At 41.9% G+C, this 72089-nt stretch overlaps 1 protein-coding gene and 1 non-coding gene across 2 annotated transcripts; one reads left to right on the forward strand and one right to left on the reverse strand.

Annotated features, from left to right (window-relative positions):
- Positions 1–6326: 6326 nt before the first annotated feature.
- On the reverse strand, positions 6327–6402 carry TRNAN-GUU (transfer RNA asparagine (anticodon GUU)). Its single transcript has one exon. It is a non-coding gene; the product is annotated as a tRNA-Asn (tRNA).
- Positions 6403–37696: 31294 nt separating this feature from the next.
- Positions 37697–42255, forward strand: IL6 (interleukin 6). Its single transcript, XM_066240007.1, has 6 exons — positions 37697–37733; positions 38682–38747; positions 38911–39098; positions 40203–40316; positions 41307–41444; positions 42031–42255. Exons 1-6 carry the CDS (start codon positions 37697–37699, stop codon positions 42220–42222), a joined length of 735 nt encoding a protein of 244 aa, XP_066096104.1. The 3' UTR covers positions 42223–42255.
- The last annotated feature ends 29834 nt before the right edge of the window (positions 42256–72089 follow it).

Below are 72089 nucleotides of genomic sequence, written 5' to 3' on the forward strand. Positions count from 1 at the left end.
TTTAAGGTAGCAGAGTGAGGTCTAAAAGCAGCAGCAACACTACCACTGCACTCACTCCCAGCAAAGACTATATTCCTCAAGGGTTCCAAGCGAGCCAGGGAGCAATCAGAACCTCTCCACGGCCAAGGAGGAAGCAGAGGCTTCACTGGCCTTCCAGGATTTGTTCAGGACTTCAGGTCACCTCTCAAAAATGCCCGTCTTGGGTGGAGTCAAAGGGAGGCAAGCAGAGCGCCTTGAAACCTTGGCTCCGAGCAGAATTTCTATATTCCAAATAGTTAGGAAAGATGGTGGACTGATATAACATAACAGTTATACAGTTGAACTGTTGTTTCTTCAAGGGGGACTTGTGGACCTCCTCTTTCAAAACTAGCTCCCTGGGTCCCATCCCAGCCTGGCCCCTCGGAATTCTGGAATTTCTGAAAGTAAGGCCCAAGAATCTGTACTTTTAAAGGCATGCCAGGTTATTCTACTGAACATCAAACTGTGAGACCTACTAAGTTAAGACTGTATGTAATTCTTTTTTTTTTTTTTATCTTTTTCACTTTTTTTTTTTTTTATTAAATAATTTTATTTTTTAATGGGGTGACATCAATAAATCAGGATACATATATTCAAAGATAACAAGACCAGGGTATCTTGTCGTTCACTTATGATGCATACCCGTCACCCAAAGTCAGATTGTCCTCTGTCACCTTCTATCTTGTTTTCTTTGTGCCCCTCCCCCTCCCCCTTTCCCTCTCCCATTCCCCCCTCCCCCCCGTAACCACCACACTCTTATCAATGTCTCTTAGTTTCACTTTTATGTCCCACCTACGTATGGAATAATGCAGTTCCTGGTTTTTTCTGATTTACTTATTTCGCTTCGTATCATGTTATCTAGATCCCACCATTTTGCTGTAAATGTTCCGATGTCATCATTTCTTATGGCTGAGTAGTATTCCATAGTGTATATGTGCCACATCTTCTTTATCCAGTCATCTATAGACGGGCTTTTTGGTTGTTTCCATGTCCTGGCCACTGTGAACAATGCTGCAATAAACATGGGGCTGCATGTGTCTTTACGTATCAATGTTTCTGAGTTTTTGGGGTATATACCCAGTAGAGGGATTGCTGGGTCATAAGGTAGTTCTATTTTCAGTTTTTTGAGGAACCACCATACTTTCTTCCATAATGGTTGTACTACTTTACATTCCCACCAACAGTGTATGAGGGTTCCTTTTTCTCCACAGCCTCTCCAACATTTGGAGACCTACTAAGTTAAGACTGTATGTAATTCTTTATATTCCTTTTGGATTTCACAGAGTAATGAAATTTGTAAATCTCACCATTGCCATGACTTTGCAAAATCACTGGGAACAAAACAAGTAGGATTAGTTCAAATGTCACTGTTGGCTTGTGCTGACGTGGGATTAATCAACTCGTATATTCTTCTAAATTTTAGCTTCCTTTTCTGACCATGGTGGCAACAAACCTACTTCATAGGGCTGTTAGGAGAATTAGATCATACAATACATGCAGATTAAGTCATGCTGGACACAAAATGGTAAACAGGTCCACCCTTCAGCAATTACAATTACAAGGGAATGATTTTTATCACAGAAGTGATAGGCCTCCATGACTTGCTCAGTGAAAACTCTGTTCTTAGTTATAACTACAAACACAGCATTGCTGCCTCTAACCAACAGCCAACATTCTCAGTAAAAAGTGGGACAAGAATGCTCAGAACCATTGCAAGCACTTAATATTCTAGAATTTTGTTTAGTAAAGACCCAAGAAAAAAAATAAGTATATGTGTCATAGAAGAGGCCACAAAGATATTGTTTGAATGATACGGTTGCTAGTAAATATAGCAAATAACAATATCTATTTGTATAAATAGGATAGTTTGATAAGACAACCAGTTATAAAATATTCAAAAACACTTTTCTCCAAATATAATGCAAATTTTATGTATAATGAAAAAATATTCTATTCCCAAAGCACAACAAAAACTTACAACACATAAGAATTAATTTAAAAGGGAAGATAGAGAACCTACTTATTTATTTATTTATTTTGTATTTTTCTGAAGCTGGAAACGGGGAGAGACAGACAGACTCCCGCATGCGCCCGACCGGGATCCACCCGGCACGCCCACCAGGGGGTGACGCTCTGCCCACCAGGGGGCGATGCTCTGCTCCTCCGGGGCGTTGTTCTGTTGCAACCAGAGCCGCTCTAGCGCCTGGGGCAGAGGCCAAGGAGCCATCCCCAGCGCCCAGGCCATCTTTGCTCCAATGGAGCCTCGCTGTGGGAGGGGAAGAGAGAGACAGAGAGGAAGGAGAGGGGGAGGGGTGGAGAAGCAGATGGGCACTTCTCCTGTGTGCCCTGGCCGGGAATCGAACCCGGGACTTCTGTACGCCAGGCCGATGCTCTACCACCGAGCCAACCGGCCAGGGCCCTACTTATTTTTTTTTAAGAAACCAAAACCTTTTGTAATATGAGCTCAGTGAAAGGGAATGAACAGTGTTTTCAGTGCTTTCACTGTATGAACTTATTTAGTCCTCACCACAACCCTGGGAGGTGCACATGGTTCTTCATTTCACAGATGAGAAGACTGAGGCACAGAGAAGCTAAGTGTCTTACCCAGGGTTACACAGCCAGTAAGAGATAGAGTGGGATTTGGGCCCAGGCAGTCTGGCGCCAGGTTAATAACCACTCTGCCATGTTGCCAGTGAATTGGTAGAATTCATGTATCCAACACAAAGTCATTTTTAAAAATAGACAAAACAACAGACCAGGAACCTAAAGAAGCAAATCACAACAAAGTCCATGTATCTGAACTGTAAAATACATGTAAACATATTCAGATTCATAATCTAAGAACTGCCATATTATAAATATTAAACACTGAGATACCATCTTATGCCTATCAAATTGAAAAAAGTTAAAAAGTTAAGTGCCTGCTATTGACCACAGACTTGAGAAAGGGACCTTTTCCTTCCTTGATGGTGGGAGAGCAAACAGGTCACTTATAGGAAGGGAACAATGCCATCGTTTCCCAAAAGTCTTAACATGCACATGCCCTTTGACCCTACAGTTTCACTTCTAGGATTTTATTGTGAGGAAAATGCCAAATGAATGCAAAGATGTTCATTGCAATATTATATGTAATATTCAACATGGAAATAATTCATCTATGTCCATGTAATTGAGCTAATAAAATCTATTTTTGAAATGTTGTAAAATATATTTTTGACATGAATAATATGGGAAGATGGATATAACACATATCCAAATTTTATTTTGTTTTATTTTTTTTAATTAATAGTTTTTTTTAAGATTTTATTTATTCCCTTTTTTTTTTCAGAGAGAGGGATAGACAGGGACAGAGAGATGAGAAGCATCAATCATTAGTTTTTCATCGTGCGTTGCAACACCTTAGTTGTTCATTGATTGCTTTCTCATATGCCTTGACCGCGGGCCTTCAGCAGACCGAGTAACCCCTTGCTCGAGCCAGCGACCTTGGGCTCAGCTAGTGAGCTTTTTTTCAAACCAGATGAGCCTGCACTCAAGCTGGCAGGTTCGGGGTCTTGAACCTGGGTCTTCCGCATCCCAGTTGGATGCTGTATCCACTGCGCCACTGCCTGGTCAGGCTCTTGATTCATTTTTGAGAGGGGAGAGAGAGAAAGGAGGAGGAGCAGGAAGCATCAACTCCCATATGTGTCTTGACCGGGCAAGCCTAGGGTTTCAAACTAGAGACGTCAGCATTCCAGATCAACGCTTTATCCACTGCACCACCACAGGTCAGTCAACATATATCCAAATTTTAAAATGTTATAACATAGAAAGCACAGTGCAAGAGCTCTTTGGTAATAGAAGTTAAAACGCATATATATAGGGTGGGGCAAAAATAGATTTACAGTTGTGAGTAAACACAGTTTATTCTTGTATTATTATTTATTAACTGTGTTATTTTCTGCACAAACAACTGTAAACCTACTTTTGCCCCACCCTGTACATATATGTGTACAAGTGTTGACTTCTGCATAGTAGAATTATGAATACTTTTTCCCTTGTGCTTTTGGGTGCTTTCCAAATTTTCTCCATTATGCATGTTCTGTAAATGAGGGCAACACTCATTCTTAAGAAAACGGGAAAATGAAGCAGGAAGTCATTTTTCCAGCCAAGAGGAATGGACAGAACACAGTGTCGGATCACCAGAGAAGAGATCGGAGCCAAACAAGGCTATCGGTTTAGAAAGAGAGGAGAAGCTGCTTCTCAGAAAGAAGCGACAGGCAACAGGCTTGCTGCTCACCCCTTTGACGGGATTCTGACAGCATACAAAAAAAGAGGATAGGAAAGGATTCTGCATTCAAGATATTGGCCAGCCTCACCCTGACTAGCATAGCAAAGAACACTGATGAGAAATCTAAGCCAGAATAGGGGGAAGGCAATTCTCATAACCTTTCTTGGATAAGGACTTAATTCACTAATGCCTTCAGCGGGAGGAAAAGGAAGTGGGTGTGAGTACTTGACTGAAAATCAGTGCTGATGTGTTGTACGTAGAGGTAAGCTAGAGTTAACTGCACAGTCAGTTCTATCAAGCTCCATTTCACGGTATATTCTCCATTAATCCCAAGTGACCTTTTGGCTGTCTTCAGAGGTTAGAGATAGAGGCTCCTCCATGTGTCTGAATGAGCCTGCCAAACTTCAGACCAAATTTCTCACGCCTGGATTGCCAAACCTTCACAGAATGCTGTTGTACTAATGGATTCTTCTATTTTTTTTAGTGTTTCCTAAGAAAAAACTCTGGCCTAATGCCATCACTCACAAATTTAGTTGAACTTATATTGTAAGCGCAGGAAACAGGTTGTTGGCACTGCTGGCTGGAGCTGGAGCTGGAGCTGGAGCTGGAGGTTGGAGGTTGGAGGTTGGAGGTTGGAGGTTGGAAGCAGGAGAGAAAAAGGTTCAGTCTTAGCAAAGAAAAAACAATAGCATCACTTTCAATTTTTTCCACCAGTTACATTAAAATAATTAAAATCTCAGTTGCAAATTTCAACACTGAAAGAGAATAATTTTAGTGTTATATGACAGATAAATCAGAAATGAACTATGCAATCATTCAGGGATTGTGGGGCGGTGGGGGGGGCACGTATCACAGAGAAGGACTCTTAGTTTGAAGAAGCTAGGATAGAAGTGATACAGGAAGGTTTAGAAACAGGTGATGTGTAAATGCCAGAAGAAACAGGTAAGACAGTGCAAGGTTATTAGGTTACGAAGAGCAGTCTCTTCTCCTCCCATACCCATAAAGGATAGAAGAGAAAATGATCTTAGTGAAGCAAGAGACTTCTGACTGGCAGGAGGGTTTGACACATGGTTTTCTGAGTGTGGCCATGGGGCTCCTGTCCCCCAGAGATGTTTAAGAGCAGGAGGGTGCAAGCCCCGCACCGGCACAGCAGAGCAGAAACCTTGCCAGTATGAAGACACGTGCTCTCCGATGTTATAGGGGGCTTGTTGGTCCTGTGTTTCTACATCCAGTGGATAGATACTTATTTTCAGATTCTGCTATTACTTCTCTGCATTGACTTGCACCATCACATATCTCTACACCCCATGACACGTTTTTCTTCTTTATTTTACTATTAAATTGGGGGAAAGGGAAGTTACTCAAGTATGCCATCCCTAGCTGTGGCTATATCAGGAAGAACTCTTTCCCTGGTGGGATGACTGGTACAGCCTGCATGCAGCCTTCTCTTTTCAGCCAATCAACCATGCATCTCTGTAAGTGCCCAGCCCCGTCTTCTCAGCAGCCACTGAAGGTGATCTGCTGGCCGTAAAGAAAAAAAAAATAAGGTGGAGGGAAAAATTCATTACACAGCTTGTTTTATAGAAGTGTGATGTGTGTGTAAATATACGGCTGGGGTTGAAGACAAATTATGGAAACTTAATTAGGGAAGTTAACAGGACAAAGAGGTGAGGAAAGAAGCAGCACAGATCTAAAGACTAAAAATAATCTGCTTCTTGTCACAAGTGTACTTTTTTCCTCAAAATAATTTTTTTTTTTTGCATTTTTCCGAAGCTGAAAATGGGGAGGCAGTCAGACAGACTCCCGCATGCACCCAACCGGGATCCACCCGGCATGCCCACCAGGGGGGATGCTCTGCCCCTCTGGGGCGTCGCTCTGTTGCATCCAGAGCCATTCTAGCACCTGAGGCAGAGGCCACAGAGCCATCCTCAGCACCCAGGCCATCCTTGCTCCAATGGAGCCTCGCTGCGGGAGGGGAAGAGAGAGACAGAGAGGAAGGAGAGGGGGAGGGGTGGAGAAGCAGATGGGCGCTTCTCCTGTGTGCCCTGGCCGGGGATCGAACCCGGGACTCCTGCACAACAGGCCGACGCTCTACCACTGAGCCAACCGGCCAGGGCCTCAAAATAATTTTTTATTACTCTAATAATTGGCCACGAGCTTAGCAGGGTTGGTTGGTTGGTTTTGTCCAATTTACTATTTACTTAAAATAGTTCATATTTTTTACCAAATACAAACTGTCACCAATATAGACAATCTCAGCTGACCCTCATCAGACACTACTGGATGGGTCTTCTTTTAGGAAGACAAACCTCTCTCCTAGCTATCACAGCCCTCAGAATCCATCAACAAAATTTCTAGCCATTCTTATAAATCATTTACAAAAAGACAGCAATCCAAGACAAAAGTCAGTCGAGGACATGAACAGAGAAAGGGAACACTGGCCAATAAAGCGTGCACATGGTGTTCAACATCTCAAGTGATAACAAAAGACTGATAGCTAAAATAAACTTGATTATTTCCATGTCGATCAATGCATGGAGAAGATGGTGTTGCTGCTAGAGGTGCACACATAATAATTTCTCAAAAGAGAGATTTGATAGGTCTCTCCAAATTCTAAATGGACACGCCCTTTGTGCCAGAAGCCCACTTCTGGATATTCATCTTGCAGATATAACTATGGCAAAGATCTATGTTCAGAAATAGTCATTAAAACAATATGTGAAATAGCAAAAAGAATATCTGAAAATAACTTAAGTATCCATTTAAAAAGGGAACAAAATATAGCAATTATGTTACCTTCATATAGTAGAATATTGTGCAATTCTAAAAGAAGAGATAAATCTATGTGGACTAACAGGGAAAAATTTATATGCATTTATTTTAAAAATCATATGACATTAAAAAGCTTAGAACAAAATACAGTACTTTCCTGTTCCACCTCTCTGCAGTTCCCCAAAGACAATACTTCTCACTGTCTTACCTGTTTCTTCTGGCATTTACACATCAGCTGTTTCTAAACCAGTGATGTCCAATAGAAATACAATGTAAGTCACATATGTAACTTGAATTTTCTTGGTATTCACATTAAAAAAATAAAATAAATTTTAATCTTTTATTTAACGCAACATATTTAAAATATTATTATTGCAACACATAACCTATTAAAATATCTTAATGAGCTATCTCACTTTCTCTTTTTGTACTGTTTTCAAAATTCAATGTGTAGCTCATACTAACCGCATATGTCAATTTGGACCAGTCACATTTCCAGTGCTCTAGAGCCACACATGATGAGCAACTATTATATCAGATAGCATGGCACTAAACAAACAATACTGCTGTCTTTGAACTTATTATTAACTTCTTATTATGGGAAAATGAAGGTCTCACTCTCCTAACAATGCTTTTGCTTTCACAACTTAATATACATTGTACTTTTGATTAACTAAATATTTAATATTTACACTATATATGCCCATGAAAATGTTAATCATAGCCAAGTGCTATAATGTATTGTGATAATAATTCCTCCTTTCTTGTTTTTTTTCCCCAAATTTAATAATCACCTTGGTTTTCAATTAGCTTGACTATCTTTATACCTATTATCCTAATTCTTCCACACTGTCCATGGTCTTTCAGTACAGTATTCCACTGGGCAATCCTACCAGGTAATCTGTCAGTGCCCAGTGGTCTCTCATATTTCACTGTATTGTTTTACAGCCTCACTTTGGTCAAACTCATGTTCTAGTAGTTTTATACAGTTAAAAAGATGGGTACCATGTTCATACTACCCAAAGCAATCTATAGATTCAATGTAATCCTTATCAAATCTCAATGACATTTTTTGCAGAAATGGAAAATTTCATTCTAAAATTTATATGGAATATCAAGGAACCCTGAATAGCCAAAACAATTTTGAAAAAAACACAACAAATTTGGAGAACTCACATTTCCAAATTTGAAAATATACTATAAAGCTACAGTAATCAAAACAATATGGCATTGGCATAAAGATAGACATACAGCTAAATGGAATAGAATAGAAAACCCAGAACGAAACTCTTGTAATATGATCAAATGGTCTTTGTCAAGTGTACCAAGACCACTCAGTGAGTGAAAGACAGTCTCTTCCACAAATGGTTTGGGGAAAACTGGATATCCACATGCAAACGAGTGAATTTGGACCCTTATTGATACACCATACATCAGGGCAAAGGACACAAATAGACATTTTCTAAAAATGATATACAAATGGCCAACAAATATATGAAAAGATGTTCAACATCACTAATCATCAGAGAAATGCAAATCAAACCCACCATGAGATATTCCATTATGATGATTATTATCCAAAGAGACAAAACCCATGAAAATAGCAAGTGCTAGCAAAAATGTGAAGAAATTAGAACGCTTATGCACTATTGGGACTGTAAAATAGTGCAATTGTATGACAGTACCTTAAAAAGTTAAAAATAAAACTACCATATGATCCAACAATCTCACTTCTGAGTATATATCCAAAAGAATTGAAAGCAAATTCTCAAAGAGATATCTTTACACCTGCGTTTATAGCTTAAGAACAGCATTATTTAAGGAAGCCAAGAGGTAGAAGCAAACCAAACATCCACCAATGGATGAATGGATAAAACAAATGTGGGGTATACATGCAATGGAATATTACTCAGCCTTAAAAAGGAAGGGAATCCCGGGTGAACCTTGAGGACATCATGCTAAGTGATCTAAGGCAGTCATAAAAGACAAAACTATACGGTTCCAGGTAGATGAGGTAGTCAAATTCACAGAAACAGAAAGTAGAATGGGGAAGGGAAGAATGGGGAGTTGCTTAGGGGTATAGACTTTCAGTTTTGCGAGGTGATAAAGCTCTGGAGGCCTATTTCACAACAATGTGAAATACTTAAAACTACTGAACCGTATACTTAAAAATGGTAAAATTTGAGTGTTTTTTACTACAATAATATACTTTTCTTTTCTTTTCTTTCTTTCTTTTTTTTTTTTGTATTTTTCCAAAGCTGGAAACAGAGAGAGACAGTCAGACAGACTCCCGCGTGTGCCCTGGCCGGGAATCAAACCTGGGACCCCTTGCACGCCAGGCCAACGCTCTACCACTGAGCCAACCGGCCAGGGCTACAATAATAATCTTTTTAAAAAATAGACTAGTACAATGGCAGAAGACTGGCGATAGCAGCTCTCAACCTATGTCCTGAGCCATGCTGTTCCAGTCTGCACTGGTTGTTCTCAACATCTGAAGCATAACTGTCATCCTGGGATCTCCCTCCACCACTCTCCAGGAGATCCCCTCCCTTTTCTGAAATGGTGGGTCTTCTGTATTCCATGCCTTCCTCTTTCCTGGCTTATTCACTCATTTGTGCAGAGTGTATTCTCCAGGAGCTTTCTGAGAAGGGGGACATTTTGCGATTTAGTTAAAGATGTGCTTGTGTGAATGTGCCCTTTTTTTTCTTCTCACTTGACTCAGAGTTTGGCTTGCTATAGAAATCTAGGTTAGAAATAAGTGCCCTTCGTATTTTTGAAAAAGTATTGCCCTTAGTTTTCTAGCTTCCAGTGCTGCTGTTGCAAAGTTCAAACCCTTTTGCTTGCTGATCATTTGTATGTGACCTGTCTTTTTTCTCTGGGAACTTGTAGAATCTTCCTTACACACAAGGTAGTGACATTTCACAGTTATGTAGGAGGCATTTTTTTCCCTATCCATTGTACTGCCAATCATTGGGCTCCTTTAACCTCAAAATGTAGGTCCTTCAGTTCTGAAAAGTGTTTTCTCTTTCATGTTCTCCATGCTCTCTTTCTTTCTGGGACTTTTGTTATGGGGTTGTTGGATCTCCTGGACTCATCCTCTAATTTTCTTCTTTGTGTTTTCATATTTTCAACTCTTTTATTTTGGTGTACTTTCTCAGAATTTCCTTGACTTTTAAGCCAGCCCTTCTTTTGAGGGTTTTTTTGTGTGTGTGTGTGTGTTTTTTTTGTTTTGTTTTGTTTTGTTTTGCATGCAATATGTTTCCAATAGCCAAGGACTATTTTAGTTTCCAAACTTCTTTTATAACATGCCACTTTTCCTTCATGGAAGAAATATTTCCCCTGAGGATAACAATATCAAGTTTCTTCTTGACTGTATAATCCAGTTCCTCTAAATTCATTTTCTGTTTATTTTTGACTTGTTAGATGCTGTCTTCACATAGCTGGTTGCCTGCTCATGTTTAAAAGGAGAGGGAGAAGGGCTGACTGGAAGCTTTAACTTTGAGGATGGGGTTTACTGACTTTGAGCTTCATTGTACAGTGAGCTGGGCAATACAGTGTTCATGTCTTTACATCCTTTGCTTGCACAGGTCAGAGTCCCTAGGGTAATAGTTTTCTAGCCCCTACCTGGACAATGAAGACCTGTCTGCTAAGCTCAGGGAAACAAGTCGGAAAAAATATTCAGTATGCATATGCATTATTATGTGCATAATCCCTCTCTTTCCGTAGAGAGATTGTGCCTTCACCAGCGCCTTGCATCCCCAGCCCAACAGCCTGATCGCCACATCCCTTACTCCCCCTCCTCACCGTCCTAATGCACATGGTTCCAGCTGTCAGCCGAGCCTTTGGTAGCCTGAGTTAGACAGGTGGCTCTTAGCTTTCTCCTTGGCCAGTTCAGAGTTTCACTTTCCTGGGTTTATTATACCAGTTCCTGCTTTTCCACCTGCATTTCTGCTTCCAAAATCTTAAGAGCTTTTGATTCATCTTTATAAATTTTTGACTTAAAAAGATATCTCTTTCTGTAATTTCAGTGGAATTTTATAAGGCCAAAAAATTGTGCCCAATCTGCCATATTATCCCAAAAGTTCCCCAAATAAATCTATTTTTTTAAAAATCAGAACACATAATATAACATGATCCCATTTATGAGGAGGAAAAGACGAGACTCTAGGACAGCTGAGAGACACACAAAGATTTCTGGATGAGGGTGCTCTCACCTTCCCTTCGTGCCCTCTATACTGGTTGGGTTATTTTTTTCTAAATTATAAGCATAAATAATTTGCAAAGAACTTGTTTAAAAATGCATTTTAAAGACCTAGCTTCAAAAAAACAACAACAAATAAAGACATTTTTAAGAGCATGTCGCACACCACCGTGAACCCCCCGACTCATGACTGTTCTTCTGAGCAGTAATGAGTCAATGGTATCACACAGGGCAGGATCACCTAGGTAGCTTGAAAGCACAGAAGCTCTAAATTTAGTTTTATAAATCTTGAGAAATACTCCCTCCACCTAGGCCATTCTTCTTCCAAGTATAGAAACAACCTAGATCTTGACTTCCAATCCAGAAAAGGAGAAACATTATGAAATGGAACAGGCCAGACCACCTTGGCTTCTGTAGTACTTCTGACTACGCTTGCCCACTCCATGGACATGGTACCCACTACCCCTCTAGCTCGGGGGCTCAGGGGCACATTATAGCTAGGCCTCCCCAGCTCACTGAAACCCCGACCATTTCTGTCTGAGTGATTCATATACCACATAGACAAAGCTCTCCACGTCTGCTCCCACGGGGCCTTCATTCTCTGACAAGCATTTGTTTAAGGCAGAAGATCACAATCACTAATGCATCCAGACTGACCTGGCTCCACAATAGACTCTACTGCTGACCAGCAAATTACTTAACCTCTCTATGCCTCAGCTTTCTCACTTATAAAATGAGGATAACAATAATTGTTGCCTCGTTGGCCCCTGGGAGGACTTAGTGAATTGGCACTTGTCAATGGTTATTAATCCTCTACCCCAGGGGTCCCCAAACTTTTTACACAGGGGGTCAGTTCACCGTCCCTCAGACCATTGGAGGGCTGCCACATACAGTGCTCCTCTCACTGACCACCAATGAAAGAGGTGACCCTTCCGGAAGTACGGCGGGGGCCACATGCGGCCCGCGAGCTGTAGTTTGGGGACACCTGCTCTACCCCATACCAGAGAGATGATGGTTCTCAGAACTATGGATGTAGACAGAAGTTTCAGAGACTCATGTTCCCACATAGCTTAGAGTTGAGTAGGAATGACACAATTCTGTTTGTTTGTTTTTAAAAAAAAACAAAAAACACAGATAACAAGTAATAATGTATTGTGATAAGATCCACAAAGGAAGAATAAAAGCATGGTAAAAGTTACAACAGGGACATGCTTCTTAACAAATTCTTATAGTTTGGGCAAGACTTTAGTGGTTATACAAAAGTGACTCTGAAAAGACTTCCGCCCTAGCCAGGTAGTTCATCCAGTTGGGTAAGAGCATCATCCCATATATCAAGGTTGTGGGTCAGTCCCAAGTCAGAGCACAAAAACCAGTCAATAAATGTATAAATGGGTGGAACAACAAATTAATGTTTTCTCTCTCTCTCTCTCTCTGTCTTCCTCTCTCTCTAAAATTAATAAATTTTTAAAAAGACAAAACTTCCTCTTTGACAACACTTGAGGCATGTTATTGATTCTTCTACTTAGAATTGCATTTTAAAAGAAAGGTCCCATTTACCAAAGTGCAACAGACCACTGGAGTGTCTTAACAAACAAATACAAATTCCAACGTGTCTAGGCCATGCCTTGGAGAAAAGGAGAGCTGTTTCTGTTATTTCTTCCCCCAACTAAAGCACAAGTACCTATTTGCTTTCTACAGTAATAAAAGAATTGCTTATATTTACTAAGCATTTAGTGCAAAGGCATTGCATACTTTATCTTGGATAGTCCCTAGTTTCATAATGCCAACTCTCTGGTTCTTGGGGACACTCCAAGATGCCCCAGGGAACATCTCTAAGCCTCTCCACCTCATTTTTTTTCTCAGGCCAATAGTTTGTTTAGCTAGCCTGTTGGACACACATTTGGTGAGGTGCCCTACACCACAGAACCAACCATGTACCAATCTTAGGTCTTGTCTAGATGTAGGTTATCAATTTGCAATAATAATTAATAATGGCATGAAATCCCTGAGATAATCGACCAAAAGGTCTCGGAGAGTACTTTAATACAATAACTCCTACGATAATTACGGATTTCCATCTTCTTTTCCTGAGTCATCTAGGGTTCAAGCCTTGATGTAAATCATGGTAGTCTGTGGCCTTCAGCCTGACTCTCTTCCTGGCTTTCATGGTCTAAGGGATTTCCCCAGCAGTTCATTCAGTAAAAAAGAGAGAGGAAGGGTAATTTACTAAGTACTTCCCTTCCCTACAATCATGGGGCCCCTTCTACTTCCTATCTGAGACACTCAGATTAGACAGATTTATTGAAGATGGTCAAGATGAAATATACAAGTTACTTTATGGTAAAGATAATGTAAAAGACATATATGTATATACATTTGCCCAGCTAAGTGTAAATATATGAAAGAAGGGCCTTGGGTCACTGGAATCAGATGAGGTAGATAAAGAGGAGATTTAAGGAAAAATTGAACATAAGCTTCATTAATTCATTAAACAAAATTTTTGAGGACCTGCTATGTGCTGGGCACTGTGCTAGACACTAGAGAAACAATAGTAAGCAAAATCATTCATGTTATCTGCTCTCATGAAACATACAATAGGGTAGGAAAGACTAAAATTAATCAAGTAGTTACTCAAATGACTATATGAATTACAGGCCAATATACATAAGGGGGGTAATGGTTTGAGGAGTGCTGAGTGGTAACAGAAACTCAATGAACTGGAAGCAGTTAGGAAAGGTTTTCTTAGGAAAGTAAGCCTTGAGCTAAGGTCTGAAGGATGAGTAGGAGTTGACTGAGCAAAGAAAGAAGAGAGAAAAGAGTGTTCCAGGCAAAAGAGCTGTATGTGCAAAGGCCCAGTGGGAAGGAGGAGCTGACACAGTCCAGGAACATGAAGGAGCACAGAGAAGAAAAGAATGTTACAACATAAAACCTAAGAGCCAAACCTTGTAGGATGCTGGGGGTCACATAGTGCTGCACCTCTAACCTAACAGTCATAGGAAGTCATTGAAGGTTTTTAAGCCAGTTGGTAGAAAGAAAAAGGAATCCCACTGTGAAAAGTTCTATTTGAGACCAAATGGAAAGTGGCAGTCCAGGTGAGAGATGATTGAAAACTTAGACAGGGTGGTGGCAGTGGAGACAGACAGAAGTTAATAAATCCAAACGTATTTGGAAGGAAAAGTTGACAGGACTTCCTGAAGATTACGTATGGGATGAAGGAGAGGAAGGTATCTGCAGTGACTCCTAGGCTTTTACTTAGAGCTTGAGGAAGAAGGGAGTAGCACTGGGGAAAGCTGGGAGGAAGGAGAAACAGGTGGGGTGGTGGCCTTGGAGCAGAATCAGTGTCTATCTGGGGTCTGTCTTTCTGAAGAGCAGTAGTGGAGTTACTTTACAGCAGGAGACAACATCAGAGGATTTCTCCTCCACCCTTCGTGCCCAGTAAGCCACTGCTTTTATGAACAGAATGCTGGACCAGGGGTCAGGAAGCTCTGGTTTGATTTGGGCTTTGCCACTGAGTAATTATCTGGTCTTAGACAAGTCACCCCACCTTTCCAGATTCAGTTCCCTTTCCTCTCATATCAGAATTTCCTGAAGTGTTTATTGAAAGGCACACCTGTGAATATTATTCTCCATTGGACTAAGAAAAAGCATAAAGTGAAAAGAATTCCCTGTGGTCACATAGGCAATAAAGAGCTAAAAGGATGAGGGCTCAGATCCAGGTCTGACTTACGCTAAAACTGTAAGGTATGAGTAATAGAGGAAAGAATGGATAAGGTCCCAGACAATATTTCCATTGTATCACCAGTGGTAAGTCATGATGCAATGGGGTCAGGTTTGGGGAAAAGTTGTAGCCTTCCCTCCGTCTCCCGGTTGGATAGTGTACAGTTAAGTTTCATTATTTCATCATTTCCTCTATTGGCCCAGGGCAGGCACCACCACACTCTCAACCAGAGATGTGCACAAGACTGACATTTCACAAAATAGTCCTAAAAAGATGCCTAAAATTTCCCTTTGAAACCCACTGCAAGAACCAAATCTACCTCAATTCTACCCTGAAACTATTTCTCAACCCTGATACCAATAAGATTTTTTAAAGAATTTCAGGATGTTGACTCTCTATAAACCACAATGAACATGTAACTGAACTTAAAAAATGAGGCTGACATAACCTGTCATATGATTTATGAGATGCTTTCAAGAAAGTCTTACAAAATTAAAGAGAGCTCTTCAAAAGCATCAAACTCCCAAGAAGAAATTATTTTGTTGTAACTGATTTTTTTTTAATTATCTACAAAATTTAACTCCAAAGTATGAGTTTCTAGGGCACTTAGTGCTTTTGAAGGTCTTCATCGCTTCCTGATGGTTTTCAATAGGCTGTGTTTTTCCAACTAGTCTGGAATCAAGTCTGGTACTTCTTGCATTCCCTTTTGTATCTAGTACATATTAAACATCTAATACAGTACCAGGTCCATAATAATAGTACTGCATTTATTGAATACAGAATACTTCACATGTATTTGACCTTCACAAGAAATGTAAATGGCAACGCTGAGGCTCACAGTGAATGGCAGAGCTGGAATTCTCGCCCCGGTGTGCATGATTCCCACATCTATGAACCTATCACCCACATCACACACCTACTAAACCAATGACTCATCGCCTTCCTTCATGTTTCTTCTCTCTTTCTTCCAAATGTACTCTCATGTCTTCTTAATCACTGCCATAGTTATAAAAGCTGTTATTTTTTTTCATTTGGGTCACTTTATTAAATGACATTAAATAGTTTGTTGCAACTACGAAACGCCACTTTGAATGGTGAAACACAGATGCTATTATTGTTGTACTTAAATGCTTTTCTTTAAAAACACAAGTCCCACATGACCAGGCAGTGGCACAGCAGATAGAGCATTGGCCTGGGACACTGAGGGCCCAAGTTCGAAACCTCGAGGTCACCAGCTTGAGCGTGGGCTCACCACCTTGAGCATGAGATCACAGACATAACCCCATGGTCACTGGCTTGAGCCCAAAGGTTGCTAGCTTGAGCAAAGGGTCATGCGGCTAAAAACCCTAGTCAAGGCACATGTGAGAAAGCAATCAATGAACAACTAAGGTGCCTCAAATATGAGTTGATACTTCTCATCTCTCTCCTTTCTTGTCTGTCTGTCTCTGTCTTTCTCTCTCTAGCTAAAAAAAAAAAAAAATCTAAATAATATAACAAATAAATAAAAACTCAATTCCATTCCGTATATATATTATGAACAGCCTTAAAGGGAGAAGTGACTTTTTCTGCGGTACTTACAGTACTCAGTACAGAACTGAAAAGCATTCTAACAGAAACAAAGGAAAATCACCACAACTGTATGATTTCAGCAGTCAAAGCTGAATGATGGACTGAAATATTCCTGTACAGAACAGGTACACTATCACAATACTAAGCAAAAATGCTTTACACTCAAAGAAATAAAAGTTTACAAAGTGTGGAGAATTCAGCAGGTAAAACTGTATCATAAGCAACATTTTAAATCATCATTTTATAAGCCACTGCAATAACTTAAAACACCCAAAACAAATATAAAAATGAGCCTTTTAGTATCTTGGCGATATAATTTTGCCTTTAAAAGTCTGTTGGAACCTGACCAGGAGGTGGCGCAGTGGATAGAGCATTGGACTGGGATGTGGAAGGACCCAGGTTCGAGACCCCGAGGTCGCCAGCTTGAGTGCAGACTCATCTGGTTTGAGCAAAGCTCACCAGCTTGGACCCAAGGTCGCTGGCTCAAGCAAGGGGTTACTCGGTCTGCTGAAGGCCCACGGTCAAGGCACATATGAGAAAGCAATCAATGAACAACTAAGGTGTTGCAACGCTCAATGGAAAAACTAATGATTGATGCTTCTCATCTCTCTCCATTCCTGTCTGTCTGTCCCTGTCTATCCCTCTCTCTGACTCACTGTCTCTGTAAAAAAAAAAAAAAAAAAAAAAAAAAAAAGTCTGTTGGAGTTTACTGTTATACTCAAAGTATATATATTATGTAACTAAAATGTCAAATTTGACCAGTGTATGCAAAATAGTCCAAGTTTTGTTTCAAATGTTCTTACTTCTAATTAATACTTCTATTCTTTAAGTCATAGTTTTATCCATAATGAAAAAAGTTTAGAAAGTTGCCTAAAATTTTTATATCCATGTCTTTGAACAAGTAATAAGACCATTTTGAAAGTTCCAGGACTGGTAAATGAGGTTTAAAGAATTCTGGGCTTGTAAAAATGCCAACTGCTATGAGTGAGTGCACTGCTTTCCAATGTTTATCTCATAAATCTTGTCTTTTTCATTTCTTGTAAACACACATTTACCTCGCCTCAATGAAATAAACTTGACTATATGGCCAGCCTGGCACAACATCCAAATGTGTGGAATCTGTTGGTAATAATTCACGCAGGGAAGGGTGGGTGGTGGATCCACCAAGCCTCACAAAATCTGTATCATAAACCTCGTGCTTTTGGGTGTTTTTAACTGCATGTTCTTTCAAGATAAAAATGACAATCTCTTAACCAATCCAAACAATTCCAAACTGTTTTAGCTAATATTAAACTCATTTTAATCCAGGGATACCTAGAATAAATCCTCCACCCAGCTTTCTTGCTCCTGGAATGCCTTAGCTGTTCTTATTAGCTCTTACAACACCATTTCAAAAATGGCTTTGACATGTTGAATTGATTTCCGTAGTCTAACAAATTTTTCTTTTTAACAAACTCAGTCAATCAAATTGCACATCAATACACTTATAGGTCATTTCTATAGGTCTGGATTAAGAAAAACAACAATGTGATATTTTTTTAGATAAATTAATTTTGATCAGAAAATGGACTCACAGATGTAAACTAAAACAAAAAATCAAACGTGGAGAAATAATTTATTTGAGGAAATGTACGGAAGTTGGGGGGACAGAATATGATGATCAGAGAAGAGAAAAATAGCATAGGAGACGGTGATCCTTATCATTAAGAGAGATTATTTCATAACACTGACAGCAGTGCGAATTGCTGAAGCCCATTTCTCATGTGAACTTCAAGTCAGCAATGGTTCTGCTTTATAAAAGCTGCTGTCTTAAGGGAAAGCTGTGACTTTCCTATCAGTGGATGAGACTCTGACTTTCCTATCCATGGATGAGACTGTAAAGGGCTTAAACATGTTTAGATAATCTTACATGCACACACTAGTTGGTAAAGCAACTCCATTGCTAGAGATATGCCAAAGGATATGCTAACACAAAGAAGCAAAAACAAAAGCGAAACAAAGCTAAATAATCTTTACTGTGGCATTGTTTGAATAGAAAATGACTGGAAATTACCTGAATGTCCTTCAGTAGAAGATTGGCTAAATAAAATATATTATTTTTTTATGGAATATTATGTAGCTCTTAAAAAAAGAATAAGGTAGGTGTAGTGTATGTGTATGTGTGTGTGCATGTGTGTATGGAAAGATCTTCAAGAAATACTAAGTTGAAAAAGAAGAAAAAGAGCATATAAGTGGTATGACATCATCTTTTTGATTAGTTAAACCATATACACATGTAATGGATGTCAGTTTTGAAATATTTCCCTATGTATGTTTGCTCCCTTATCAGCAAGCTGATTTATCTCCCTGAATTCTGCACTTCCTGTTTAGACTAAGGCATAGCACTAGAGTTGGGACGAGGAGAATATGCCACAGGATAAGTCCCCAGCAGGCAGGAAGGAGATGTAAAATAAAAGCCCAACATTCAGGCTCACTGGCCTATGGGAAGAAGAGAGACAGAGGAGGCAGAGGATCAGACATGCTTACTGTGGAAATCCCACCTCCCAAGCCCAAGTCCCAGAGGGTGAGTGTTAGACTCAGGGGGAACCTGAAAGCAGAGGGCCTCTTACTCCTTTCCCATTTGACAGGCTGGGAAGATACTGCCTCATATTGTTCCCTGCAAGTTGCATAAGATGAGGCAACAATGGCCCTGAATTTACTGGGCTAGGCTTCCTGTAGCTGCCAAGCGGAGTGAGAGTAACCACAAGTGCCGCGGTACCCTGGAATGGGGCACAGGAGGTGCCTGGTAGTGTTGTCCGGTCAGTGTACAAGAGAGGCCTCCAGGAAGGTGGGAGAGAGAGAAGAGTGAGGGACCACCCTGCTGAGAACTCCCAGCCAGCCCAGGGGGACCACAGAGGGGCCAAGTCAGCATGGAGCACCAGGCCGAGGGAGCACAGGCCTCCGGCTGCTGGCTGCTGGTTGCGGGCTTCCAGAGTAGAGAGCAACAGGCTCCCAGCTGTAGCAGTAAGTTCCTGGGTAGATTCCCCAAGGCTCCATCTCGCAGGAGAAGGCAGGGAGCGGAGTGCTACAGGACCCAGCAAGCATGCTCTTGAAAGAGCTGTCCCAAAGCTAAAGAAGACTGTTTAAGGCAGAAGACAATGAGCTCCTGTTAATTGGCTGAATCAGGCATCCCTGCTGTCCCATGGGGAAGGACTTTGGAGGGGAAAGACAACTTATCAGTTAGAGCAAAACGAACTTGATACATTTTCTATATGCAGCTGTAGGGAGTGAGCTCATCTGTGACCCACGACACATAAGAAATTATATACTGCACAAAACTTTCAGAACTCTTAGAAAAGGTTACCTCTGGAGTGCAGGATTAGGGGTCAGTGGGTGTGCAGGGAAGGAAACATTATTGCTTTTATAATAAAAAAAATTAAAACACTTTAATAATCAGCTATCACCTGAAAATGTTCATTTCCCACTTATAATCTACTTCTGCATAAAAAATTAATATAGTATGAATACTTTGCTGGATACCAATTGTTTCTTCTATTTTATTGGTCACTGATCAGATCTCCAGTCCCATATCCAAACTAAAAGGGACCCAAACTCTTTAAAGAGTTATCACATTTAAGTCCCATTGGAACAGAAATAGCAAATTAACTCTTGCATCACACATATCAGAAACAATTTCCTCAAATAGAGGCTTATAGTTATAAAAGATTCATCTGTCCATTCATTCATTCAATAAATATTTTTTGAGAGTGTGTACTTTTATAGGAATTGGGTACAGTGATAAACAAAACAAAGCCCCTGCCTTCTAGAAGCTTTGATTCTAGTGGAAAATGTATGCACATAGATAATATATCTCAGCTAGGGCTAAGTACTATGATAAAAATAAATCTGAGATGAGCTATCAACCATGAAGAGGCATGAAAGAAACTTAAATGCATGTTACTAAGGGACAGAAGCCACTCTAAGAAGGCAACATACTGTGTGATTCCAATAATACGACCTTCTGGAAAAGATAAAACTGTGGAAACAGTAGAAAGGTCAGTGGTTGCCAGAGGCAGTGGGGGAAGGACGGGATAAATAGGCAGAGCACAGAGGATTTTTAGGGCAGTCAAACCACTCCGTCTACTATGATAGGTAGGTACGTGTGAATCCACATTTGTCAAAAACTATAGTATGTTTAACACCACAAGTGAACCCTAACACAAGCTATGGACTTTGGGTGATGATTGTCAACGTAGGTTCATTGATGGTAACAGATCTATCACTCTGGGGCTGGATGTTGGTAAGGAGGGCAGTAGTTATATGAGAATTCTCTGTACCTTCCACTCAGTTTTACTGTGAACCTAAAACTGCCCTAAAAACTGACATATTTTTTTTTAATTAAAAAATAAATCAGAGTAAGGAAAAACATGAACAGTGGTTGGGATTATGTGTAACTGAATTCTCATCGGGCTCAGCAATTAATTTTCATTTAAAAATGTTTTAAGAGTTAAAATTACTACACTTCCAGTATTTTGTCTTTTAATGTTTTTTTTTAACAACTCAAAATAGCAACATAAAAGGATTGCAAGAGTAAGAGTTCTGTAGATTAACAGATAGTACAAATTATGAGGGCAGACGAGAAAGGTTAGGTGTGATGGTTAATTGTATAGGTAAACTTGATCGGGCTGTGCAGCGCCCAGATTTGTTAAACACTATTCAGGGTGTGTCTGGGAGGGTATTTCTAGATGAGATTAGCATTTGAATTGGTAGACTAATAACGCAAATAGTCCTCCCTGGTGTGGGTGGGTCTCATCCAATTCACTGAAGACTTAAATACAACAACAAAAGAAACTAAGGCAGAATTCTCATTCTCTCCCTCTATCTCAATATCTCTACCTCTATTTCTTGTCTCTATCTATCTCTATCTCTATCTATCTTTATCTCTATGTCTATCTCTATTTCTCTCTTTCTCTGCCTGAAAGCTAGAGCTGGAACATCGATCTCCTGCCCTCCGAATGGAGCCTGTGCCATCCATCCTGGTTCACAAGCCTGGACTCAGACTGCAACTACATCACCGGCTTTTCGGGGTCGCCAGCTTGCTGGCTGCAGATCTCGACATTCCTCGGCCTCCATAGTGAGGCGAGCCGATCCTGTTGCTCTGTTTCTCTGGAGAACCCTGACATGGTGGGTACTTATCTGAAGTTCTGTTGGAGCTTTGAGTCGATGGAGCACAACGTTCAGCACTTTGTAGTCTAGTCAAAATTATATTGAGGTTAATATTCTTATAGTCGGGGTGATTTTACAGCAGGGGTCGGGAACCTTTATGGCTGAGAGAGCCATGAATGCCACAGATTTTAAAATGTAATTCTGTGACAGCCATACAACGATCCATGTACGTTATGCATTACCTAATAAAAATTTGGTATTGTCCGGAGGACAGCTGTGATTGGCTCCAGCCACCGGCAACCATGAACATGAGCAGTAGGAAGTGAGTGGATTGTAATACATGAGAATGTTTTACATTTTTAACATTATTATTTTTTTTATTAAAGATTTGTCTGCAAGCCAGATGCAGCTATCAAAAGAGCCACATCTGGCTGGCGAGCCATAGGTTCCCGACCCCTGCCTTACAGGATAAAGGGAGGGAGGCTCAGAGGTCCGGTGGTGGGGTGGGGTGTGGCAGAGCTGGTGCTCAAAATCCATGGCAAACCCCACTCCTAGAGCACTCTGAATCCACACAGCTGTACGAAAACCCCTTACTGTCATACAACTCAAACAAATGAAAATAGTTTGAGAACAGAGGAATGCTCTGATGGTAACCCAAATATTTTTCGGTTTGGCTGGGGACTGATTTTTCTTGCTTTGTTTTAAGTCCATGTCTGGGAAAATCTTAGGTCATAAGGGTCTGTTTAACTTTTCAACACGCTCCCAGAATAAAAGGGGAGGCCCCCTGGTAGATGTACTCCTGGGCATCCCAGAATTGGAGTTCCACAGAAGCTGTGAGGATTCTCTAAGACTGAAGTAATTCCCCATGGGTGAACTGCTTACTGTCCTGAATCAGACTTGGGAATTAACTTTAGAATCTTTACTAAAAGCAGAGTTTTAGAATCTAACAGACTTGGGTTTGAATCTGGCTTTGGTCTCTCCTAGCTGTGTGATTAGGAGTGAGTTAATTGACCTCTCTGAACTTTAGTGTTCTGTCTATAAATGTAGATGATTGATTTGTATGAATGAATTTGTTCAGCAAGTGAATTTTGGCTATTTCCTACGTGCCAGACACTGTGCCAGATGCCAGAGATATAAAGATGAACAAGATAAAGCCCTCCACTGGCCAGAAATGCCCCCTGTCATAGGGAAGACTCATAAATCATCATTCTAATACCACTTAATATTCCAGTAGACATAGAGAGAGTAGTGGCATCTCACCTGGAATAGAAGCTTCCAGCATTCACTGTGTCAAATTCTCCTGTGCTTCCAGTCTAAGAGATGGTTACACTTCTGCCCCTTGTAGGCAGTGTAACAGAGCTGGCCAGTGGGCTGAGAATAGAAATAACATGATCCCCCTGGGCCAGTACATTTGGCTGCCAGCTACTTCAGTACTCTCTTCTCCCTCCACAACAGCCAGAGAAACCAAGGCTTCTGGAGGCTACAATTACTGGATGGTGAAGCCTCCATCGGCCCCTTCAGGCAGGTTGCTGTGGGAGCTGCTCAAGAGAATGACCAAAACACGAAGCAGACTTTGAATCTGTGGGTTGTAAGTCACCACAGCATGACCTAGCCTCACTAAACCAGCCAGGAAAAGCATTCCGAAACAGCCAGAGATTGCCCGTGCGCTAAGTGATGCATGAGGGAGGACCGAGGGGCAGAGGGGAGGAAGGTCCATCAGAACAGAGAGGGAGGCAGAGCGAAGGACTGGAGCAGGGGTCCCCAAACGATGGCCCACGGGCCGCATGTGGCCCCCTGAGGCCATTTACCTGGCCTCCGCCGCACTTCCGGAAGGGGCACCTCTTTCATTGGTGGTCAGTGAGACCTGTGCTCCTGGAGTACTGTATGTGGCAGCCTGCAAAGCACAAAGTTGCTCAGGTACAGTACTACTTCCGGTGATGCGGGATGCCCGCGTCAGGGCTCCGGAAGCACGTCATATCACTTGTTACGGCTAGCAGTGACAAATATGGAACCGGACATTGACCATCTCATTAGCCAAAAGCAGGCCCAAAGTTCCCATTGAAATACTGGTCAGTTTGTTGATTTAAATTTACTTGTTCTTTATTTTAAATATTGTATCTGTTCCCATTTTGTTTTTTACTTTAAAATAAGATACGTGCAGTGTGCATAGGGATTTGTTCATAGTTTTTTTTATAGTCCGGCCCTCCAACGGTCTGAGGGACAGTGAACTGGGCCCCTGTGTAAAAGTTTGGGGACCCCTGGCCTGGAGGGTCGCAGTGGCCTGGCAAGGCGGGTTCCTACAGAGAGCTCGTGAGTGCCAGGACGCAGAGCTAGCGGGAGAGGGCAAGGGACGGCTGAAGAGACAGAGGAGACCAGGCTGTGGAGAGCCGTGCGGGGCATGTTAGTGACCTGAATCCTGAAGGCCCTGGGAACCACGCAGGGCTTCTAAGCAAAGAAGTGACATGCGTGCCTGTGGTTGTGTGCGCAGAGGAAGAACTAGGGCAAGACCAGAGGCAGGAGACCGAAATGAAACTGCACAAGTTATGGAAAGTACCTACTGCCGTACCTGTCAGACAGAACGACCTCAATTCTCTTTCCCTCCCGCTGCCCGTGTTCCACTGCTGCTTTAGAGACCGGCCGACCCTGCAGCTCGGCCAGCTTACTCTTCAGAAATAAATGCTTCACCGTGTGAGAGTGGGTGTCCAGGGATGTCTCCTGTGGCCTTGCCTGTACAGCTAGGAAACTGAAAACACCAAGAGGAATAAATCGTGCATTTATTCAGTTAAAAGCTATGTTAATGGACCTGGAGCGGGTATTTATGATATAGAGTTCAGTGAGAAAAAGAGAAAAAAAAAAACAGGTTGCAGGGTAGAAAATGTACTGTATGATTTCATTACTTTAACTAACCCAGCCCTGTCCGTGTTCACATCCCTTCAGGTGAGCCTGTGGCAGGTGTGGAAGGTGCCAGCAGCTGTCAACAGTGGTCGTCTCAAGGGGCTGGCGGTCTTGATATAGTTACAATCAACATGTGTTACTTTCATAAATTATTTTAAGCCAATGGAGAGATGGGAAGAAGAGCGCTGCCCTGCAGAACCGGAGTTGGCGGTGCTCTTCCCATCGTGATTGCTAGCAGCTGCAAAGGCATGAAAACCAACCTTTCAGCTAGAAGAGTCCTCCTCTCGTTGAGGTTGCCTCCTCCCCCTGGAATGTAGCTGGTTTTAAAGCCACACCTCACCTTAAATTCTCTGTGGTTACTAATTGCCCTGTATTGGACCCAGGCTCTCAGGAGATTTAAAAGGATCCTGGCATTCAGTGCTAATTACTTCATGTTAGGAAGCCCTGTTCCCTTTTAGGAAATGAATGGGCCTTCCCATCAGGATAAGCAAATTACTTTAGGCTGTGGGGAAAGAGCGACCAAGCTTCCAAAAACATTTATTGGTTAAAAGACCAAGAACATGAAATCAAGCTGAATCATTGAAAGTTCTTTGAGGGCTGGGGCCAACACACATAGTAGGTGTTGATAAAGTGAACCTTAATTAAAGAATTAAAGCATTAACCGCAGATTTAGAATAACTGTTCTCATTTGCCAGCCTTTTCCACCAGGCACTATGAAAAATAATGCCCCCCGTCTTTCAAGATCTATAGTCTTAGGAGATCCTGGAACGCTGGGGTTAAGGCCTATGAGAGATCTCAGTGGAAATACCCCTGCATGCTGAGTGCGTCTAGATTGTCCAGCATACAAGGATACAAGGGAGAGACTAGAGCTACAACATAAACTTGGGAGTCATTTGTACGAAGAGAAAGGGTAAGTAAAGGGTAAGTATAAGCCGGCCACAAAAGGCAGAGAAAAGCGTGCCTGGAACAGCTTAGTGCGCTCATAAGAGGGGTGGTTAAAAGCAGAGACCCCGGGTTCCAGTCTTGGCTCTACTGCTTTTTTTCAAGCTGGCTGTTCTTGGGCTTATTACTTATTAAATTCTCCATTTCCTCATTTGAAAAATATAGTTGATATCATAACACCCTTAGATAATAGTAGTGAGGATTTAATGAGATAATATCTGCAAAGTACTAAGAGCACATGGCTCCCAGTGAACCCTCTCAAATGCTGCCAAGCTCAGGGATCAGGTGGGACTTAGGACACAGCGGTAAGGAGGAGAAAGCGAGGACTATCAGGGGGAGAGGAGGGACTGAGGTCAGGAGCCTCAGATATGCCAGAGAGAAAGTAAGATTAGGACGAAATGCTTCCACTGGATTTTGCAACAAGGAAGTAAATCACTAGGACTAGGCTGTTCTAGGGTGGAAACCAGACATACTGTTTCCAAAGCAAAACAGGCAGCATTACTAGCATTCCAACAGATCCAGGAATCAAGTGATAGCTTATAAGAAGGCTCAAGGGGGCGACAGTAAATTTTTATTGAATTAATTAATATCTTTCTGAGTAGCAAAGCAATAAGCAATCAATGCAGAAAATGAAAAAAAGTACAAACGGCGGAGGGGGAGGGGGGGAGTAGTGTTTATTTCATCTCCCGAGGAGGCCTGCGTTTTTTCTATGTACACATATTTACATCAGGGTGTGGACACAAATAGTTCGTCTAGTCATGTGACAGAGTCTGTATTTGCTCAAAACTTCGAAAACCTATTATTTAAAGATACTTGAGCCTCTTTAAAGTATGTCACAAATCCAGAGCCATAAAAGAAAGGATATAAAGTCTGCTTCACATAAATGTAAACCTACTGCAGAGGAAGAAAACACTGCAAAGTAACAGAAAGATGAATGATAAATTAAAAAGATATGTGAAAAACTAGTTTACCTTTTGGAGTCTATCAAGAGATCCTGCAAATCAATATGAAAATGATGAATAACCAATAGGAAATCAGATAAAGGATATGAATGGAGAGTTTGCCGAAAATAAAATAAAAATGGTTTTCAAACATCTGGCTAGATGCTGGGCCTTACCTATACTAAGAGAGGTGCAAATTAAAAACTATACTGAGATCTGTTTTTCCCTCATCAGTCTGGCAAAGATCAAGACTGACAGTATCCTGTGCTGATGAGACTGTGAATAGGTTTTCTCTCACACCTAGCCAGGGGAAGTATTGGTACAGCCTCTATCCATACAGTCTCATGAGTATGTATTTCCATTTCTAGGAAACTATTAACATACACTCACATGTGTGAAATCACACATGGACAATATTATTCATTGTAGTGTTATCTGTAATAACAAAAGATTGGAAACAACCTAAAATTCCATCAATGGGTGGCTGGTTAAATAAATGGAATACAGGAGCTAAGAGGAAGGAGACAGCCCTCAGCCTCCGGAAAAGGAATGATTGCTAAAAACACAGTCAGGACAGAAAGCAAGGTGCTCAAGAGTAAACGTAGTGCGTCACCACCTAGATCGAAGGATAAACTCAAATCACGGAAAATGTGAATATTTTGCTTATCAATGTGTGGAGAATTTCTAGACGGAATCACAAGAGAAAAACCAGTAGACATAGTTAGTTGCCCCTCAGGAGGTAAGCTGTTTGGCTCAAGCAGAGTGGATGCGACTTCATTTTCACTGTGGACCTTTCGACACCTCTTGAATGTTGTACCATGGGGTTTGTGCTATCCAAGCAAAAAATTTTTTAAAAATAATATTTTAAAACAAAATGAAATCTATAAGCCACTCTATTTATCTTTATTTTGTGGCCATTGCTATTTTTTAGCTATCTCTCTCCCGCCCATTTTGTCTACATGGATCCTTTTCTATTTCCTTTCTCTTTCCATTTTAACCTTGCCCCACATCTGTCTAATAAAACAACTAAAAAAAAAAAAAAAAAGAATCTGCTGCCAATTTAGTACAAGAAATATACCTCTAAGTGCGCTGTATAGGTGTGACTTCGTTTAATTCTCACCACCACCCCCAGAAGGGAAGTTTTCTCGACCACAATTGACAAATGAGGAAACTCGGAACCATGAGGTGAAATGCTTTGTCCAAAGTCACAGCAGCAGGAAATAGGATTTAAACCAAGCCTGTCTCTGAAATTTATCTTTTTCTCTCTTTCCTTTTTCTTTCTTCCTTTTAATTTTTTTTGTTGATTTGAGAGAGAGAAAAAGGAAATGTGAGAGAGAGAAAGAAGCATGAACTCGTTGTTTCACTTAACTCTTTCATTCACTTGTGCACTCACTGATTGCTTCTCCTAAGTGCACTGACAAGGGGGTCAAACCCACGACCTCTGGCATGCGAGTCAACACTTCATCCACTGAGCCACCTGGCCAGGGCCTCTGTGTTTGTTGTTTTAGTAAACTGCCTATAATATGGAATAAATATATATACATGTATATTTTAATTGTTGAATAAAGTATTATAAGCTTTGCTTCTAATTTGAAAATCAAGTGAGTTCAAAACACATACCAAAACAAATTTATGAATTAAACTGTGTTTTTATTTCCAGACTCGATTATGTCCGATAAATCCGTTGAAAGGAGACCCCCCCCTTTTTTCACTCAGCAGCTCTGAGCTGCCAGCCAAGTGCTCAAAGCTGTGCTGTCTACTGACACTGAAAAGGCCCTCAGGAAACCCTCATTTGCTGAGAGACCAACATGAATGTTTCTTGGTCCCCTGCTATGGGCCAGTCGGGCAGCAAGGCACTTCACCTAGGTTCCAACAACTGTATGACGTGAGGTACAATCGTTACTTCCCATTTCACAAATGAGAAAAATCTGTCTCAGATATTCAATTTCCCAGGGACTAGACCTTGTACGTTACAGAACGGGGATTTGAACCCAGGCAGTCTGGCTCCAGAGCCAGCGCCATCACGACACTGCCTGGAAACTGATTACCACAAGCACGTGATGCTGCAGGGGAGCCCGGAAGAGCTTTCCCTGTTCCCGGAAATGGGCCAGGGAAGGCTTCCCGGAGGGTCCAGGCACAGTCCGAGTCCTAATGAGGGTTCAGAACAGAGAGACGTCATGGCATCCGCAAGATAGTCTACCGTGCGCTGAAATTGTTATGCAAAGACTTACATCCTTTAAAGAGGGGGGAAAATTGTCGCATACTGCCTCATGGGATCTGCCTGGGAGCTGTGCCATGTAACGGAACCAAGTTTCTGTCAGGGAGTTTTATATCTTACTCAATATTCTGAAGTTTGGCTATGGCAAAGTCAAGTATCAACCAGGTTCCTGGCATCGGCCGGGCACTGCTGGCAGGAGGTAGGGTTGGATTTAATGGCACTGTTTGTTTTCCTAAGGCAATGTCCGAGACATGTGCAACAGAACTAGCGGAGCTGAGTCAGAAAGAGGATGCAGTACAATAAGACCCAATGCCAAAAATAACAGTAGGAGAAGTGACTCCTTATGAATTCTGGTACAGTGAAGAGCTAAACTGATGACCTAAAAAGCAATCCTTTGGGGACCTTATGAACACTTCGGGGTTCATCCTGATCACTAAGAGCCTCAAAGCTGGACTTGACTCATCAGCTCTGGTCAGGATGGGACCATTACAAAGCACAAATCTCTAGGCGTGTGGGCTGCCACCTTGCTGTGTCTGATACTCTCACTGTGACCAGTCCTCTGTCCCTAACTAGGTCATGGCTCAAGAGCTGGGTTCAACCTCTGCCCTATCTTCAAGACATGAGCCAGTACCTGGCTGGGGAAACCCAAGGGCTTCTAATTCTGTAGAACACAGATTCTGTCCTGAGCACATTTTGATTCTCCCAAACTCAGCTAGTAATGTGTGCCTACTTGTTCATACAAATAGCTGGCTTCATTTGGAAATGTAGGGACCACAAGCTTTGGCTAGCACATTTTCTTCCAGAAACAGATTTATGGCCAATTGCCTTTGAAATGTAAGAGCAAATAATGCCCTTGATACATGCTTTTCCTATACTCCCTAAATAGTAACCATATAATAAACAAGCTCTGGAGTGCATTGATTTTTACTTTCAAATTACCCCTCTGTTCTCTTGGGTTTACTGATATGCTGGCAGATACTTAGCAACTAGCTTTCTAGGGGCCTTGGTTTGTAGCATTTGCCAATTTCCATCGTGTCAACACTCCCACCTTTTCTAATATGAAGTGACCAATAGGAGTCACTGAATGCAAAACTGGCAAGAGATGAGCACAGTTGCTCTCTTGAGCCTGAACCGCCAGCCCCATCACACCTCTGCCTGAGTTCCATTCCAGTCTTATGCTGACAGGGTTGCTCCATAGCCTCCAAACCCACCTCCTTCTCAATCCTCTCTGGGCTTCTTCCTTACGCAGATTAACACTTTCATCATGTCCCTGCCCTTCTCAAACCATCTTCCTTGACACCCTATTCTTTTCACTTCTGCCTAGATTTTAGAACCACCCCTATAATCTGGTCCACCAAGCAAGGGTTACTTACTAGATATAACCAATGAAAATATAAGATGCCCAGTTAAATTTGGATTTCACTTAAACAAGGAATACTTTTTTTTTTTTTTAGTATAAGTGTGTCCTATGTAATATTTGGAACATGTTTATACTAAAAATTATTTGTTATATACCTGAAATTTATTTGGGCATCCTGCATTTTGTCTGGCAACCCTATGTCTAATCTATACATCACATTTTATCTCTCTTCCCAAACACCAGCAAACTTCTTCACGATTCTGGGAGGCTGTGTGATCTTGGGTAAGATTTAACCTCTCTGAGCTTCAGTTTCTTCATCCATAAAGTAAAGCTAATAATGGCCACTTTTATAGAATGAGATTTAAATGAATCAATGTGTATAAAGCATCTAGCCCAGCACCTGCCATTCAACAAATACCTGCTTGATCCAACAAGTCCATCCTTGATTACTCATAATAACTTAGAAGAAAAACTATACTGTGGTTGTGAAATCCAAAGGCCAGAAGTCCCAGGACATTGCCCTGTAGGTCTAAACTCTCCCAAACAGGTGCTTGTGACTATATTTTTAAATAGACCAGTGGTGGGGGAAGGGAAGACTGAAGTACCCAGGTGCTAGCTCATTCCAGCGTCTCAGAGTCCTGAGGGCAAGCCGTGGGGGTCCACCTCTCACCCAAACAGATCCCCAGCCATCATTAAGGGAGGACATCTGCTTAGAGGGCATCAGCACCTGAAGGAAAGGCAAAGGCCGTTTCTTTGCACAAACAGCGCAGTCACAACAAATGAGAGGTGAACTGAGAGACATAGCTGTAACTGGAGAAGGAAAGGACAGAAATGTTGCAAGACTACAAATTCCTTATCAACAGAGAGTTGTTGTTTTTTTTCTTTGTAGCACAGGTCCCAATAAGGAATCTCAAGATACTAGAGGAAATGAGCCGCACAATGAGGAGCAGTAACATCATCGCCTGTGACAACTCCCATGCAACCTGACACCATGAAGGCCAACGAGCAACTGATGTCCACTGCCTGGGCTCGGCTGTCTTGTTCCCAGAACTAGCTGAAAAGCTAGCTTCAGTCACGCTGCACATTTTGCTTTCATGATGCCAAACAATCAGCATGACTTACTGATTTAGAGATTACAGTACTCCATGAACAACTAAGTTAGTCCCCCTGGGAGCCCCAGGGGTTGTTTCATATGTGCCTCATCCCCATTAAAAGATGAACTCTTTCTCTGTGCCTTGTGATGTGAACAGTATACGCATGTAGCAGTCATCTAGAACCTCATTCGATGTTTCTCTTCTCAACTCTCACTGGTTTATCTATAGTCATTATTTATATCACCTTTACTCAGAGAATTACCCAGAATGTTAGGCATACAAAGCAGTATTCTAAACAGCAGGTAATAAGCCCTGGCTGGATATCTCAGTTGGTTAGAGCATTGTCCCAAAGCACAGAAGTTGCCTGTTCTATCCTCAGTCAGGGCACATACAGAAACAGAGCAATGTTCCTGTCTGTCTGTCTCTCTTTCTCCCCCATCCTCTCTTGTTAAAAAACAAACAAATAAATAAACAAACAGTTAAAAAGCATGTTATAACACTATGTATGGAATTTTCCTATCGTCCATACATTTATATATGTATAGCTAGAATAAAAAATGACAAGAATTATTATAACTAATTATAACAGTGATTGCCACTGGGTAATAAGATCTTGCTATTTCCCCTTCCCCCTCTTTTTTTTTTTTTTTTTTTTTTTTTTTTGCCTATCTCTATTTTCTCAATTGTCTACATTGAACATGTATTACTTGTGTAATTTTTTTTAAGTTAAAAACCATGAGAATGTTGAATCTTTTATTTTTTTTTATTTTTATTTTTTTTTCATTTTTTTTTTTTTTTTCTGAAGCTGGAAACGGGGAGAGACAGTCAGACAGACTCCCGCATGCGCCCGACCGGGATCCACCCGGCATACCCACCAGGGGCGATGCTCTGCCCACCAGGGGGCGATGCTCTGCCCATCCTGGGCGTCGCCATATTGCGACCAGAGCCACTCTAGCGCCTGAGGCAGAGGCCACAGAGCCATCCCCAGCGCCCGGGCCATCTCTGCTCCAATGGAGCCTTGGCTGCGGGAGGGGAAGAGAGAGACAGAGAGGAAAGCGCAGCGGAGGGGTGGAGAAGCAAATGGGCGCTTCTCCTGTGTGCCCTGGCCGGGAATCGAACCCGGGTCCTCCGCACGCTAGGCCGACGCTCTACCGCTGAGCCAACCGGCCAGGGCTCGAATGTTGAATCTTAATCTCTTCCTGCTCGTATGGTAACTAAGAAATCTGCTACCTCCTTGCACTGAAATTTCTGGGCCTTGGCATCTTCCAGATCAGGCTCATCTGCCTGAGAACACCAAGATCCTGGGCATGCCAGAATGGTGGGCACCCCAGCCAGCCACTACAGGACTTTGGGTGTGAGCAAGAAGATGGCATCAGACATCTGGAATATCAAGAACTATTTCTCAATTTAGAGTCTCCACTTCTGTAGTGCTGGCTGTAATTAAGAGTAGACTCTGAATTATTAAGCATGGCTGATGAAGAACCACAGAATCACAGAGTGCAGGAGCAGGAGAGAATTTAGAGAGCATCGCTCCACAGCAGCCCTGAGAGGGGACAGTACTTTGCCTCAGATCCTCCAGTAATTCACCAACTCAACATTCCTATCTGCCAACAATACTCATAAAACACAAGCAACCAAGAATTCAATAATGCAGTGCAAGAGCAAGCCTGATTCAAGGAAACCTTACATTTAGCCAAAAGTTTCTGCTGGCAGCAAAAAGCCCCAGCATTCTGAATGTTGCAATCTAAGACAAGTCAAGAAAGCCAGAGGGGTCTTCAGAAGCCTGTCTAATAGAGTAGCCACACAATATCAGATAGAAAAAGCCCAGAACCCAACTCTCTTCTGACACCTGGCCTGCCCCAGATTACATACCCGGTGTCTTCAGTAGCTTTACTGGGACTATGGTGAACAAATTTAACACAGAGAAAGAGGTAGATATCGTAGCCTTTGTTGATTGTTATAGAAGGACAGGAGAATCTGAGGCACTTAGCAGCAATTGCTTAGGCCCCAACGCCCCAAAGAAATCTTTAGGAACGCAGCTCCCCTTTTGTGTTTTTTATTTATTGATTTTAAGAGTGGAGAGAGAAGGAAAAGCAGCAGGGAGGAGCAGGAAGCATCAACTCATAGTAATTGCTTCTCGTATGTGCCTTGATTGGGCAAGCCTGGGGTTCCGAACCGGCGACCTCCGCATTCCAGGTTGACGTTTTATCCACTGCATTACCACAAGTCAGGCTGAAGTCTCCCCTTTTAAAAGCTTATCTCCTCCCACAAAAGAGCACCAAAGGACAGTTTCAAGTGCCAGAGAGGGGGAAACCATTTCCCTGCATCCTGGTCATCTGCCAAGCTGACTGACTAGTGTAGTGCTGTGCCTTCGCTCCTGTCACTACCTCTCACCCACGGAGAAGTAGCACATGCCACCAGGATGGGAGATATGGGGCCATCAGACCACACAGCCCTTGGGGGACACAATTCTGCTGCTCAGACCCTCCCACTGTGGAGATCCCATGGCGTAGGAGTAGCCACAGGCCTGCAGACCAGCAGTGAAGCCGCCTGGGAACCTAGGATTCTCAGGCCATCCTTCCACAGTGAGGGCAGCATCCCCTAGACTTGACTGTGGTCTGTAGGTCAAGCGCTCTGCTCTGTGCTGCACATACCCATACCCACACACAGGTACACAGGACTCAAGAGCTTGAAGAAATCACCTCTGATTCTTTGACTCGCTTACCTGGATTTGAATTCTTCTGTAGTGTTCAGTCAATCCAGGTGGACTCTTCTTCAGGAATAAGAAACCTCACTGCCTCAGAATTACCGAGTGTTCAACATGGCCAAAGCATACCATGGAAATTACTCCACCATGGAGACTAGAGAGCCCTTCTCTACCTTCATGGATTCAGCTTGCTAAGGAGAACACACATGAGGCTCAGTTCAGAAAGACAAAGACACTCTTTTTTTTTTTTTTTTAATAAGTAAGTAGCCCAAAGGGCAGGGAAGGGAGGCGAAATACGTCATAGCCCGGCCAGCAGAATCCCCTGGTCATCCCATTACATGTGATGCTTTCAAGTGGGTTCTGAGAACTTAATTTTGAAAGAAAAGAGTAGAAGGAAGCAGCCAGTGCGTTTGCATGCTTAGTTTCTGCCTGTGACCCTGAACTTAAGCTGTGACCTTTGGAGAGACCGAAGGTGGTCCAAATGACTCGTGAGGATAAATTAACTCAGGGCTCCTTGCTGATGAGTTGAAGTTTCCTAATGCTAAAGCGGAACCTGCAGCCACCAACAGAGAAGGTCTACCCCCAGATGGAGAAGAGATAGCACTGAGACCCAGCCTGAGGGGCCTCCCCAGTCCTGGGCCACGGGGCCAATGGGGCCCCTTCAGGGTCAGCAAAGCAGGTTCTCATCGCCAAACCAGCAGCTTCAGAGCGGCTGGCTTATTAACCTCTGGAGGTCTGGGAACTTTCTTCTAAGCATGGAGAGAGCAGGGAAAGGGCACAAGGGCAGGGGTGTGGTCCCTCATGACAGGGGGAGTCTACATTGTTGCCCCAGGAGAGGCCACTTCCCTCCCAACATGCCTGGGATTTTCCATGCTGTCAGGGGAAGGTAACTGAACACACAGCAAGACAGGGAGAGCACAGAGCGGAGGACCTCCCAGCGCAGATCCGAATGAGAAACCCAGCAGGCAGATGAGCCCCTTCCCTGGCTAGGGAGAATTAGGTCCAGCTGCAGCACACCTCTGCCCTCAGAAAGGCTGAGGCCGGACCAAGGCATCACGGGAGCTACACTGGGCATCAGAGCTGAGGTTGCGAGGTCCAGGGCTGAGACTGGGCCTGGCTGGGCACTGCCCAGAGCTTTGGTCTACAGGCCTGGCTGCCCTACAAGATCCCTTTCCAAGGAGACATACCACATGTCCCTAATATTCTCTTTCCAAGTAGTACTACCGCTTTTCCCAGAGCGGAGACATATTCCGGAGCCTTCCAGTCCTGGTATCTGCTCAGGGAGACTCAGCCCCAGAAGACGCTGTTAAGCAACCCACTGTTTCAAGTTTACAAACTTCTTCTGACTTGGTGACAAGTGAAACCACATCTGACAGCAACTGCAAGTTCTCTAGCATAGTGACTTCTCTTTTTTTCTCTTGGGATACTCCCTCCCACTATATCACAGCCTCATCTCCCCAAGCCCCTAAAATAAAGTCAAAGAGCACAACAGCACATTTTAACCTGTGAGATGTGAGAAACACCTCTTCTCCTGAGAGCTTAAGAGCAAACGGAAGTTTCCGGCGCTCGGAACTGGACTGCGCGACGTGCAGGAAAGCAGCGTGGGAGGAATTCTGCGGGCCCAGGCAGGACCAGCCAGCCCTGGGCAGCGGTCAAGGACGCGAAGCTACCTTGGTTTCCCTTCTCCCTCCCCATGCATTGCCTCTTCTGGTCTCAGCGGGCAGTCACTTCAAACCCAGCCATGCGGTTACATTATTAGTAAATGCTGACAGCACGACCTTTCCTGGCCACTTGTACAGATTAAAATGTGAGGGACGAGCTCTCCAGGTGGAAAATCCATCGACATCCAAAGGAAAGGAGCTCTTGTGGGGGAGTTATGAATATTGCATTAACACGCAGGAGGAAAGGGAGCCCCCTTCTCCCACCAGCACAGACCATGGTACTGATAAAGAAAGGCCCTAGGTCCTGGCGACAGGCAGGGTGGCAGCGTCCCCAACCTGCCACGTACCACGTGCGCACTCCCAGCCCCACACACCCTGGCCTTTCCTGGATGCCAGAAGCACGCAACCTGGGATTAAGTCGGCTCCTTCGCCCTCGAGGGCCATTTTCGAGATTTTGAATAATGATAATGACCATGGACAGGGAAGGCTGCAGGTTTCTGTCATAAAAACTCTGCAGAAAGCCCTGGAAAGAGTGTAGGAACAAGATACAGCCCAGCTCATTATTTAAATTGGGAGACCAGGTTTGGGATCCTAACGTTCTCAAAAAAAAAAAAAAAAAAAAAAAAAAAAGAGGGGAAATCACTTTTTTTCCCTTCCTTTTCTATTTTCACCATAGGGTATTTTCAACAAAACATAGAACTCATCTCTCCAGTGGAACAATGACTGAGTGACCAGCTGACCACTGGCGCAGTGGTCTGACTCGTACAGAGTTTCCTCAGAAGGAAGACACCACAGAGCTCAGCTGGAGGAGTCCTCCCAGCCAGAGACCCAGAGCCAAGGAATGTCCCAGATAGCAAGTGTTTACTGCGGGCTTCCTATGCATCAGGGGTTTTCAACACTTCGTCTCATTCAATCGGCACGACAGGATATGGGGAGAATTGTTACTACCCCAATTTTACAGATGAGCAAAAAAGGGCACAGAGCCTTGGGGTAACTTAGCCAGGGTCAAACGGAAAGTGGCAGAGCTGGGCCTTAGACCCAAGCTGCGTGACTCAAAAGCCTACAGTCTACCATGTGCCCTCCCATAGAGCCTAGGTGACATCCAGACAATGGGAAATGACAGTATGTCTATACTCGTGTATGACCGAATGTGTATACATAATACATGAACCAATCATGAAAATACAGCAGCCAAGAGAGCCTAGCTCAGATCAGGGTGGCAGGATTCAGCTGGAAGCATGGTGGGTCGGAGCTGCCTCCGGGGAGAGAAGCAGGGAAGGAAGAGGGGTCATTTCCCTATACACTCTGATGTCCCGTTTGAATGTTTTATCATGCGTGCATACTTCCTATTTTCAAAACTTTTCATTGAAAAGAAAAATCTGTATGCTGTTGTTGCGTCACTAAGAATTTGAAATTTACTGAGTCATATTTTCTAAAAACCAGATATGTGAAAAAAGCAATCCCACACTACAGAGACCTGTCACATGCATCACAGGGGAGCCAGGACAGGTGGCTTCCTTCGGTGCAGGAGAAAGGACTCAGCTGGGGGTGTCTGAGTTGCTCCAGACCCAAGAGCTCTGAAAAGGAAACCATTCAACCATACTCTCCCATTTTAATTTTCGAACGAACACCTCTGTTGCCATCCAGGCGGGACCCACCTCTGTTTAGAGAGTAGGTGGAAGAATGGATGACCTCGCTTTTCCAACAGGTGGGTCCTGCAGTGTTGTGCACAAAACAAAACTTGAGTACATTGATTCACGTTATAAATACCTTAGCAGAGGTCCCTGTCTTAAGTATCCCAATGAGATCCTCTTTGCATAGCAAAGAAGCCGATTTCACGATAACACTGTGTTTTGTAAATAATGTTTTGGGTGTTTTCTTTCTCTTTTTTTGCTGCTCTACAAGGGCCCTAGTTTCAGCCTGGAGCCAATCTCCTGAGCTGTCTAGGTGTCTGGGAGACTGGTGGAGCAGCCTGGTCATGAGCCTATTTGCATGAGACCAAGGACTCTCCTGCAAGAGACATCGTCACTGAAGGGGCTGAGGGAGCCAGTTCAGGCTCAGCCAATAAGAAAGGCTGGGCACTGGAGGAGAACCGTGATCAGAGCCTCGAGCAGACTTCTTCCCAGACACCTGTGGACGCAAATCAAGTCATATAGCAGGAGGGCGCTATGAACGCAAGCTCCAGATAATGCCACAAGGTCCTCTTTTGACATCCCCTAGAAGAGGTAAGTAGTATCCTCCCCACTTTTGCCCTGAACCAAATGGATGTCAGGAACTTGAGGGCTCTAGCAGACCCGGCCCCTGCCCAGGTCCTCTGGGCTCCTCTGCAGGAGCAGAAGCACCCACTGCTAGCGGTGGGGACAGCAACAGCAACTCCAGACAACTGCCTGCCACCGAGATCAGCCTTCCCCACTGGTCCCCAGGGGGCCACGAGGGAGAGAGCTGGGCTGTGGCTGACCAGGTAAGGAGGAAACGGAAATGCCACACAGTGGCCAAAAGGAGTCACGGTGCAGGCACCCCGCGCTGCACATGCAGACTCCCAGAGATAACTGCACAGAGCTGGGGGCAGCAGGCATTTCGCAGCAGCTGGCCACGGCAAGGGCCGGGAAAGCCAAGCACTGCGGGTGGCTCAGAGCACATCTCATGTGAACCAGGCTGCTGGGCTGCCGTGGTCTTGGGAACCCAGGTCAGAACCTCTTAGGTTTTCACAAAAACAAAAAAACTGGAAAACAATATCCTAGCTTATTAATCTGGTAATCATTTTTTTTAAATCACAGCCAGCCTTAGCTTCTCCACTGCCCCCCCCCAACCCCTATAAAACTCTGAGGATGACTTCAGCTTTACTTTCCTTCTCAACACATGCCAGAGTGCTGAGTCACTTAAAAAAAAAAAAAAAGAAAAGGAAAGTAGAGGAAGAGTGATCTTGCTTCTCAGGGCTCCCCAATAATGACCTCAGCAGCACTTTCCCCCTGGTTGTATTTTCTGTGATGCTAAAGGACGTCACATTGCACAATCTTAATAAGGTTTCCAATCAGCCCCACCCACTCTGGCCCCACCCCCCCTCCAAAAAAGAAATTTATCAAATGTGGGATTTTCCCATGAGTCTCAATATTAGAGTCTCAAGCCCCAATAAATAGAGACTGAGGATGTCTGAGGCTCATTCTGTCCTCGAGCCCACCAGGAAGAAAAGAGAGGTCCATCTCCCTGCAGGAAGCCAGCTATGAACTCCCTGTCCACAAGTAAGTGAAGGAAACCCTAGCCTGGGACCCGCCTGGAGACCGAGCCCAGGCGGGCCGGGCGGAGAGAGGGAGTGTGCCTTGAGGGCTGGCGGGCGGCCAGCAGCCAGAAGGCAGCTTCCCCAGCTGTGCGGTCTGCTCACTGCTGCTCTCCCCTCCGGCACAGGCGCCTTCTGCCCAGTTGCCTTCTGCCTGGGGCTGCTCCTGGTGGTGGCTACTGCTTTCCCTACCCCACTTTTCCTGGAAGAAGACTCCAAAGATGCTACCACCTCAGCTAGATCGCCACTCACCACTCCAAACACTGAAGGCCTAATTAGCACCATCCGCAGCAAAATCAATTCAATGGAATTGCAGGTGGGTAAGCTCAAAGGGGGGTGATAAAAGGCCTGTGTGGGCATTTATCTCCTTGCCCCGGATGGGGACAGGGGCTCCTGCATTGGGTGGTTTCTGCTGGGTTCCTCTGGGGCAGTTCCGATTTGAGGCCAAAGAGGCAGACTGTCTTCTGTACTTGTCCTCTGCTGCCGGTCTCGGGATTCCTTTCACTCCTGGAAAGTACAGAATGGGGCTGGAATCCATGCCCCTGGCCCAGTGCCCACTCCACACTTGACATGAACTGAGGGTCACTGTTTCTTAGGAATCCGTTTTTCCTAAATGAAAAATAAGATCTGTCTATCTTTGTGTGTGTGTGTCCCTTGCACTTTGAGTGGATGAGCACAGTGCCACCTGAAATGAATGTCCAGCTTCTCAGGGCAGTCTCAGCACTTTCAGGCTGCATGCTCAGTAGTTAGGGACTCCCTAAAGTCATTCCAGCTTATCAAATGCAAACCTGATAGCCCACCAAAGTGGCAAAATCATGGGTAGCTTAAAGCAGCTCCCAAGCTTTCAGTGCAAGGTAGTTTGGCTCTGTTTTGCAGAAAGGAAAGGACACAGGGCAGGGGCTTCGGGCACCCCAAATCTAGTTCTGGTTCTGCTGAGCCAGCTGTGTGGTCCCGGGCAGGTTCCTCACCACCTCTGCTCTTCACACACACACCTGTAAAACCATGGGATTGGACTAGGGCTAGTCCTTCCAACTGGAATAGTCGGTGGCTCGAATTATATTCACCCAATTATCATCAAAACTGCATTCATTTATTAAGTACCTACTATGTGCCAGGCACTTATTATAAATATTCTGTCTCATTCTCACAATAAACTTACATGGAGGTGTTTCATTACCCCCAGTTTGGAGAGAGGGACACTGGGACTCGGAATAGGTAACAAGCCTAAAGACACAGGTGAGCCTGGAATTGAACCCACGTGTGCCCACATCCACTAGAATCTTGCTTGCCTGGATGCTAATGGGTTGTGACTTCATTTTTCTTAGAGAACTTCCTGGCCATGGTAGAACCTGAGTAGGCCCTCTAGTGGTGTCTGTTTTAGGGGCACTTATATGATAACAGTTCTGGTATGTCTTCCCAGTTATGTAAAAACAATGAAATGTGTGCAACCAGCAAGGAGGCACTGACAGAAAACAACCTGAACCTTCCAAAACTGGAACAAAAAGATGGATGCTTCCACACAGGATTCAACCAGGTACCAATACATCACATTCCGGTTGGCTATTCCTTAGTCAGGAGTTAGCGACCTGCACGCAGGGTCTGTGTGCATGTAGACCAAGCAGGCAGCACAGAAAGCAACAGATGTAAAGAACATCATGTAAATATCCTGAAAAGGTCAACTGAAATCTTTGTAAAGGCAACTTATTTTTCATTTCCATTTATTTTGAGAGAGAGAGAGAGAGAGAGAGAGAGAGAGAGAGAGAGAGAGAAAGAGAGGAGAAGAAGGTGAAGGAGAAAAGAGAGAAAGAAGCATCAACTTGTTCCACTTTGTTTTTCCGTTTGGGTGTGCTCTCACTGATTGCGTCTGTATGTGCCCTGACTGGGGATCAAACCTACAACCTCAGCACACAGGGATGACACTTTATCCACGGAGGCACTCAGCCAGGGCCAAGGCAACTTATGTTTTAATGGCGTGGTCAGAGATGGCTTCCCTGCATGGGGTTTCCACAGCTGTCAAATGTTAGCAACTGTAGCAGGTTTCGCTAGTTCATCCTGTGTGAGGTGGTGGTTGACACACAGCCGGTTCTCCTCCTTGGCTGCCCTTAGCATTATCTGGGACTGCCCTCCCTGCTGAGGTCATTCTCTATACCTTTTTCCTTCCAGGCAGTGAGATAACCTGCTGACTTCTGATTATTCCATAAAAGATTTCAGCCCAACACTGACAAGGGCAGGAGCGCAGCCAGAGGGAAGATTGAAGGGAGAATCAGAAAAGGACTCCCATTGCCACATTCTAGCATCTGTTGAGCTTTGAGTAAAATTAAGTGATGTCTCTGTCTGTCCACTTACTTAAAATAGGGAGCCAATGCTGTCCAGTGTCTCAAACCATGATGACGCCTGAGAAGTATTTGTAGTTACCAGGGTGGCTGGTCAGAGGGAGAAGTTGTTGAATTATAGTGATTTTAGCTTTTAAAATAAATTCCATCTTTCTGACAATAACCAATTTCCCCACCATCTTTCCTCCTAGGAGACCTGCTTGGTAAGACTCAGCACCGGTCTTCTGGAGTACCAGGTATACCTGAGGTACCTCGAGGACACATACGGGGAGGACGCCAAGACTCTGCAGGGAGCAACCAGAGCCCTGCGGGAGTACCTGAGGCAAAGGGTGAGCTTCTCCTCCTCTCCTCACTTGGTGTGATGTGGGGAAGACAGTCTCTAGGAAAGCTGCCCAGACCACTTGGGAATGCAAAGCCCATTCAAAAGAGATGGCTGCACGTAAAGGAAAGGATCTGAGAAATACTTCCTGGGAGTTTAAACTTCTTTTCCTCCCTCCCTCCCTCCCTCTCTCCCTTCTTTCCTTCCTCTCTCCCTTCTTTCCTTCCTTCCTTCCTTCTTTCCTTCCTCCCTTCCTTCCTTCCTTCCTTCCTTCCTTCCTTCCTTCCTTCCTTCCTTCCTTCCTTTCTTTCTATTTTTGACTCCCTTCTGCCAAAGACATCAATAACTATATTTAAAACTATGTTAAATGAGGTGGATTTTAACATCAACTTTTAATAGCTTAAGAAATAAGAAAAGTTGCTGTGTAAGGGTGGCTCGGAGGGAAAGCACCAAGCTTATTATCTGGGGGAGTCAGGGCAGGTGGCCCCCATCAGTCTCCTTCACCCCAAACTTGAACATCTCCCCAAAACCCAGAGCACCCCTCTACTGAAAAGGATCTGTTCAATATTTAAACAATTCTTTTGGGGCTTTTTTAGATGCAGAATCCAGATAAAGTAAGCAGCCCTGACCCAACCACAAATGCCATCCTGCTGGAGAAGATGAAGATGCAGAGTGGGTGGAAGAGGACCATGACAGTGCACCTCATCCTGAGCAGCCTGAAGTCTTTCATGGAGTACGCCCAAAGGGCTCATCGGATGATGCTGCATGAGCAACAAAGACAGTCGTAATCCATGGACATTCCTTTCGCTGGTCAGAAAGCTGTCCACTGGGCACATAACTTATGTTGTTCTCTATGAGGAACTAAAAGTATGAGCATTGAGACACTATTTTAATTATTTTTAATTTATTGATATTTAAATATGTGATATTGAGTTAATTTATATAAGTGATATTTATATTTTTATGAAGTGCCACTTGAAATATTTTGTGTCAGTTCTGAGGAAAAAAAAAACATAAAATGGTTATATAGCTTGAATACCCTTGTTTCAGAGCCAGATCATTTCTTGGAATGTTTAGGCTTACCTCAAATAAATTGCTAACTTATACATGTTTTTAAAAGAAATATTTATAATGTATTTATATAATGTTTAAATTGTTTTTATACCAGTAAAAGCCTTTTAAAAAAAATCAGCAAATAAGTCTCTGTGAATCCTTTGTCGCTTACTATAAAAAGTTTCTGTCACCACCAACAACAACACAAAAAGCTACAATCACCTGGAGAAAGATATAATTGAGCACTGACAGCATGCCAGGCACCCTGCTAAATGCGCGGCATCCCTCACACACAGTCCCGGCCCGTGTGTACTCTCCGGTGGACGTGGGACAGTAAGAGAGTTCCCTAAGTCACCCAGCTGGAAGGTAAGGCACAGGCCCAGATTTGAAATTTAGGTCTACCAACTTCCAGGCTCCCTTCTTTTAACCTCCAGTTGCCTCCCAGGGAACTGAAAGACAATGTAGACAATCCCAGAACATATTAGTACAAGGAATACATTTCAAGAGGTAATTAGAAGCCTTGGAGATGCTGCTGTTACTTGATTAGAACAGCAGTGTGCAAGCTTCCCAACAATATGAGTTCTCCTCCTTCCTCTGGGCTCCTCAAGCGTGGCATGTGCCTGTCTGTTACAGAACATATGACTTTGTAACACATCTTCAAATTGATGGATCTTTCTTTCCAGCCAGCATGTGGATTCCTCAAGAAGAAAGACTCTCTTGTATACACTTTGCTTCCTAAGCCCATGGCCCACAACCTGAACACATGAGGCCCCAAGAACATTTGTTTAATGAAGAAAACATACATAGATGATGAAATATAAACACTTCCATTCTTGGGGACATATATTATTGGTCAATTAGTGGAAAAGAGTATAAAAATACTGTGCACACTTGTGAATCTTATTCTTAAGAAAAACAGCAAGAATTAGAAAGAATCATTCTAAGAACTTCTAGAAGAGGCGATGCATTTCCTTTCCCAACAGTAATACGCTGCAACCACTCTCCCTCATCCCACCAAGAGTGGGGGTGAAAGAGACAGCCTGGGTAACTGCACATGGCCTCTCCATCCCACTGCAACACAATGTTGGGAATTTGGTCAAGATTTCCCCTTTTCAACCCCAGCGATATAAAAGTTCGTCTTCAGATAAAGCCTTCCCCATTCTAACCGCCATATACTTCTTCCTCCAGTGAAGAAGTTCTGCTGAGCAAGGGAAAGTCCACAGAAGTCAGAAACTGGGAAGAGCTAAGCAAAAAAAAAAAGAGCCACACACTCTGATTTCTAGAAATCATGCATCACGAGTGGCTCCCCAAAATCACAAGTGGCCGAATGAAAGAACAAATAGAAATAGCAGCCAACCAATGCATCCATTCTTCCAAGAAATTGTGTTGAGTACCACATATGTCAGGTAATTCTGGAGATGCAGACGTGAGCAAGCTAGAAAAGACCCCTGTCCTCATGTGGTTTACACTATGGCATGGAAGACAGACACTGAACAAAGAATGTAAGTGTGATGAGGTTTACAGAAAAGAAATGTTTAGTGTACTGAGAACCTATTCTGAGGGCATCAATAGCAGGGGAACCCAAGACCAGGGAGGGTAGTTATGGAGCCTTAGTTGAAAGAGAGAGGTTTTGGCTGAGATGTGAAAGCTATATAGCAGTTAGGCAAGCCAAGATGGGTGGGAAGAGCATTCAAGACAGGAGGAATGGCACGTGCAAAGGTCTGAATTAACAAAGAGAATACTGTGGTTGAGACAATGCAAACTACATTATGTTCAGTGCATAAAGAACAAGAGGGTGCTTAAAGGTGGTAGAGAGGGAGGTTGGGACCCTCAGATCATTGACAGCATCAGGCGCCAGATTCAGATTTTTGGAATTTATCCCATATGTGGAGAGAAGGCATTGACAGGTTCTAAGTGGTAGAATGACATATGAGATTTGCATTTTATTGTAATCACTCCAGCTGCACTGTGCAGAATGGGTCAGGAAAGTGGCTGGAAGAGAACGTTGGAGGAACACTCCAGAGACCAGGAAAGAGATGTAGTCCAGGAAAGAGATGACAATGTTCTGAATTAGAATGGTGGTAATGGCTAGAGAAGAGAAGGCAATGCCAGCCATCAACAAAAGATTGCTAGGAGCAAGCAAGTTCAGTAGGACTTGAACAGTGGTGACTAAAATTCAGGAATTTCCAAGGACACCAAAGCTTGCAGAGGGCAAAATAGTAGAGGTTGTATGGAAGGGAACCAGAGAGGTTTGGATTTGAGAGTATTCATTTATTCATTCACTCAAATATCTGCAATGTGCCGGATTCTCCGTGGGCCCTGGAGACACCATGGGGAATCAGACAGACTCGGTCTCTGCTCAGAGGAGCTTACAGTCTAGGGAAAATAACTTAAAGAAATAACTACTACTATGCTGCACTCTAAGTACAGGTTCTACTATGCCGAGTTGAATTGTGCCCCCCTAGAAAGGTGTGCTGAAGTTCTAACGCCGGTACGTATGAATGTGACCTTACTTGGAAAGAAATCTTTGCAGATGTAACCGAGAGAAGATGAGGTCATTGGGCTGGGCCTTATAAGGAAAGAAGGGCACAGAGAGACGCACAGGGAAAAAGTCTCTGAAGACCCAGACAGGTGCCGCAGAGATGGATTTAGAAACCAGGGAACAGCAATGGTTTCAGACAACCACCACTTTCGTTATACTATGAAAACAACCCAAAAATCTACGAGCGAGAGAGCTCTCTCTCATAGGGAGGTAGCAGTGCAGGTTCCACTCCTGAAGGTAGGAAGGATCCTCCCCTAGAAGCTTCAGGAATAGCACGACCCTTTTCACATCTTGATTTCAGATATCTAGGCCCCTGAACTCTAAGAGAATACATTCCTGTTGTTTTGGGCCACCTGGTTTGTGGTCATTTGTTATAGTAGCCACAGGAAACTATTACTGTTACTATGGCAACACACAGTATAGTGACTGTTGTTGGTCCAGTTTGGTGAGTCTATCCCTCAGGTCATTTAGAGATCGAGGGTCCTTCCGTTTCTTTGCTCCACTAACCTCTAGTGTAGGGCTGTCCAGTAGAAATTTCGGTGATGATAGGAATGCATCTGCACTGTCCAAGAGGATAGCCACTAGCACATTTGAAATTGGAAGCCTTAATTTTTAATTTTATATAATTGTAATGAATTTAAAATTAAACATACACAAGTGGCTACTGTGTACTTACTATATTAGACATCTCAGCTATGGATATTGCTCTGTTCAGCATGAGTAAAGCTGATTCATCACCAAATTTTTATTCTAATCCACAGAAAGGCGAAAGACCAGAAATGAAAGGCAAGTACTATTTTTGAGGGCAAGGGAAAGTAAAATAACATCAATTTTACTCCCGTTTCATTGGTGAAAACTGAGCCACTGTGGCGGGGCTTCCCAACCGCACCCTGAAGTTCAATGATTTATCAGGAGGGCTCGTGGGGCTCTGCAGACACAAGGCATGGGCTATGATTTATTACAATAAAGGGATACAAAGCAAACTCGGCGAAGGGAACGAGACGTGGGCTGAATTCTGGAGAAAATCAGTCACGAGCTTCCAAGATTCCTCTCCCAGTGAAGTCACACCAGATGCACTTAATTCCTCTAACAATGAGATGTGACATGTGTCTACCAGGCAAATTCATTAACAACTCAATGACCAAAGTTTTTACTGGGACAACTCTGCTTCTCATGTATTAAAATTCCAGATTCTCCCCAGAGGGAAGGTGAGTGAGGGGTTAGGGGGAGGGGGACAGAAGGGGAGTAAAGAGGGGCACATGGTTGGGAGGTGAGGGTGTTATATTGAGTGGGACACTTGAACCCATGCTAACACAATAAATTAAAATTTTAAAAATGAAACTAAAAAAATAAACATAACTAACTCTCAGATTCTCGGCAGAAAAGCAGGTGGTTCGTATAAACCATACTGTTCGTGCAAACCCTTTGCGTACTCATCATTTGGGGAAAGTTCTATACTGGTATAGGGAACTGTTCACTATTCAAGTTCCCAGATGCCAGCCAGGGGACATGCTTGTAAACAGGCTTTTCTAGGACAGTAGTCTTATATGTTCCTTCCTCAGCACAGCCACACCCACCTGCAAAGGAGCACGGTAAATGTAGCCTCCAGATGGGTACCACACGCCTACTTCAACCTCTTACTACGGAAGAGGCCGAGAATGGATTTGAAGGGATGACTAGCAGTCTGCTATGGGATTTACACACTTTATGACTTTGCACATGTCTCTTAGACTCTCTGCTCCCTTGGTTAATAGATGTGCCTCTGACACAATACATACATTGAACTGTGCTTGGCATAACGTGCTCAGTAACAGTTATGTTATTATTGTCGTTATTACTGTCTTTTCTCAGAGCATGCAGGATGGTTTATCTCTTCCTTCCCATTCTGAACTCACCAGGAATTCAGAAGTTTTATCAGGAGTGGCATCTGGACTGTAGCCTCCCTGCAGCTTTCTCTCTTGCAGATTTTTGGGGTCATTTTCAGTGTAACTAAAGTGCCCCAGACCCCTAACTTTGGAGTTAATCGTTTCCTTTAGCATCTAAGGAAATAATGAGCAGTGCCTCCTTCCTGAGCCTTCTACAGGAAATTCAAACCTTTCCCAAATCTTCCTGAGTACTCTTCATTTTGCCTGCTACTTCTCTCTTTAAACACTTACCTTTGAGTTCTCTTTGATCACGTCTCTGAATCTTCCTGTGTTTTCAACCTTACTTACATTGTGCATTATGCCCCAAAAGGTGGACATGAACCTCCCTTCAGTCTTCACAACTAGGCTAGCACAAGGCTGCCATATATTTGCTTATGTTGGTGACTAAAGCTCACGGAAGTTTATGAGTAAGACAGAAGATAAGTTAGAATTCGCGGCTCGACATCACAGCATCAGAAGTCCCATCTGCCACAGGGCTCCTTATCGTCTTCTCTCTGTTGTGCCTCTCACCTTCCCGGTACCACCTGTCCTTTCGCTGGAACCTGCTATGGAAAACTGGATCTCTTCTAGATGCCAACTTTGGACCCCAACCTCTTTATGCCACACCACCAGAAGAAACTGAAAAGTCCCGCAACATTTAGAAAACAAAAGCAAACCAACACGAGAAACTCCAAATCAGAAACTTTCCAAGAAAGCTGCTCTTCATTTTCTGCTATGTTGATGACTGTCTAACCCAGCCTCTCAGCTCTTCATAACGTGGGCCCTATGGCTTCGGTTCATGCCTACTGCTTCTCTCTCTGTGCCTCAGCAATTCGGAATTCCTTCTATTCTCCCAACATGCTCTCTCCTTCCTTGGGGCCTTCGCACGTCCTGTGCTCTCTGCTCGGAACCACTCCCACCGCCTCTCTAAATGGCTCAACCATATACATTATTTATATATAAACTTAAAAGTCACTTCTCTTCTGGGAAGCCTTTCTTGAACTTTCAATTTTAGGTTAGACTCTCCAATTCTGTGTTGCCATAGTAGCAGTAATAGTTTCCAGTGGCTGCTATAACCAATGACTACAAAGCAGGTGGCCCAAAACAACAGAAATGTATTCTCTTAGAGTTCAGGGGCCTAGATATCTGAAATCAAGATGTGGAAAGGGCCGTGTGCTGTTCCTGAAGCTTCTAGGGGAGGATCCTTCCTGGCCTCTTCCTACCTTCAGGAGTGGAACCTGCACTGCTACCTCTCTATGAGAGAGAGCTCTCTCGCTCGTAGATTTTTGGGTTGTTTTCATAGTATAACGAAAGTGGTGGTTGTCTGAAACCATTGCTGTTCCCTGGTTTCTAAATCCATCTCTGCGGCACCTGTCTGGGTCTTCAGAGACTTTTCCCCTGTGCATCTCTCTGTGTCCTTCTTTCCTTATAAGGCCCAGCCCAATGACCTCATCTTCTCTCGGTTACATCTGCAAAGATTTCTTTCCCAGTAAGGTCACACTCATAGGTTCCGGCGTTAGAACTTCAGCACACCTTTCTAGGGGGCATAATTCAGCCCTTCCCGGTGACATGCATACTTAGTGTACAGTACGAATGCTGTGTTACTCCCTTCTGGACTCTATGGTTTCTGATGAGAAATCTGCTTCTCATTCAAATTACTTTTTTTCCTACAGGTCATCAATTTTTAACCTTTTTCATCTCATGGCACACATAAACTACTGACTAAAATTCTGCAGCACACCAAAAAAATATATATTTTGCTGATTTGACAAAAAAATAGGTATAATTTTTATTCCTTCACACCAACAGCTATTATTATTGTGTTGGCTGTTACTGTTTATTTACTTAACAGTCTAAGGGAGAAGAGGTCAGTGCCCCTGACTAAATAGTCAGGTATGGCATGTTTATGAAATTCTTGTGGCTCATGGGTAGAAAATTGCTACTATAGGTAATAGCTAATATGTCGTTTCTCTTCTAGCTGCTTTCGAGAAATTTTCTGTCTTTAGTTTTCAGGTGGGAAAAGAAGGCTAAGGCTCCATTTGTCCTCAGTTGACACTCAGCTAGGAGGAGCTTCTTGTTACTACTTGGCAGGAACAGGGGTCAAGCTGGCTGGAGAGGGGCCCCTCTTTACTGCTCCCATATAGGCTCCTCTGACATGGTGAGGGAAAGAGGTGGCCTTTTTATCAGTGAGTGCTGGTGACAAATAACTCCCATGGGCTTGACATCATCCTAGTGGGAAGGGGACAGGCCACCTCCTGACCATCAGATGGAAGCAAAATTCAAACTCTGCAGGTGGCCCACTGACACCACAAGGCTGGGGGGTGGGGTGGGGTGGTGGTTTGTTACTGCCTGTCGGGGATGGAAGTCCCAGCTCCCCATTTAGCCTTCTCTGAAACCAGCCATGGGGGGCACTGGAGTGCCTGGCTCATCATGACTTCATGACAGGGGAAGTGAGGCTCCTCACTTGGTCTCAGTGGGAGGTGGGATAGTGGGCCTGCGGGCTCTGCTGTGATACTTGCCTGGAGTCAGTGATTATTATCTAATAGTTTTCTGCATTGTGAGACTGTCCTTTCCCTAGGTCTTTGGCTAGAAAATCCAGGTTTGGGAGGACTTTTGTTTTTGCACCTATTGACATTTTCTGGTTGCTGTCTTATCCTGTATTGAGTCTGAAATACACAAGGCAAAAAGAAACCCCAAGGAACTTGCCATTGTGTCGTTTTTCAGGTCTTAAGGCTACTAGCTGACCTTCCTGTTCTCTCTAGAGTCTTCTTATGTTTGTTTAATGTATAATATCCAGGGTTTTCGTCCTAATTAGTAGGAAGAATAGGAAAAGTCTGTCTGTTGCATCTTCCTGGAAGCAGGTGTTCTTCCCTTTAAAGGAGTGTGTACTAACTTAAGGGAAAACATGCCAAATTAAAACTCTAGGGTGCACAATAGATTCTTATATATATTCCACATTCCAACATGAGTTTGTGGATAATGTTTTCTTTTCATATATTAAAATGGTGTTGTTTTTGTTTCTAATAATTCCTTTATGTCCCATGACCCTTCCCCCACTCAAACTGAACATTAAGGTATCTACTACCTGCAAAGAGGAATGATTCTGTAGAAAAGCAGATCATTGTTTTCAGCTGTCATACCGTGAGCTTTTGAGTATATGATAAAAAGTATATATTACCAAAAGTATTAAAGAGAATGAATAATTATATAAAATCAAGGTGTTCCTATCCTAGTGGAAATACAAAGTTCCCTAGCTGTGGAAGACAGGGAGCCATAACATGGAGAAATATGAAGAGTAATTAGCTGATAAGTATCTCTGAGAAGAGCACCCATATATGTAACGTGTGTGTCCAAACCATATAAGTAAGAATAGCCTGGAGAGGCCTTGGGACAGCTCAAGGCAGACATAAGAGCAACGCTGTGTCTGATGAAGGAAGACCCGATTTACATCCCCTGCCTTAGGGACAGGTGACAACCACTTGAGGGCAGGAAGCTTGTTCCTACCCCAAGCCCACTCCCTAGGAAGTCATGGCATGCCCAGGACTGACTCTCAATCCTGAAGATGTGTGGGCAGGTGGCTGGGGAAGCAAGAGCCTGAACTGACTGAAGAAATTCTGATTTAGCTAAAGTTAAACTTCTAAAAAATGAGGGCTTGACATATTAAGTTCAATTTTAAAAAATAAATAAATTGCCTGACCAGGCAGTGGTGTGTGGATAGAGCATCAGCCTGGGACACTGAGGATCCAGGTTCAAAGCCCTGAGGTCACCAGCTTGAGCACAGGGTCGCTGGCTTGAACATGGGATCATAGCATGACCCCATGGTCACTGCCTTGAGCCCAAAAGTTGCTGGCTTGAATCTCAAAGTTGCTGGCTTGAGCCCAAGGTTGCTGGCTTGAGCAAGGGGTCACTGGCTCATCTGGAGCCTCCCGGTCAAGGCACATATGAGAAAGCTATCGATGAACAACTAAGGTGCTGCAACTATGAGATGATGCTTCTTATTTCTCTCTCTCCCTGTCTGTCTGCCCCTGCATGTCCCCCCACCTCTCTCATGTAGATAGATAGATAGATAGATAGATAGATAGATAGATAGATAGATAGACACAGCTTACATACCTGTGCTGAGAGCCTAAGTTTCACTACAGAAATAATGAAATGATTGAACAATGTTGGCAGGTGACCAGAGTTACTCAAATAGGAGAGCTTGTTTTTCAGTAGAGTTGGTAGACTAAATAAATTTTGCCAAATAAATTAATGATATCTTTGTTTAGCATATCCACAAACTTTTAAACTGTTTTTAAAGTTCTATCAGAGTGTGATAATTAACTATGAAATGCCTGAAAGACGAATAGCTACAATGGAGTTCTATACATGGTAGACAATTCAGGTTTCAGAAATCTCCACCCTTTGAAAAAGAGCCACAAAAGAAAATGAAAACTGAGTTTCATGTAAGTCAAATACTTTGTTTAGTACATATATACTATGGAATACTACTCAGCCATAAGAAATGATGACATCGGATCATTTACAACAACATAGTTGGAACTTGATAACATTATACTGAGTGAAATAAGTAAATAAGAAAAAACTAGGAACTGTATGATTTCATACATAGATGGGACACAAAATTGAGACTCATGGACATGGACAAGAGTATAGTGGTTACCAGGGGGAGGGGAAGGGAGGGGAGGGAAGGGTTGGGGGAGGGGGAGGGGAGGGAGGGGCACAAAGAAAACCAGATAGAAGGTGATGGAAGACAATTTGACTTTGGGTGATGGGAATGCAGCATAATCAAATGTCAGAATGACCTGGAGATGTTTCTGAATCTATGTACTCTAATTGATCAATGTCACCCCATTAAAATTAATTGTCTAAATAAAATAAAATAAAAAACAACTAGAAAAAAAGCAATAATCACTGTCAAGAGACTAAAACACAATTCCCATCTATGCTGCTTCCTGAAATGCTGCCTCTCCCTCCCCCTCCCCCTACCTGGCCCCATCCTCACAGCCTCTCCCTCCTCAGAAGCCCCGAGGGCAGAGGCAAACCTCTCAACCTATAAAATGCCAGCTAACTTTGATTCACCCTCTGTGAAGACTACTTCTGGGTAAGGACAGTGGAGTGTCATATTCTACTCCACTGTCCTCTCAAATTTTCCTGAAAACAACAAGAATAAAAATCTGAGGTGGGGGAGGGGGGAGAAAAACCCTGTCATTGGTGAAATAGGAAATGCACACAGCTGCAGCCCACAAGCACACCCCTGAAATCTGGGAGTCTGGGCGGAGATGGGGGACAGCTCCCATGCAGTACTTACCTCTGCTCCAGGAATTGTCAGCAATCTGAGCGAGGGACCTATCCAGGCAACACACCCCTGAGATGAAAATGGCCCGCAGAAGTGAGATGTATAGTCTGTTCAGATACATGTGGTTCCTTAATGAGAGTTCCTTCCAGCACTATTGTAACCAGGGTGATGATACAGTATAATAACACAGTATAATTGTATAGGTTCATGTATGACCTCTCTCAGCATTTTGAAAGTACCAGGGGCAAGGTTTACCACAATTAAAAAGAAAGCCTTATCAGTATATAAAATTCTTTAAAAAATAATCCTTTATTATAAGTAATGGCTGGTTTAGTAACTTCAAGAACCTCAACATTTTCTACTACATTAACCACCTGAGGAAACTGTGAGTGCAGATGTCGGAACTGCAAAGACATTGCCCCGTGTTTAAGAAAAGCATCCATGAAGAGATACTTAAACCTGGGTCAGATCAGAGTGTTATTTTGTTACCAATCTCTGTTAGAAGTAAGAACTCTCATGGATCTACACCTCAGTTTAAGGCTGCAATCTACTACATGGCACTTGAAACAAGTGCACATGACATTTAACTGTGCTGCTGTTTATTAGAATTGCTATTGATTTTGTGTTGCACTGATTGTAGAATTACAAAAATTTAAGTAGCGATCTCCTAACTATTAAAAACCTTCCCAAAAATAAAAGTCCAGGGCCAGATGGATATACTAGTGAATTCTATCAAACATTTAAAAAAGACGTGGTTCCGATTCTACTCAAAGTCTTCCAAAATTTGAAGAAGAAGCAATACTTCCAAACACATTTTATGAGGTCAACATAACCCTCATACCAAAACCTGGCAAGGACAACACAAAAAAAGAAAACTACAGACCAATATCTCTAATGAATACAGATACTAAAATACTAAACAAAATACTAGCAAATTGAATACAACAACATATTAAAAAAAATAATACATCATGATCAAGTGGCAATCATCCCAGAATCACAAGGATGGTTCAACATACGTAAAACGGTTAACGTAATACACCATATCAACAAAACAAAGAACAAAAACCACATGATCTTATCAATAAATGCAGAAAAGGCATTTGATAAAATACAACACAATTTTATGTTTAAAACACTCAACAAAATGAGTATAGAAGGAAAATATCTCAAATAATAAAAGCCATTTATGATAAACCATCAGCTAACATCATATTAAATGGCATAAAACTGAGGACTTTTCCCATTAAATCAGGAACAAGACAGGGTTGTCCACTCTCTCCACTCTTATTTAACCTGGTGCTGGAAGTTCTAGCCAGGGCAATCAGACAAGAAAAAGAAATAAAAGGCATTCATATTGGAAAAGAAGAAGTAAACTGTCACTTTTTGCAGATGATATGACCCTATACATTGAAAACCCCAAAGACTCCACAAAAAGATTACTAGAAACAATAAACCAATACAGTAAGGTTGCAGGATACAAAATTAATATACAAAATCCATTGCCTTTCTATATGCCAACAATGAAACATCAGAAAACAAACTCAAAAAAATAATCCCCTTCATGGTTGCAACAAAAAAAATAAAATATCTAGGAATAAACATTACAAAGAATGTAAAGGACCTGTATAATGAAAACTACTAAGCATTGTTAAGGGAAATCGAAAAAGATACAATGAAATGGAAAAATATTCCTTGTTCTCTGATAGGAGGAATAAATATAGTCAAAATGACCATATTACCCAAAGCAATATACAAATTCAATGGAATTCCCATCAAAATTCCAATGGCATTTTTTTAAAAAATGGAACAAAAAAATCATCAGACTTATATGGAACTATAAAAACCCCCGAATAGCCAGAGCAATCCTAAAGAAAAAAATGAAGCTGGGGCATTACAATACCTGACTTTAAATTATATTATAGAGCCACAACAATCAAAACAGCATGGTATTGGCAGAAAAATAGACACTCAGACCAATGAACAGAATAGAGAGCCTAGTAATAAAACCACACATATATGGTCAAATAATTTTTGATAAAGGGTCAACAACACACGATGGAGAAAAGCCTCTTCAACAAATGGTGCTGGGAAAACTGGAAAGCCACATGCAAAAGAATGAAACTTGACTACAGTTTGTCCCCTTGTACTAAAATTAATTCAAATGAATCAAAGACCTAAATATAAGAGCTGAAACAATAAAGTACATAGAAGAAAACATAGGTACTAAACTCATGGACCTTGGTTATAAAAAGCACTTTATGAATTTGACTCCAAAGGAAAGGGAAGTGAAGGCAAAGATAAATGAATGGGACCACATCAGACTAAGAAGTTTTTGCCCAGCAAGAGAAACTGACAACAAAATAGACAGCCAACTAAATAGGAGATGATATTTTCAAACAACAGCTCAGATTAGGGCCTAAATATCCAAAATATACAAAGAACTCAACAACAAACAAACAAACAATCCAATAAAAAAAAATGGGAAGAGAACATGAAGACACTTCTCCCAGGAAGAAATATAAATGGCCAACAGATATATGAAAAGATGTTCATCTTCATTAGCTATTAGAGAAATGTAACTCAAAACTACAATGAGATACCACCTCACGCCTGTTAAATTAGCTATTATCAACAAGACAGGTAATAACAAGTGTTGAAGAGGCTGTGGAGAAAAAGGAATCCTCATCCACTGTTGGTGGGAATGTAAAGTAGTACAAACATTGTGGAAGAAAGTATGGTGGTACCTCAAAAAACTAAAAATAGAACTACCATATGACCCAGCAGTTCCTATACCCCCCAAACTCAAAAAGATTGGTATGTAAAGACACATGCAGCCCCATGTTCATCGCAGAATTGTTCACAGTGGCCAAGACATGAAAACAACCAAAAAGTCCTTCAATAGATGACTTGATAAAGAAGATGTGGTACATATATACTATGTAATACTACTCAGCCATAAGAAATGATGACATAGAATCATTTACGACAACATGGATGGACCTTGATAACATTATACGGAGTGAAATAAGTAAATCAGAAAAAACTAAGAATTGTATGATTCCATACATTGGTGGGACATAAAAATGAGACTAAGAAACATGGACAAGAGTGTGGTGGTTATGAGGGGGACACAAAGAAAACCAGGTAGAAAGTGACAGAAGGGAGTGACGTCACGGAAATGGCGCCGTGAGCAGCGCGTCCGACAGCTCTCCCCTAAATCACAACAAATTTATCAACTAGAAACAGAAAAATTTATCCTCGGAGCATTCCGGAGTTCCACACAAACTGTTAGCGAAAGGACTGTTATCACTTGAATCTGAGAGACGAGGGTGTGGAGGAATCTACCACAGGGACTTTCTTTCAAACCGCGAGGAAGTGCGCCTGTGGTGAGTCAGCCCATACTTGGGAGCCAAGAGCCGCCGCCGCGAGCAGCCGCGCGCGCGCCCGGTCCGGTTGGGCACCGCTGACGTTCCCAGCGGCCCGCACACAGCGAGTGGGGGTCGCCGGCCACCGGTGCCCGGAGCGCCCCATTCCACGGGCCCAGGGCGCCCTGCTGGCCCGCACACCCAGGGTGCTCCATTATCCTGCGCCTGGTGCGGTCCAGCCGCCAGCAGTGGGGCGAGCGGGAGAGGCTTGGGAGATTCTCTCCGTGGGCGGGGCACCTCACCCAGCCATTCAAGCTAACAATCAAGCGTTGGGGGAGGGGCGCGTGCAGGCAGCCTAAAATACCTTCGGAAGCACAGCTGCGACCCAATCACTGAAATTAGCTTAACCCATGAAATCTGCGCACCCTCGGTTCTAATTGATAAGATCTCTCTCAGTTCAGCGATCCAAGACAAGAGGCGTGATATTTTTTAGTGCCTCTCGCTAAAGGGGTGGGGGCAACTTCTGATTGATAGAGCCTCCATATTCAGGGATAAACGCTAACAAGAAGGACTTGGCAGATAATAAGGTCTATACTACACTAGTCTCAAGCAGAGACTAGTACCTCTTCTTCCCTGCAAAAACAGGCTACAAAGTGTGGAAAGCCTGGGTTGAGAAGTCCAACTAAATGATAGGCGCTGAACAGTCACCTTGACAACAATTGACTCCCACCCCCGCCTGATTACACTGGAGGCCCTGACTGTCAGAGCCTTTCCCAAAGCCTTGCACTGAGTGGGGATAGAGTGGGGATTTCCCAGCTCTTTGAGCCTCTTACTCCCCAGGCAGAAGCAGTTGCAGCCTTATAGCTGGATCACCAGGCTGCTAATTCAGAAAGGGGGGACTAGGAGAGAGAATCCAGGAAAGCAAACTCTCTCATCGTTGGACCCTACAATTGCCAACAAGCCTTGACTACCAGCAAGACTAAAGCCAATTATATGACATTGCCATAGAATCCCATCAATTGCAAATCCCTACCTAAGTGTGACACAGGGGCAGAGCCTGGGGTACAGAGTTACCGACCAGGAAGAGGGAGAGAAAAGAAAAAGGAAGAAGTTAACCTCTCAAAATCAAGAAAAATCCACAGACTTTACAACTTGATCCACTAATTTTTTTGTTGTTGTTGTTTGTTTCTTCTATCTTATTGCCTTTATTTCCTCCACCTCGGTCCTTCTATTCTCTGCCTATCTTATGCTTCCCCTTTCTTGAACTACACTACCCATGAGTGTTGCATTTTATATCTCTTATTCATCCTCACCCTCCTTTAAGGTTATACTCCAAAACACTTAACTCTCACTCTCTCCTCTTTTGTTTTTTTTTGTCTTGCTTTATTTTGTTTTTTTCTCTTCCTATTTTATTTCTTCCTTCATTTTTCTCTTTTTCTTATTTTTTCCTTTCTATTCGTTTTTTCTTTTCTCATTTTACTTTCCTCCCATTTAATCCTCAATTATACGAACAAATTAGTTAATTTGGGACTCAAGGCTTTTTTTTGGCTTTATTTCTCTTTTTTTGCTTTTGTTCTTATTTTTTTTCTTGTTTGTTTATTTTTGTGGCATTTTGGGTCCTCCCAACCCAAGGTCTCCATTGTATTCAGTCTTCGCTCCACTTAATACAACAGATTTTTACTTATTATTTTTAATTTTTCTTCTGTATTATTCTTTTTTTTTTTTTTTTTTTTTTTTTTTTTCATTTTTCTGAAGCTGGAAACGGGGAGAGACAGTCAGACAGACTCCCGCATGCGCCCGACCGGGATCTACCCGGCACGCCCACCAGGGGCGACGCTCTGCCCACCAGGGGGCGATGCTCTGCCCATCCTGGGCGTCGCCATATTGCGACCAGAGCCACTCTAGCGCCTGAGGCAGAGGCCACAGAGCCATCCCCAGCGCCCGGGCCATCTCTGCTCCAATGGAGCCTCGGCTGCGGGAGGGGAAGAGAGAGTCAGAGAGGAAAGCGCGGCGGAGGGGTGGAGAAGCAAATGGGCGCTTCTCCTGTGTGCCCTGGCCGGGAATCGAACCCGGGTCCTCCGCACGCTAGGCCGACGCTCTACCGCTGAGCCAACCGGCCAGGGCTGTATTATTCTTTTTTGGTCCTTTTGTCTGGTTCCCTCTTATCCCTCTCATTATATCTCTTAGTTGACCATCACTTACAAGCAAATCATCTTATGCTTGTCTAAGATTTTCTTCCTTTTTTTTTTTTTTTTTTTTTGCATTTAGTAGGTCCCTACTCCCTTTTTTTTGCCCCTTGAACTCTTCACCCCAAATCAGGCCCTCCATTATAGGCATGATATTTCCCTGAGGAGGGGAGAGGAGGGAAAGAGAAGAGAGAAAAAAGGGGGAAATAATAAATTATTACTGTTTTTTTTTGTGGGGTGTTTTACCTTTTTTTTTTTTTTTTTTACTTTTTACTCTTTATTAATTCTAATTAGTGCTATCAACAAGACCACCCTCAGATGCCGATAAGAAAGAGGAAATCGAATATTATGGATACAAAAGAAAGAGAGGTAACACAAATAGATGTGGAAAAATCTATGGAGAAAAGACTTAACATATTGGAAGCCTTGGAGCTAAATGACAGAATTTAAAATAGAAATCTTAAAAATACTCAGAGATATACAAGAAAACACAGAAAGGCAATATAGGGAGATCAGAAAACAACTCAATGAACACAAAGAATATATTACCAAGGAAATTGAAACTATAAAAACAAATCAAACAGAAATGAAAAACTCAATTCACGAGCTGAAAAACGAGGTAACAAGCTTAGCTAACAGAACAGCCCAGATTGAAGATAGGATTAGTGAAATAGAAGACAAACAACTTGAGGCACAACAGAGAGAAGAAGAAAGAGAATCAAAAATAATAAAAAATGAGAAAGCCCTACAGGAATTGTCTGACTCCATCAGAAAGAATAACATAAGAATAATAGGTATATCAGAGGGAGAAGAGAAAGAAAATGGAATGGAGAATATACTCAAACAAATAATAGACGAGAACTTCCCAAGCCTGTGGAAAGAACTAAAGCCTCAAATTCAAGAAGCAAACAGAACACCGAGTTTTCTTAACCCCAACAAACCCACTCCAAGGCACATCATAATAAAGATGACACAAACCAATGACAAAGAAAAAATTCTCAAGGCAGCCAGGGAAAAGAAGAGTACAACATATAAAGGAAGGCCTATTAGATTATCATCAGATTTCTCAGCAGAAACTCTACAAGCTAGAAGAGAGTGGACCCCAATATTTAAAGCCCTGAAAGAGAGGAACTTTCAGCCAAGAATACTATACCCATCAAAGCTATCCTTCAAGTATGAAGGAGATATAAAAACATTCACAAATACAGAAAAGATGAGAGAATTTATCAACAGAAAGCCCCCACTCCAGGAAATACTAAAGGGGGTTTTCCAACCAGATTCAAAGAACAAAAGAAAACAACACCACAAGTAACAGCTCCACCAAGAACACAATAAAACCAAACTTAAACTGTGACAATAAAGGAAAAAAAGGGGGGAGAGGATGAAGATTAACAGTAGCAAAGGACGATGAAGTGCAGAAATACTTATAAGATAGGGTACTACAATGAATATGGTAGGTACCCTTTTCATTACTTAATGGTAACCACCCTTGAAAAAAACACCACAAAAACACTTGACTTAAAAAAGGTAGCAACAGAGGAAAGAAGTATGGAACACAAACAAACAAAAAAAAAATGATAGAAAAACAAAAGAGAAGAATCAAACTAGATACAAAACTAACAGAAAGCAATTTATAAAATGGCAGTAGGGAACCCACAAGTGTCAATAATTACACTAAATGTAAATGGATTAAACTTACCAATAAAAAGACACAGAGTAGCAGAATGGATTAAAAAAGAAAATCCAACTATATGCTGCCTACAAGAAACACATCTAAGCAACAAGGATAAAAACAAATTCAAAGTGAAAGGCTGGAAAACAATACTCCAAGCAAACAACACCCAAAAAAAGGCAGGTGTAGCAATTCTCATATCTAATAATGCTGACTACAAGACAGAAAAAGTACTCAGAGACAAAAATGGTCATTTCATAATGATTAAGAGGAAGTTGAATCAAGAAGACATAACAATCCTTAATATATATGCACCAAACCAAGGAGCACCAAAATATATAAGACAGCTACTTATTGACCTTAAAACAAAAACTAACAAAAATACAATCATACTTGGAGACCTCAATACACCGCTGACGGCTCTAGATCGGTCATCCAAACAGAGAATCAACAAAGACATAGTGGCCTTAAACAAAATACTAGAACACCTGGATATGATAGACATCTACAGGACACTTCATCCCAAAGCGACAGAGTATACATTTTTCTCCAGTGTACACGGAACATTCTCAAGAATTGACCATATGTTGGGCCACAAAGACAATATCAGCAAATTTAGAAAAACTGAAATTGTACCAAGCATATTTTCTGATCATAAAGCCTTGAAACTAGAATTCAACTGCAAAAAAGAGGGGGAAAAACCCACAAAAATGTGGAAACTAAACAACATACTTCTAAAAAATGAATGGGTCAAAGAAGAAATAAGCACAGAGATCAAAAGATATATACAGACAAATGAAAATGAAAATACGACATATCAGAATCTTTGGGATGCAGCAAAAGCAGTAATAAGAGGAAAGCTCATATCACTTCAGGCCTATATGAAGAAACAAGAGAGAGCCGAAGTAAACCACTTAACTTCACACCTTAAGGAACTAGAAAAAGAAGAACAAAGACAACCCAAAACCAGCCGAAGAAAGGAGATAATAAAAATCAGAGCAGAAATAAATGAAATAGAGAACAGAAAAACTATAGAAAAAATCAATAAAACAAGGAGCTGGTTCTTTGAAAAGATCAACAAAATTGACAAACCCTTGGCAAGACTCACCAAGGAAAAAAGGCACAGGACTCAAATAAATAAAATCCAAAATGAAAGAGGAGAGATCACCACAGACATCATAGATATACAAAGAATTATTGTAGAATACTATGAAAAATTATATGCCACCAAATACAACAATCTAGAAGAAATGGATAAATTCCTAGAACAATACAACCTTCCTAGACTGAGTCATGAAGAAGCAGAAAGCCTAAACAGACCAATCAGCAGGGAGGAAATAGAAATAACTATTAAAAACCTCCCCAAAAATAAAAGTCCAGGCCCAGACGGTTATACTAGTGAATTCTATCAAACATTCAAAGAAGACTTGGTTCCTATTCTACTCAAAGTCTTCCAAAAAATTGAAGAAGAAGCAATACTTCCAAACACATTCTATGAGGCCAACATAACCCTCATACCAAAACCTGGCAAGGATGGCACAAAGAAAGAAAACTACAGACCAATATCTCTAATGAATACAGATGCTAAAATACTAAACAAAATACTGGCAAACCGAATACAACAACATATTAAAAAAATAATACATCATGATCAAGTGGGATTCATCCCAGAATCTCAAGGATGGTTCAACATACGCAAAACGGTTAACGTAATACACCATATCAACAAAACAAAGAACAAAAACCACATGATCTTATCAATAGATGCAGAAAAGGCTTTTGATAAAATACAACACAATTTTATGTTTAAGACTCTCAACAAAATGGGTATAGAAGGAAAATATCTCAACATGATAAAGGCCATATATGATAAACCATCAGCCAACATCCTATTAAACGGCATAAAACTGAGGACTTTCTACCTTAAATCAGGAACAAGACAGGGTTGTCCACTCTCTCCACTCTTATTTAACGTGGTGCTAGAAGTTCTGGCCAGAGCAATCAGACAAGACAAAGAAATAAAAGGCATCCATATCGGAAAAGAAGAAGTAAAGGTATCACTTTTTGCTGATGATATGATCCTATACATCGAAAACCCGAAGGACTCCACAAAAAGATTATTAGAAACAATAAACCAATACAGTAAGGTCGCAGGATACAAAATTAACATACAAAAGTCCATAGCCTTTCTATATGCCAACAATGAAATATTAGAAAACGAACTCAAAAAAATAATCCCCTTCACGATTGCAACAAAAAAAATAAAATACCTAGGAATAAACATAACAAAGAACGTAAAGGACCTATATAATGAAAATTACAAAGCATTGTTAAGGGAAATCGAAAAAGATACAATGAGATGGAAAAATATTCCTTGTTCTTGGATAGGAAGAATAAATATAATCAAAATGGCCATATTACCCAAAGCAATATACAAATTTAATGCAATTCCCATCAAAATCCCTATGAGATTTTTTAAAGAAATGGAACAAAAAATCATCAGATTTATATGGAACTATAAAAAACCCCGAATAGCCAAAACAATCCTAAGGAAAAAGAATGAAGCTGGGGGCATTACAATACTTGACTTTAAACTATATTATAGGGCCACGATAATCAAAACAGCATGGTATTGGCAGAAAAATAGACACTCAGACCAATGGAACAGAATAGAAAGCCCAGAAATAAAACCACATATATATGGTCAAATAATCTTTGATAAAGGGGCCAACAACACACAATGGAGAAAAGAAAGCCTCTTCAACAAATGGTGTTGGGAAAACTGGAAAGCCACATGCAAAAGAATGAAACTCGACTACAGCCTGTCCCCGTGTACTAAAATTAATTCAAAATGGATCAAAGACCTAAATATAAGACCTGAAACAATAAAGTACATAGAAGAAGACATAGGTACTAAAATCATGGACCTGGGTTTTAAAGAACATTTTATGAACTCGACTCCAAAGGCAAGAGAAGTGAAGGCAAAGATAAATGAATGGGACTACATCAGAATTAAAAGTTTTTGCTCAGCAAGAGAAACTGATATCAAAATAAACAGACAGCCAACTATATGGGAACTGATATTTTCAAACGACAGCTCAGATAAGGGCCTAATATCCAAAATTTACAAAGAACTCATAAAACTCAACAACAAACAAACAAACAATCCAATTAAAAAATGGGAAGAGGACATGAACAGGCACTTCTCCCAGGAAGAGATACAAATGGCCAACAGATATATGAAAAGATGCTCAGCTTCATTAGTTATTAGAGAAATGCAAATCAAAACTACAATGAGATACCACCTCACTCCTGTTAGATTAGCTATTATCAACAAGACGGGTAATAGCAAATGTTGGAGAGGCTGTGGAGAAAAAGGAACCCTCATTCACTGTTGGTGGGACTGTAAAGTAGTACAACCATTATGGAGGAAAGTATGGTGGTTCTTCAAAAAACTGCAAATAGAACTACCTTATGACCCAGCAATCCCTCTACTGGGTATATACCCCAAAACCTCAGAAACATTGATACGTGAAGACACATGTAGCCCCATGTTCATTGCAGCACTGTTCACAGTGGCCAAGACATGGAAACAACCAAAAAGCCCTTCAATAGAAGACTGGATAAAGAAGATGTGGCACATATACACTATGGAATACTACTCAGCCATAAGAAATGATGACATCAGATCATTTACAGCAAAATGGTGGGATCTTGATAACATTATAAGAAGTGAAATAAGTAAATCAGAAAAAAACAAGAACTACATGATTCCATACATTGGTGGAACATAAAAATGAGACTAAGAGACATGGACAAGAGTGTGGTGGTTACCAAGGGTGGGGGGGAGGGAGGACATGGGAGGGAGGGAGGGAGAGAGTTAGGGGGAGGGGGAGGGGCACAGAGAACTAGATAGAGGGTGACGGAGGATAATCTGACTTTGGGCGAGGGGTTTGCAACATAATTTAATGACAAAATAACCTAGACATGTTTTCTTTGAATATATGTACCCTGATTATTAATGTCATCCCATTACCATTAATAAAAATTTATTATAAAAAAAAAAAAAAAAGAAAGTGACAGAAGACAATTTGACTTTGGGTGATGGGTATGCAACATAATTAAATGTCAAAATAACCTGAAGATGTTTTCTCTGAACATATGTACCCTGATTTATTAATGTCACCCCATTAAAATTAATAAAAAATAATAAATAAAAAAATAAAGAAAATGCAGTTTTAGTTTACATTTAGTGTTAAGAAAGTGCAGTTTTAGTTTACATGTCTACAGTGCCTGCATCCCTTCCTTCCTCCCTCCTTCTCTGCCATTCACCTTCATTAGCCGCACTCGTCTGTCTCCAAGGTAAGAAAGAATACAGTACTAAATAACACTTTTATCTTTTATTTCATATATTTTGTTATGCATTGGTAAAGTATATGTGTTTCTTAATTAAAAACATGTCTTTTTTCATAATTTAGGATGGTTTCAGGATGTTTCACAGGGCTGGAACAGATTAAATCTATTTCAGTTTTTTTAAATGGGAGAAATTTGTTTGACATACGAGTTGATTGACTTATGAGCTCAGTTACAGAACGAAACAAACTCGTATCTCAAGGTACCACTGTATAAGGAGCTCTGCAACAAATGGTTCACCTGTTACTTTGTGAAGTTCAAGAATGACAAGCCCTGCACACATGTGCTCAAGCTTCCAATCAGCTTTTTAGTTCTTACTTCTTTAATACAAGCAAACAACCATATCAGACATCTAAGGAAACCAAAACTAAAAAAGGAATTTGGAGAAACCAGATACTAGTCAGTGAAAATAAACTTCAAAAATATTAATATCTGCAGAGATAACAGAGGAAATAGCATTCATGAAACAAGAATGGGAGGCTATAAAAAAGAGACCATCCCAGGAAACAAAAGAAAGTAAAACAGAAAAAATTTAAAAACAACCATCCTAGGAGGTACAACTTCTAAAACAAATAAATAAACAGGAATTACAGAGAGAACAGAGAAAGTGGTAGAATGGAAGTCAACAGAAGACTTCAAGAAAATTTTCCAGAATGAGAAGATAAAAGTGTTCAAACCAAAGGGCCACTGAATTCATAGCACAATTAATTTTTTAAATCCAATATTAAAAAAACCCCACAAGTCATATTCTTGTGAAATTTCAGAACTCTGGAAACAATAAAAGATTCTACATGCTTCAGAGAGGAAATAAAACAGGCCTCTTACAATAAAACAGGAATCAGATGGCTTTGGATTTCTCAACAGCAAATAGCAACACTAGAAGCAAGAAGACCAGAACAAGAAGCAATGGAGCAATGTCTTCAACATTCTTCTAATTTAGCCAAACAATTAATCAAGGATGAAGAAAGAATGAAGATATTTTTAGACGCTCCAGGACTCTAAAAGTTTACATTCTCACATAATCTTCTGGAAGAAACTTATGAATGTTGAGGTTCACCAAAACAAGAGAGTAAACCAAAGAAAGGGAAAACAGGGAGGAGAACAAAGAGGAGAGAATGGAAGGTTGAGTCAAGTTGGAATGATGAAGGGAGATCCCGGGTTAATAATTGTGCACCAGGTTTAGAGGACAAGAGTCCAGACTGAAGCAGTGTCACCATGACAGCCATGATCAGGGCTGCCATCCTTTGAACTCCTGCTGCCTTGCACTGCCCTTTTAGCTGAGGACAGACTGCCTAGTGAGCCTGGCTATTATCTATACTTAGAGTTATCTATACTTAGTCAGTCTTGACCATATGCTAAGTAATCGAGCTCCTGCTTTCTTCTGCATGCCCTACAACCTAGGTCAATGGAAGATATGTAAAGTGTATGCTTCTATCCAATGTATCAACAAAATCACTGCAAGGCTTGTTAAAACACTATGGTTGGGCCCCAACCACAAAGATCTTACTTTGTCGATCTGAACTGAGACCAAGGAATTTCTCACAAGTTCTCAGATGATTCTGATGCTGCTAGCCAAGGAACCATACTTTGAAAACCACTGTTTTTTATCTACCCGTGAGAATTGGGATAGGTCATGGTGAGTTGAGGATAGAAAACACAGAGAACTGTGCTCCTCAACCTGTTTCTCCTCTGGACATCCTTGGCCCACACTCCTGGCCTGGGGGATGTTTCGACTTTCTCAGAACTCAGTCAAGCCCACAGACTTCCAGAAAGATATCTTGTAAAACATGTCGATGAGACCCTGTTCAGCTTATTATATCTCAGAAGCCTTCTAAGAATGGCAATAAAGCTCTTTCCTTACTCAGCTAAGTTAGTACTGACTACTATATATTTTTTAAGATTTGATTTTTTTATTTTACAGGGGCAGGGTGAACAAGAGGTAGTTGCTTCACTCTAGCTGTTCGTTGGTTGCTTGTTGCATGTGCCTTGACCAGGCAAGCCCAGGGTTTTGAACCGGCAACCTCAGCGTTCCAGGTTGGTGCTCTATTCACTACGCTACCACAGGCCAGGCTGACCACTCATGTTTTTATGTATGCTTGTACATGCATGCATACATAGGTGATTTTTAAAATTGTTTTATGTGAGGAAATTATGGATACAAAAGTCAGTAAATGGTTACCAGCAGAGGAAAAATAGTGTGATCAGGGCAGTGTACACAGAAGATTTCTAAGATGCTGGAACATTTTATATCTATCTATCTATAGATCTATGTATATAGATCGATATATATATTATATGTTCTTTTTATGGTGGAGTCTTTAAAAACTAATAAGACATATATCTCATTTATTTTTGTGTATGAATTATACAGTTCATAATTTTTCTAAATGAGGAAATAATACCTTCCTAATGAAAAGTCTCTCAAAAAAATAATAAAAAGGGTTAGGAGGAGAGAAGACAATTGAGGGGAAATGTTCTTCCAGGACAAAGGCAATAACAGATTTTTTTTTTTTTTACAGACAGAGAGAGAGTCAGAGAGAGGGATAGATAGGGACAGACAGACAGGAATGGAGAGAGATGAGAAGCATCAATCATCAGTTTTTTGTTGCGACACCTTAGTTGTTCATTGATTGCTTTCTCATATGTGCCTTGACTGTGGGCCTTCAGCAGACCGAGTAACCCCTTGCTCAAGCCAGCAACCTTGGGTCCAAGCTGGTGAGCTTTGCTCAAGCCAGATGAGCCCATGCTCAGGCTGGCGACCTCGGGGTCTCGAACCTGGGTCCTCTGCATCCCAGTCTGATGCTCTATCCACTGCGCCACCGCCTGGTCAGGCAGCAATAACAGATTTGATGAGAGGATGCTTAAGACAGTAAACCCAAATCGGGTTCAGATTGTCCCAGTTCACAACCTCACCCACTTCCTTCATCTCGTGGTCAGCTCATTCAAAGATATGTAATAATTACATGACAATCAATGTAGAACCTATACATAAAAATTGTAAAAACAGCAAGAAAGGAAAAAAGAAAAATGAGAAAAGAATTGATGAACAGACATCACAAGAAGAACTTACCCAAAGATTGCTGTTAATGGGTTGACTAAGGAGAATTGCTGATACTGACAAAATTCTTGAAAATCATTGATCAAGTGTCTAGGGATACAGGCAAGCATTCATTTAACTTCCCTGAACAAAGAGTGGAACAAAAAACAATTCTCCAAGGCCTTTGAAGGTAGGAGGAAAAACGAAGTAGCTCAAAGGTAAAATGCCCTGTGGTAGATTCCCCTCACGGGCTGCCCGCCTCCCTTCTCCAGGGGCTGCTAGGGTGGAGTGAATTGGGTGCTCAGCTGCACTGATGGACTAGAGGATGCTACTCCTGGCCATAGCTGACTGGTCCAAGGAGAAAGTCAAGCAATGGCTCAAACCAGCCCTACTCAACTCTCCATAAGTGAAACTGAGACGAGGGTTTGCTGGAGCAGACAGTGAAAGCAGAATTCTACAACTCTTGCTAATTCCTGGCCTTCTCAAGATTTGGCTGGTCATCAATTTCTTAGATGAATGAGATAATCTTGTCTGTCCAATACATTTCCTTTTTGCTTAAGCTAGCCAGAGTCTGTTTCTGTTTCTTACAACCTAAAAATCTTGGAGCCTTGTAACTATTTTCAGGAGAAGCCTCCCAGAGCCTGACTTCTGAATTTTTGGATTAATTTGTTTATTCAAAAATATTCTGTCAAACACTTAAGATTCCTGGAATCAGAATGACACATACTGTTCTCTTTATAATGAACTCATTTTCCCCTAAAGAGAAAGCAAGTCAGCTTCACAGCAGGCCTCAGGAGTAATGTCTGATAACCCAGCTTGAATAACCTCACTTGTGTCTTTCTGATTACCTGAAACACTCGGAGGCATATCGGATTGGCATCCAGACAAATGTCCTCATTTACAAAGTGTAAATATTCCCTGAAACTTGGTGAATCACCCAATCCAACTTGCTTATTTTTATCAATTTTATCATTACCACTAATTTTTTCATTACAGGAGTAAAATGGATAAAATAAAACATAGTAGTGTTCATAATTACCTGGTTGAATAGTCAGTTTTCAGATATTATACTGTATTGATAAATCCACATGACTCCCAAATTAACTATATCTAAATGAGAATTAGCGAATCAATAGTTGATAGAGCAGTCCCCAGTAATTCAGCATCTCAGCATTTTAGAAACTTAGATCTTCTATTCTAAGAAACACACTCTCCAAACCTTGAAGTCCCTAGTCTACACTGACCAGGAATTAAGGGATTGGTGTATATTAACACCCCCCCACACCCACACACACACACACCACACACACACCACTTTAGCAGCTTCCTCTTCCAAGTGCTCCGCCCCTCAAAACTGGAGCCTATAAGAGGAAGTTAAAGACAACACAGGCTCCAATAATGATCAATTGTTTCCTGAGTGCTCATTCTCAAGTCCAGCAGATGCTAAGCATTTCTCATTCCTCACGTTATTTAACCCTCCAGCACTCTATGAGGTAAATATTAGTATTACCTTTTTATGGGTGAGAAAAATGGAAACTTATAGAAGGCCACTAACTTGCCCAAGGTCATACAGCTTGTCAGTGGTGACACTGGACCTCAAGCCCAGGCCCCATAGCTAGTAAGTCTCAGAGCTAGAATTCTGACTGCGTCCGAGTTTCATGGTCACCTCTTTTCCTGCGGTAGGATTAACCACTCCCAAAATGACTGAGAGAGAATCACAGTTACCTTCAGAGAAAATGCCTCCTCATAACTTTAAAAACCCATCCAAATCCCTTTCTTGTCCTTTAAGTTAAAAATCTTCATTCTTAATGTTAGAAAAGTATAATAAAATTATTGCACAGAAAAGTTAGCAAGGCCTACATTTTCTTATAAAAACCACAAAAAATTTACATAGATAAAGGCTTCCACCAGTTTTTCTAACTCCTAGTGTCCTGTGTGGACAGTTCAGCAGAACCAACGTAGTCAGAACTACCCTCTGGTTCATGGTCTGTCACCCAGAATATCTGGAGATCCAGTGAACAGGTGCGAAGACCTAACATATTGTTTATTCAGGTGAAGACACAGCTTTCACCTCACAGATCCATCCTACAGCTTTTCATTATAAATATATACATTATATATAAATATATATATACATATATATATCTCTCTTAATATGGAGAGAAAGATTATTAATTCAGTGCATCCTCCCAAACTGAAACTACGCCATCAAGGGCACTTGTCACGTGATGATCAGTGTCACATGGAGTCTGGAAGCCTTGAGTCGTTCCTGCTGCCCAGTCTGGGAAATGGGACATAAATCAGAATGGCTAGGCTAACCTGCATCCTCAGGACCATTCATGCTCTGAAAGTACATTATATCTGGCTCAGGAACTTACGAACACAGAAGTGAAATGTGCATGAGCATAAACAAGCACCTACTACAATAGCTCCAGGATCTACACTTGTTTACATCCAGGAATGTCAACCCTGCTGTCTCTGCCCATGGCCTAAATTTACTCAACAAACCTGTAATCTCTGCCAACTCATACTAACTTATAGTACAGGGGTCGGGAATCTTTTTGGCTGAGAGAGCCATGAACGCCACAGATTTTAAAATGTAATTCCGTGAGAGCCATACAACAACCCGTGTATGTTACACATTATCCAATAAAAATTTGGTGTTGTCCCGGAGGACAGCTGTGATTGGCTCCAGCCACCTGCAACCATGAACGTGAAAGGTAGGAAATAAATGGATTGTAATACATGAGAATATTTTATATTTTAACATTATTTTTTTATTAAAGATTTGTCTGCAAGCCAGATGCAGCCATCAAAAGAGCCACATCTGGCTCGTGAACCATAGGTTCCCGACCCCTGTTATAGTAGTTTCAGCTCACTAAAGCTCTGCCTATGTCATTCTAGCAAACTAGTAAGCTGGTGTCTCTAATTCAGTTTATTTACATCAGTTGACTTCACTAATCTTTAGCCCCGTGTAATTTAAATTTATTTAGGAGCTATTTAAAAAGTAACAACATATATAAAAACCTACAGGACATAGCCTGACCTGTGGTGGTGTCATGGATAAAGCGTCAACCTGGAATGCTGAGGTTGCTGGTTCAAAACCCTGGGCTTGCCTGGTCAAGGCACATACAAGAAGCAACTACTATAAATTAATGCTTTCTGCTTTTCTCTTTCTTTCTCTCTCTCTATCTTCTCTCTCTAAAACCAATAAATAAAATCTTAAAAAAAAAAAAAAAGCCTATGGAAGGCAACCAGAGTCAATCATATATCTCTCTATTCAACAAACACCTGCTATGTGCTAGGCATTGTTTCAGGTGCTAAAGACAAAATAATGAACAAGCCTTACAAAAATCTCTAAACTCTTTGAACTCACCTTCAAGGGAAGAAAGTCAAACATAAGTAAAATAAGTGAGCAAACTCTATGGGATTTTAGAAGGCATAAGTGATATTGGGGGGGGGGGGGATCAGGGAAGAAAGAGCGTGGAGAGAGGGGTCTGCAATTCCAGAGTCTGGTCAGGAAGGCGTGTCTGCAACATGCAACTTGGAGGCCTGATGGGAGGGAGGTTCTTCATTCCTGACCCTTTGGTGCCTTAAATTTTGTACCATATGCTTCTGCTACTTTTCAAAAAATGAATTAAAACTTTTCCTCCAGTCCTAAATTAATGCATATGAAAAAATGAGATAATTTAGAACTATCATTTGTTAGGTGGCTTAAGATAAGCTTTCAATAACTATGTTTTAAATAAATAAGTAAACTAGGAAAAATATATCTCATGCCTTAGAGGTAGCCATGGTTGTTGTTTACCCATATACCTGGCATAGAGCCTTTAAAACTTTTTATCCCTATACATATAAGAGGGTACACATTTTAAAGAAAGTTAGCAACATGCAATGTATATTATTCTGCAGTTTTATTTTCCCACTTACTCTTATGTAATACATCTGGCTATATGAGAATATGAAGAGCTATCCAGCTCTTTAATGGTGGTCCAGGATTTCACTGAGTAGCTACACGGCAAATTATTTAATGTTCCTCTTATTGGTAGACATTATTTTGCTATTGTAAATAATTTTTCAATGAATGTCTCTCTATGTGTATGTGTGTATCTATATCTAATATTCACAAATGCATGTAAATATTACTAGAGAATAATTTCATAACAATAGATCCATCAGTCAGATGATATGCCAATTTTGAATGTTAATAACTGCTGCCAAGTTGCCCTTTTAATCAGTTATATCTTTTTGTGTTCTTGTTGAAAAATGTCATTAAAAGTATTATAATTTCAGCCTGACCAGGTGGGGGCGCAGTGGATGGAGCATTGGGCTGGGATGCAGAAGGACCCAAGTTCGAGACCCCAGGATAGCCAGCTTGAGTGCGGGCTCATCTGGCTTGAGCAAAAAAGCTCACTAGCATGGACCCAAGGTCACTGGCTCGAGCAAGAGGTTGCTTGGTCTGCTGGAGGCCCGCAGTCATGGCACATATGAGAAAGCAATCAATGAACAGCTACAGTGTCGCAACGAAAAACTGATGATTGATGCTTCTCATCTGTGTTCCTGTCTGTCTGTCCCTATCTATTCCTCTGTCTGACTCTCTCTCTGTCCCTGTAAAAAAATAAAATAGAATAAAAAAATAAAAAATTTAAAAGTATTATAATTTCATAACTTTCTGTCTTTTTCTTCCCTCTTTTTTTTGGTGGGGGAATGAATATTGAATATTATCAAAAGTTTTAAAATCTATCAATATGATTATATAATATTATATTTCTTTAACCTATTAATGCAAGAAGTGTCATTGATAGGTTTCTTTTTTTTTTTTTTAAGGTTTTATTTATTTATTTATTTATTTATTTTACAGAGACAGAGAGTGAGTCAGAGAGAGGGATAGACAGGGACAGACAGACAGGAACGGAGAGAGATGAGAAGCATCAATCATCAGTTTCTCGTTGCGCGTTGCGACTTCTTAGTTGTTCATTGATTGCTTTCTCACATGTGCCTTGACCATGGGCCTTCAGCAGACCGAGTAACCCCCTGCTGGAGCCAGCGACCTTGGGTCCAAGCTGGTGAGCTCTTTGCTCAAGCCAGATGAGCCGGCGCTCAAGCTGGCGACCTTGGGGTCTCGAACCTGGGTCCTTCCGCATCCCAGTCCGACACTCTATCCACTGCGCCACCACCTGG

This window comes from Saccopteryx bilineata, chromosome 7 (genome assembly GCF_036850765.1).
Source record: "Saccopteryx bilineata isolate mSacBil1 chromosome 7, mSacBil1_pri_phased_curated, whole genome shotgun sequence".
Lineage (NCBI taxonomy): Eukaryota > Metazoa > Chordata > Mammalia > Chiroptera > Emballonuridae > Saccopteryx > Saccopteryx bilineata.

What these genes read in the sequence shown, in the direction of transcription:
- IL6 (XM_066240007.1), top strand. Translation starts at nt 37,697, where the DNA reads ATGCCACAAGGTCCTCTTTTGACATCCCCTAGAAGAG. An exon ending in TTTGACATCCCCTAGAAGAG is followed by an intron (nt 37,734 to 38,681) that starts GTAAGTAGTATC and finishes TCTGTCCTCGAG; the next exon opens with CCCACCAGGAAGAAAAGAGA. An exon ending in TCAATTCAATGGAATTGCAG is followed by an intron (nt 39,099 to 40,202) that starts GTGGGTAAGCTC and finishes ATGTCTTCCCAG; the next exon opens with TTATGTAAAAACAATGAAAT.